This window comes from Hydra vulgaris, chromosome 09 (assembly GCF_038396675.1).
Source record: "Hydra vulgaris chromosome 09, alternate assembly HydraT2T_AEP".
Classification (NCBI taxonomy): domain Eukaryota; kingdom Metazoa; phylum Cnidaria; class Hydrozoa; order Anthoathecata; family Hydridae; genus Hydra; species Hydra vulgaris.
In genome coordinates, this window is record NC_088928.1 from 1,643,899 (window position 1) to 1,715,987 (window position 72,089).

General features: G+C 30.2%; 2 protein-coding genes and 1 long non-coding RNA gene across 4 annotated transcripts in view; all 3 read left to right on the plus strand.

Annotated features, from left to right (window-relative positions):
• The first annotated feature begins 4,720 nt into the window (after positions 1-4,720).
• On the plus strand, positions 4,721-10,639 carry LOC136084974 (uncharacterized). Its single transcript, XR_010640961.1, has 3 exons — positions 4,721-7,313; positions 9,302-10,280; positions 10,350-10,639. It is a non-coding gene; the product is annotated as an uncharacterized LOC136084974 (long non-coding RNA).
• Positions 10,640-17,719: 7,080 nt separating this feature from the next.
• On the plus strand, positions 17,720-46,245 carry LOC101238983 (F-box/WD repeat-containing protein 2). 2 transcript variants are annotated; one of them, XM_065804452.1, is made up of 5 exons: positions 17,720-17,803; positions 26,379-26,520; positions 41,478-41,675; positions 41,979-42,193; positions 45,147-46,245. In XM_065804452.1, the coding sequence occupies exons 1-5, from the start codon at positions 17,795-17,797 to the stop codon at positions 45,702-45,704; spliced, it is 1,122 nt and encodes a 373-aa protein (XP_065660524.1). In that variant the 5' UTR covers positions 17,720-17,794; the 3' UTR covers positions 45,705-46,245. The 2 variants fall into 2 exon arrangements, with proteins under 2 accessions (XP_065660524.1, XP_065660523.1); XM_065804451.1 differs by lacking the exon at positions 17,720-17,803 and adding an exon at positions 29,935-30,526.
• Positions 46,246-68,841: 22,596 nt separating this feature from the next.
• Positions 68,842-72,089, plus strand: part of LOC100213399 (transmembrane emp24 domain-containing protein 10) — a 15,038-nt gene continuing 11,790 nt past the window's right edge. Inside the window, exon 1 of the mRNA XM_065804453.1 lies at positions 68,842-69,103. Coding sequence (XP_065660525.1) covers positions 68,930-69,103 — 174 coding nt within the window. The 5' untranslated portion in view covers positions 68,842-68,929. The remainder of the gene's footprint in view (positions 69,104-72,089) is intronic.

Below are 72,089 nucleotides of genomic sequence, written 5' to 3' on the forward strand. Positions count from 1 at the left end.
GACATTTAGCTTGAAACTTTTGATTCTTCTATGTCTTTTATGGACTTAATTTCAGGATCAGTTTAATCAAAGGTTGCAAGCTTAAACGTGAAGATTTTGCAACATTATGAGTGATAAACACTTTTTACATCTTACCTTTTGGTAAGAACCCAATGCCTCTGGGTCACGATAAGACTTTCAAACAAACCATTAGTTTTTCCAAAGCGTCACGTGAGCTTGTTTTTGCAATCTTAAATGTTTTAGTGATTGCTAAAAGAAACTTTTAAAAACAACCTGAAGAACATACCCAAAATGCACAAACTTGTGTTTTCAAGAGATGCGAGATGTAAAGATGGTGGATTTATATTTTTACGAAGATAAACGAAAAAATTATCAAAACCAAAAATATTAATTTTGAAAAACAGAAATTTTTTTCAACGATCTTCCTCCCGGAAAAAAATGCATTTAGTAAAATCAAAAATAATTTTTCTTCTTTTTCGTTCTTCATTCATTTGTTGTAAATATTTAATATCTAAAACACCAACAACATAATAAGTCGATATTGGTTTTTAAAAGCATGGAAACGTTTATTAAAACCGAAAACGAAATTAAAACATTCGAACTGTTGCATTTTTATAGGTAGAATTATCAAAAAATAAATTATTAATAATAACAAAACATTCGAAATGAACCAATTGTAAAGCTATGAAATATTTTAAAGCGTGTCCACGAAATAAATGTGAAAGAATAATCACATCACTTTTTTTCAGTGGTTGTAATAAAATCTTTTTAATTGTTTTGTATTTTGTTTATATCGTGACGTGGTTTCAAAAAAATATTTTAGTTTTTGTATTTAACATGAAATTAGTTTTTAAAATGACAAAAGAAGAAGGCGTAAGAGAAAAAAATTATGCACAAATATTTACAAAATCGTAATAGTAGCTACAATTCGATAGCAAAATCGTTGTAAATATATCCATACACCGTTAGTCGTGTTATTCGACGTTTTTCTCAAACAAAATCGATCAAACGCAAATCTGGTGGCGGAAGAAAGGAAGGTTTTAAAGATATAAAACTAGTTGCAAAACTGGTTAACAGTTTTAAGAATAACCCAAACCTTTCACTAAGGGAACGCGCAAAAATATGTGGATTTTCTCATAGTTTTGTTGCAAAAGTTAGAAACAAACATGGTTTTCATTCTTTCAAAGCACAAAAAGGGCCCAACCGTTCTGAAACTCAACAAAAAAGTGCAAGAACCCGCGGTAGAAAGTTTTACGATCATCAAAAAATTTCTGGTGCTGTTTACTAAATTGCCAAATACAGAGGAAAAGCAGATAAGAAATTTAGATGCAGAAAACGTGACAAGTTCGCTATAAAAAGCTTTGATTTGGTAAGCTATTTGCAGTTAAAGCAAAAAATCAGCACCTTACATTTCTCAGTCCACACTTTCTGGTCAAGTATATGTTAAAGAATGTTTACAAAAACGCCTTTTACCTCTCAATAACAGACCTGTGTTCTAGCCTGATTTAGTTTTAATTCATTATTGTAAACTAGCTATGGAATGGTATAAAAAAATAATGTGAAATTTGTGCCTAAAACAGAAAATCCACCAAACTGCCCAGAATTGAGAGTTATTGAAAAGTACTGGGCTATTATTAAAAGAAAAAATAAAAAAACAAAAAAGCTTTGCAGAAACATTAAAGATATTAAAATATCATTTAAAAAAGCATCAATTAGTTTTGATTCTTACTCTACGCGCAAGCTTATGGGTACCACTAAAGCAAAGCTCGAAGTTTTATTAGATTCCCTCAGGAATAATTAATTTTTTTTTTTTAATGTTTAATCTTCTTATATTATTGTATTAAAATTATTACTTGGTTCGAAATAAAAATTGGAGAGTACTTTTTTTAGTTGTTTTTCTACTTTCACATTTATTTCGTGTACAAGCTTCATTTCATCAAAATAAAAAAAATGTTATAAAAAGAAAAAAAAAACATTTTTTGTATAAAATTTCTTTTACATGATATAAATTTTATAATAATAATTATTATTTATTAAAATATTGTAAAAAAAAATTGTAAAAAATGTAAATTTAGCGTTCCAAACGATAATTTGAAAATTTAAATCCCTAGTTTAATTCCGGTTAAACTATTAATTTATTTACCCCAATATCTCTTGAAGTAAAAATTTCAACATGTGCTTTTTATGTTTTTTTGATCACTTGACTGATACTTTTTTAATTGAAATTTAAAAAAATTAAATTTTTGTAATTTTTTTCTTTACTTTTAAAAAAAGGGCCGTTTATTGTAAGAATCAGGCAAATTTCTGAAATTTTGCAAGTAACCACCGCCAAATTCCTTGAATTTTTTATATACTGATCAGAATATAAAGAAAACATGTTAGGGAAAAAAAAAAATTTCAAAAGTGTTTTGTTCACTCAGAATCCGGGTTTAAAATTTTAAAATTTTTTGGAAAATTTTTAGAAATTTAGTTTTTTCCACCTTTGAATCCATTTTTTTTGGCGAGAAAAGAAGTTGCACATAACTTTTGTAGTTAATAGCAGACTTAACTCAAAAGCTCTCTTTAAAAAGTATAAAAGAGTTGCTTGACACTGTTCGGTTGGCTAATTATCATCGTTCAAAAATACAGCTTTTAAGATTTGTCAATTTTTAATGGAAGTTGTTTTTAACGGCGAAGTGTTGCACACAGTTTTTTTGGCAGGATTTGTAAGTATCGAAGGTATTGATTCTAAAAATGCAAAGAAAGTTATGTGATACGAAAGGCCTATTCATATAGGCTTGAAATTGAAAAAAATATTCATTTACGCTGCTTTAATTTTAGAGCGCTGTTTTGTAAAACAAAACCAAAACTTGAAAAATATTAAAGTATATCCAATATTCCATTGTTTTTCATATACAACAACAACCCAATCTTTCACTTTCCATACAAGACAAGTTTCCTTTGCAAAGTAGGCGATGTTTCCTCATATTTATTTCTATCTTCATTGTCCCCTGTCTGATTACAGCCATTGTTTTTGCCATAAACTTCTTTGTTTTTGTTAATCTGACTATTTTCATCATATTCTGTTGTCGTTTCCACCAGCATATCTTTTTTTTTCAGGTTACTAAATCTATAACAATACCAGTTGCACAACTTTTTAAACATATATAAAATTTTAATTTCATATTTGCAAAAGAACTATTGAACAGTCTGAAACATGATGGAATTTGTAAAAGTTTTAATTTTTTGTAAAAGTTTTTATTTTCAAGGTGGGCAGCTATGCCCACCTTGAAAATAAAAATCTTATCTGTTGGCTAGTTATATATTTATCAGGCAGAAGTTCCCTTCTAAGCTCTATTTAAATCTGTTCAGGGCTCATTTTATTACCTAATTCTTCTCCACGAATAAAGTATCTATACAACAGTGCTTTCTGTTCATTTGAAAATCTAAAAGAACTTCAAACTGGTAATGCCCAACCTTGCAGTACAAAAATATTCATGCAATGCGGTAGTTTGTCTTTTACAGAAACATTTTTAGAGATTGAAGAAATAGGCATATTCAGTTGTGAAGTAATTTTCATCTTATGAAAAAACGAGCTGCGAACTTTATCCAATGATGTTAATGATTTCGGAACTCTATAAACACCAGGTAGCATGTGTTCTTCTAACTCAGCATCGCTTTCAAACGATAAGGTACAATTTCTTTCAATGCAAAATCTTAATGAACATAATTGTCTTTCACTTCTTTTCTGTTTTTCCTTTTAGTCTAGTAAATAGAGATTTAGTAGTTTTAGTCTAGTAAATAGAGACTTAGTAGTAAAATTGGTCAAGTGGAAACTAAGTAGTGCAGAAGCAATTTTTAGCCTAAAAGCTTCAACTACCCTTCAATTGTTGAAGTTCAAAACCTCACCAGCATACCCTTTGAGCGTTTTTCACAATCTGATGAGAGAGTGAGGTACCTAGTACGATAAATTTCAAAAACATATGCTTTTCTTCGGAAAACCTAAAACAGCAATTTCTATTCAAGTTAAAAATATGTACTTTTTAGTTACTAATTTGATTTCATTTAAGTTTATATTTATTAAATATAAATGCAAGTTAGCAAAAACGTAACTTTATTAGAAAAAATATTATCAGGGGGGTCAAAAAAGAGTTAAAATAGCGGATTTTCTGCCAATTTTGCCTAAATTAGGCTATTTATACGTTGTAAAATGTTATAAATGACTATTATCTTTATCTGCTTTGTCATAATTAAAAGAAAATTGAACCTCAATAATGAAATTTAACATTACTATTTATTTTCAGGGAGTAGAATTAATTAAAAGTGGTGTATTTTTAGTCAATTTTGCCCAAAATAGGGTTTTTACTTACTGTAAAAAGTTATTAATGACTGTTATTAGTCTATTTTATTCTGGTTTTTGATGAATAAAATAAAAGTAAACCTAAACGGTTAAAATTAGAACTGCTATATCTTTTCAGGGGTAAAGATATTTAAAAATGGTGATTTTTGGCCATTTTTGCCTAAATTATGGAATTTTTTGGATTTCTTTTTCTCTTAAAAAGTCAATTCATTGTTTTTTTTGATAGATTTAACATGTTGTGGGTTGTGGTTGTGTAGATTTAACATAGATTTAACATGTTGATTTAACATAGATTTAACATAATAGATTTAACATAGATTTAACATGTTGTGGGTTGTGTGGTAACATGATTTAACTTTCGTGCTGAATTTATTTGCTTTCGTATGAGAATTTAAAATAAACTGTGATTTATTATTTTCAAAATTTACTATATAATTTTGTTTTTAATTTTGCTTATATAATACAAATTATGGAGTGTGTTGTTTGTAAACAACCAATAAAGAAAATTTGATTTAAGTGACAGATAGTAAATAGGGTTTGTACACGAAAGCTGTAGAAAATTTTTTAACAAACAGCGTATTGCTGTTGAAGAACCTTCAAGAAAAAAAATTTGAAAATATATTGACACCTTTGCTTGAAAGATAAACTGTATTTATTGTGCTAAACAATGTACCCACCATTTAGAAAACACAAATTGAATAATTGTTATATGGTATCAACATTAGATATTACACAAAGGCTATTTTTGCATTAGCAAGTTAAAACTGGAGGGAAATGTAAATGACTCATCGCCTCTTCAGATTTTAAGCTCGAATACTAAGTTGCATTGATCAAGTTTTGAATTTGTTGCTGCGGAAGCTAGATATCATCAGAGCTGTAATTTAAATTTCCAAACAAAAAAGAATCAGCAAAATCGACTAAAATAGGAAGGCCGCAAAATGCGAATATGATGGATACATATATCCAAGTATGTGAATGGCTCGAAGCAGCAGCAGAAATTATAACACTAAGCCAGTTTCCTAATAAGTTAAAAAACTTATGGCCGTTACTTAAAGAAGCTGTTAAAAAATAAATTTGGATTTCATATATTATATTAAAGATATGGCAAATTTTATTATGAACAAAAAGTTCAAAGAAATAGAAAAAGATAGAAAAATCTGAAAAAACCCGAATTACAAAGATGGTTCTAGGTGGTTAAATGACGAATTGTTTAAATTATAATTTGGAATATTGTACAGCGAGGTTACAATATTTAAACAGGCATCACTGTCACAACCAGTAGATCAACAGTTAAAACATTTTAGTTCTGAGGATGCGTTTACCCATTTTATAGCGGACAATGTTGATTATATTATTAGCACATTAGACGGGCTTGGGACATTTCATAGGATGGGTATAACTGCATCTAACATATCTAGGAAAGATCACCCAATTAAAGAAATAAAATTACATAGACCCAGTAGACTTCTTTTAAAAGACAAATTAACGAGAAAAGGAAGTAAAATACCGATCTCCGATTACACACATTCAAAACTTAGATTGTATAAAAAACTATCATTAAACCAAGAGTTGAGCTATTGTTTCCATACGTCTTACTTTCAAATCTGTCAGCGGATAGCATCTGGATCGCGATTGAAAAATTCTAAATTGAATTGATCGCGATTAAAAAATTCTGCAAGCAAATCTTAGAAAAAGAAATTTAATACCTCAATGTTCCTTGTACAGCTATTGAAAAGCTTGAATTAATTATTGACGTGTTGAAAACTGTATTGGCTTCTAAGTCGCGAAAGGCAAAGTTATGGCTTCAATATATGGAGTACATTGATATTATGCGTCGATTTATCTGTGCTTTGCGTGAAAGGGATTGGAATCTTCATTTGATCACAATGAATAAAATGCTTAACTATATTTCAGGTACATGGCACATCCCCTAGGCAAAATCTGCAAGGTTTTACCTACAAAGTATGCTTGAACTTTCTCATACTCATCCTTGGATGTTTCAAAAGTTGGCATCTTATGGTTTTTATGTAATTCAAAGATCAGAGCGCTTTTGGGCTGGGCTGCAGTCTGACCTTGTAATTGAAGAGGTATTTGCATGCAAGTGTTTATGTTTTTTCTCTCCGCTTTAAAATTTATAGTTGGTTATGTTCAAATAGGTATTGATAGGTTTAGTAAGTATTGCTTACTGTTCAAGCTTTAGAATATTACCAGCTCCATGGAGCTAGTTATATATTTTAATTTGTAATCTTCATTCTACCAGGAACACACGTGTTTATTAAAAAATTGAGGTGACCTGACTAGAGGTAAAGTATTTACTTCTTCAGCGCGCACTTTATGGCTGCAATCTATGCCTTCTTGTGGGGGCATTCGTAATGCTTTCTCTGGAATTAACCAGCGACAAACACAACAGTAGCGATCAACATGAAGAAATGGGATAAAGTCGCATTTCAGTTTTTTGAATCAAATAACTCATTTGGTTCAAAAGGCCAGAGCTCCAGTCTCTATCTACTAGTTTGATTGCAGATGAAACAATAAACTGTAACAAAATTGAAAGTGTTTGGTTTCATTTACAATTAATGTTGGATGGTTGAGCCTTTGTTGAAGCTTCAATAAAATAAAAGCGGCAAGTGAAACCTTTGTCTAATTGGAAGAATTTTCTTTGTATCAAAAATCAAAAGATCAGCATCAAACCTGCTTTATTATTCACGCAATTACTAGTGAATGCAGAGCGATGTTATGATGTTAAGAGTTACTTCAACTATAAAATGACTCCAGTTCCAATATCATTTTTTTAGACAACAACATGAGAAAGCCGAACAAAGCATCTCTTATCGAAACATTGTTGGAAAACAATTTTCATTCGATTGATGAATCTGATATTATCGAGACGAAACACTACGTAGCCGCTACAATATTGATAATATAATAATGAACCATCTGTTACGTCGTAGCGGATGGCTCACTGTTAAGAAAGGTAAGTTATTTCACTTTTATTTTTAAGGCATAATTTAAAATTACTAATTTTTAAATAGAATCTAAAAAGAACTTTTAAAATATATATATACAGCGGTGGCCAAAAATTAAAGACCACTCTTTTTTTTTTCAAAATTTATTTTTAACCTTAGTATAATTTTATTTTGGAAAAAGGTATCAAAAAAAGAAAAATATTTTTAGAAAGAATTTTTATTGTATTTTATATTTATTATAAAAGAATTTATATTTTTTTTACAAAATAATGTTAAAAAATAAAAAAACTGACTAGTAAAAAATATAAATGGGAAAAAAAATTGGACAAAATTTTAAGACCAGTTTCAAAAATATTTCAAAAAGCAATAAAAAAATAATTTAGAAACGTGTTGTTCCTCCGTTTGTTTTCAAGCACTCTTGTACTCGTTCTGGCATTGAATTCATTAAAGTTTTGATTACTTTCATCAGGCACATTTTTCAAATGACGAGAGATAGAAGATTTCAAATCTTCCAATTTGTAAAGTTGTTCTTTACCAAGCTTGTGATCAAGCCGTGGCTTGATCACAAGCTTGGTAAAGAACAACTCTACATAAATTCTCTATTGGATTCAAGTCTGGACTATTGGCAGGCCATGGAAGCACTTGAATTTTATTAGAATCGGACCAATCGCTAACAGCATGCGCTTTATGAAACGGCGCATTATCTTGCTGGAAAATAAATCCATCTTGCAACTGCCATAAATCAATGCTAGGAATAAGCAAGTTTTCCAAAATTTCGATGTACTTTTCTTTGTTAAGTCTACCATCGAATAAATGAAAAACGCCAACTCCGCAGGCACTCATACAGGCCCAAATGCCTATTGAACCACTGCCTTGTTTTATTCGTTTCAAAATGCATGATTCATCGAACCGTTCGCTTGGAAGTCTACGCAACATTACGCGTCTTTTTCTGTTGTCTACCTCAACGTTGATTTCATCACTAAAAATCACACGCCTCCACTGATCTGTTGACCGATTTTTATGTAGTTTGCACCACTCTTTCCTGGCAAATTTTTGTTTTTTATTTAAGCGTAGTTTTTTTGTAGCAGCACGCCATAAATAGTTTTAATTTTGGAGGACCCTTCGCACAGTTCTAGGGCTTGCTTTCAGATTATTTGACAGTGTCCATTTCGTAGACAAGTCTGTAGATGATGCTTGTCTGTTTTCTTTCTCACTAACGAGCGAACATCACGGTCATTTGAATTTTTATTGCGTCCAGTCCTATGACGATCATTAATTGACCGGGTCTCTTTGTATCATTGAATTATGTTAATAATGCAAGAGTGAGACCTTCCGAGCATTTTTGCTATTTGTCTGATGCTATAGCTTTCTTCTTTTAATACAAGAGCCGCGTATCTGTCTTTTTCTTCGATCTTTGCACGCATTTTTGCAATATTTTTATATCCTTATTGCAATTCAAAAAATAAATGTTTATTTGATATCGAAACTCCAGGTTTCGACATTTTATTTTATAGCCAACGTAATAAGCAATTAAGCCAGTTGAAAAAAATAATGGATTATTATTTTTAATAAGTGCAAATTAAAGATTTGAAAGTGGTCGTTAAATTTTGTCCAATTTATTTAAAGAAGATTTATAAGTACTTATCAGTTTTTTAATAAGTTAAACGCTATTTAATTAGAATTAGATTAAAAAAATTATACCACTTTAATCCGTATGTTTTAATTAGAATCTTCTTAATTTTAATTTAAAGATTAAGAAACCGACTAAAAAATGAGTGGTTTTTAATTTTTGGCCACCGCTGTATATATATATATATATATATATATATATATATATATATATATATATATATATATATATATATATATATATATATATATATATATATATATACATATATATATATATATATATATATATATATATATATATATATATATATATATATATATATATATAATAATTAAATACAATATTGTTTACTTGTATTTTTAGATTGGTTTTAGGCTGGAAAAGTGATACAACTTTTACAAATATTGTTGATCTGAACAGAAAGTATGTTAAAACAAACTTCGCGAAAGCTACAATTGTTTTTGACGGTTATAATAACAGTCCATCAATAAAAGATTATGAACATTATAGGCGGTCAATGAAGTTAGCTAGTTGTCATTATATTGATGTACAGTCAGACATAAAGGTGTCAGTCAACCAAAACACTTTCCTTTCAAATCAAACTAACAAGAGTAAGTTAATTGAATTGATCAGTGATAAATTTGAATTTGATGGCTGCACTGTTATGCATGCAAATGATGATGCTGATACAATTATAGTTAAAGCAGCTTTGGATCAATGCAAAAATAGATATTCCGCAACAGTGGTTGCCAATGATACTGATGTGATCAGTATGTTGATGTATTTTTGGAAGAAGGGTACGTTTCAGGTTATCATAAGTTAAAACAACGGTAAAAGTGGCAGAAGTAAACGCAAGCAGTTAGATATAGAAACTGCAATAACCAGCTTAGGCAGCTCAGTTATACCATACTTGCCTCTCATTCATGCGATTGGTGGATGTGATACAACATTAGCTATACATGAAAAAGATAAAGCTTTGGCATTACGTCTTCCACAAAATTCAAAAGAGACGCAAAAACTGTTTGACTGCTTCATGAACTCATGTAATGTGCAAGAAGAAGTTAGGAATGCAGGTATCAAGTTGTTTATCATACTGTACAACGGAAAAGCTAATGACACACTATTAAAGATGAGATACAACACATATATGCAAATGATTGCATGTGCCTCAAAAATTGTACCATCGAAGCTACAACTTACAAAATGGGAAGTATGATATTACAGTCTAAGAGTATATCTTCAGGTTTGGCAGTGGAAAACGTTGATGAAGTGTAGCTTGAATTCGTTGGAATGGGGTTGGAAGATCATAAGTGGAAAATTGGTACCCATCATAACCGACCAGGTATCTTTTTTTTCTTATGGTACTCATATTCTTTACTTAAAACAAATATACAAAATTATAAATTTTTAGAATATTACACCGGAGAAAATTCTTTACGTTATTAGATGTCACTGCAAATTATCGTCGAGAAGACCGTGTGGATCTAAGCTATGTTCATGTCGATGAAATGGACTTTCATGTGTTTCAGCATGTGATGATTGCAAAGGTGTTGGTTGTGAAAACACAACTCAAGATGAATCCGACGATATTTTTGATGACGACTCACTCAATGACGGAAACATATTTGATATAATTTCAAGTCACTCATATTGATATAATATTGATTTTTTTATATTGATATAAAAAAAATACTGAAAATAGATAGAAGTTTTAAATTTTATCGTTTAGGTTCACTTTTCTTTTAGTCATGACAAATCAAAATAAGATAGACAAATAACAGTCATTAATAACATTTTACAGCTTATAAAAGGCCTAATTTATGCAATATTGACTGAAAATCCACAATTTTTTTATTATTTTGACCCCCTGAAAATATATAACAGTTTAAAATTTAATTGTTTAGGTTCACTTTTCTTGTATTCATGACAAACTAAAATAAGATAGACAAATAACACTCATTAATAACATTTTACAGCTTATACAAGGCCTAATTTATGCAACATTGGCTTAAAATCAACAATTTTAAATTATTTTGACGCTCTAAAAATACGTAATAGTTTTAAATTTGATCGTTGAGATTTACTTTTTTTTTAATCATAAAAAATCAAAATAAGATTTTCTTTTTTTTTCTTTTTTGTAATTCACCTTCCCAAGGCCGAGAAGGCCACTACATATGAGAAGGCTACTTGTGATTATAACCCTCTCTCAACTCTATAACTCCGAAACACGAACCTTGACAAACAAGACCGCTGCGCGGAGAAACGAGTTAAACAAGGGATGTGGTTGGAATCGAAATCGGAACCGCTCGCTTATGAAGCGAGGTTTTGGGTTTCAACAATTGAAGGGCAGTAGAGACGTTAAGGCTAAAAATTGCTTCTGCACTAATTAGTTTCCACTTCGACCCTCTATTTACTAGACTATATAGCGACTTGTTTTTCTTAATTGAATTATTTGTTTTGCTATATGGCAACAACAACTTAATCGAATTTTACTACTTCTATACTCTTGTTCAATTTCCTCACCGATATCGAAATAACGCCACATCTTCATACTTTTCTCACCAAATTCAAATGTCCAGTAACTACAGTTTTATCATCCAGTAACTACAGTTTTATCATTTCTAATTTGAGCAACTGCTACTTTTGCATATTTAGCACCAAAAGTATAATGCATAGCCTTTTGTATATTTTCAGCAGTCAAAAGAATATAACCAGAATCAGCGTATCTCCTTAAGATTGTCTTGTGACTGCACTATCCTTGTTACATTGATCTTTTCTGCAACCGGGTTCATTATAATCATATCTCACCAATTTTATATCTCTCTCTTAGTATACTTTTTAAATTGCTTCAGTTGAAAAGTTCCCCTGATAGCAGCCGGTATTATCAGACTTGGTTGATTAATTCTGAATTGGTCTAAAACAGCAATGGCTAACAAAACAACATCACTTATTTCCTGATCACAACTATATTCATAAACCTATATTAATCCGAAGAAAACACGCTTAAATAAGTTTAAACTTTTTATTCCAATCATTAAAGTGGGAAATATTCAAACCAACACAAAACCTTTCTGAATAAATAAAGAATTGAAAGCGTTGTCGAAATAAAAAAGAAAATTTGGTTCAAATGTAGAGGGAAGAAATTCAGAGACATTCATTTATTTGCAAAATGCAATGAGATAAACAAGACATAAAAAAAAAGGTGAATCAGAGAATCAAAAACTTTGAATATGATCTTGTTTTAAATTCGTAATCTAACCCCAAGAAAGTTTATGCATATATAAATAATAAAACTAAAGTCAAAGAGAATATAAAAACGATCCAACAAAAAAACGGTAGTTACTTAAGCAAATTGGATACTAATAAAGCTACTGGAATGCACAAAGTTCACCCAAAAGTTCTAAAGGAGTGCAAATCCGCTTTAGCCAAACCCCTATCATAAATGTTTAATAAATCCTTTGAAACAAGTAAACTCCCAAAGTTATGCTCATGTGCTAATATCATTCCGCTGTTTAAAAACGGTAACAAAATAGACCCTAGCAACTATAGACCTGTATCTTTAACATAACATGTCGTTTGTAAAGTCATGGAAAGGATAATTAAGGAAAAAATGATGAAATATTTAGTAGATAACAAGCTAATCAATAAAAACAAACATGGATTTGTTAACAATAAAAGTTGTGTGATAAACCTATTGGAGTCTCTAGATTTCATCACAAATTCAATAGACATTGGTTGGGATGTGATTGTTTTGTTTTAAAATTTTTCCCAAAGCGTTTAATTCGGTTGATCATGAAATATTATTGTTAAAACTGGATGCTCTTGGTTTTAAATCAAAATTATTGGATTGGTGTCAAGGATATTTAAAAAAACAGACTTCAAAGAGTGGTGATAGAAGATAATACATCTGAATGGGAAAAAGTTGTGAGTGGAGTGCCGCAAGGATCATTGCTTGGACCACTATTATTTGTAGCCTATATTAATGGTATCTCCAATAAAATAAAATCAAGCTGTAAACTTTTTGCTGATGACAGGAAAATTCTTAGAGCAATAAAAAATGATAATGATATAATTGAACTTCAACAAGTTATGGACATATTAATGGAATGATCTAATGAGTTGTTGATAAGGTTCAACCAGGAATATTGTAAGATTTATTTAAAAGATTTAGGAATGTACGTTTCGGACGATTTAGGATGGAAACACCATGCAAATAAAGCAGTAAACAAAACAAATCAAAAGCTAGGTCAGATCAAACACACTTTTAAATTCTTAGATGAAAAAATAACGAAACTCTTGTTTATAGCTTTAATTCGTCCACATTTAGAATATGCAGCTCCCATCTGGAATCGTTATTGGCAGTATGATAAAGATAAACTAGAGAGTGTTCAACACAGAGCTACTAGAATAGAAAGTTTAAGAGAATAAAGCTATGAAGAGAGATTATCCAATGCTAAAAATTCAAATATTATCATAGATGTTTTAGCTGCAATACTAAAAATTAATTTTTAAAGATGCAAAAAACTAAATAAAACAATAATTTTAAAAAACTGTTCTTAATGTTTTACGTATCTGAAAATATTTTTCATTAAATATTTGTTATTTTAATAATAATATTTTATAAAATATTTGTTTATAATAATGTCCTTTATATTTATAATGACAAAACATAATTGCAAAACAAAAAAATTAACTAAAAAAATAATTATGCTTATAAATAATTAGGGTAAGATCCTAACTATGCAGATTTTTTCTTCCAAGAACTTTAAATTGCAAAAATATATATACATCAAAATTTGAAAACTAATCAATATTTGTGCAATACATGTTCTATATTTAAAAAATATATAATTAATAAATCAAAAGTAAGACTTAATTTGGTTACTTACAATAATTTGGATTAAAAAAAAAATACATAAATAAATAAGTAGGAAAGTGTTAATTATTTATTTCACAGTTTGTAGATTTTTGACCTAACCCCAACGAAAACACCCGGAAAAATCGTTTTGAGGGATGATAGTACATACCAATAGGAGTTCATAGCAATAAATCTAAAATCAGGGATTACCGTCCGTGGGACTTTTTTGCGTTTAAAGTTCTGAATTAGAGTGAAAGTTAGTTTTCTTTATTTTCCGAATTCAATAATTAGTTTTACAAAAAACTTTATAAAACAAAAAATGTTCTACATAAAATTCTAAACAACTCTTATCTTATTCATATTTTCCAAAATTTGATTAGTTTTCCTTGAAAAAACATTTTTCTATAAGTTCGAATATTCTTCTTCAACTTCATTGGGTTTGGCTCGTTCTCACTTGATTCTTTGACATTTTTGTTCTTTCTTGTTACCTTTCCTTTAGTTCTAGAGGAAACTGAAAAAAAAGCTTCGGATTATTCTTTGAAATCATTTTTGATCTAGGTTTTCCCCCGAATTTACGTTTTTTTTTAAGATGCAACTTAGCAATCTGTAACTATAACTTACCATTGACTTGCTGGGACTAGATTTTTTTGCTATTATATTCAATGACACAAGAGAGGAGATGCTTGGAATAATCAGGATTCTCTGGATTTCTTTTGTATCTGTCCCAGAAGGGCTTGAAATTTGAGTAAAGAGCCTCAGTTGCTTGTTTGCTGAAAAGTCCTAGTCCCATATTTTTTCTCTTGATGAACTGAGGAACATGATGAAAGACAGCATGTGCTTTGGGATTAATAGAGAATGGAAGGTTAATGTAGCTCTGTTTAAAGCTTTCAATTTTTGCTTCAAAATCAGGATCCAAAGTGGTTCCAAAACAAAATATAACAACATCTTTGAACAGAGACAAAGTTTGAATAAATCCATCGGCCTGTTTGAAGTGCTTTTGCTCTGCAATTTGCTTCAGGCAATCTAATCCTCTCAGCAGCTTAAGGCAATCATTTCCATTAAAATGGCCCCCATGGAATGGTTGAATAGAAAGGTGCAGTGTGGTTGGCCATTGCTTTGCATCTGGCCAAAGATTGCAGAGGTTTTTTTAGAGATGGTTGACCACACCAAGAAGTAGATGAAGCTCCATAGGTGGGATGGCTTCCAGCACAAGCATGTCATCATGAAAATCAAGCAAGGGCAGATGAACAACATTTTTGAAATCTCTCGACTTGCGAATGTCACCGCCTGATTTCATGAACTCTGCAAATTGCTTCCGAATTTGACAGAAGGTTCTTGGATGGCCACATCTGATGAAGTTTGTGTTCTCTGCCTCACACCAGCAGCAAGGGTGTTTGCTACTATTTGATTGAATTCCACAGAGAATGTTAGCAAGCTTCAAATCACAGGAAATAACCAAAGAGTCTAGCAAAGACTTCTCATGGATTTTGATGAGACTAAAAATCTGCTTGACATTCTGGTAAGTTTCAGGTGTCTTGAGAGAGAGCAACAAGCATTTGCTGCTTGACACTTAATGCTTTGGCTAAAAGTGGAGAAATTAGTTTCATGTTTTTTTGAACTCAACTTTGTGGCTCCATCTCATTTTTTTCCAGTTCAATGTGAGTGAAACTGACCTTCATAAATGATCCACCTCCATCTATTCCCAGCTTCAAGATGACTGAATCTCCCAAGTTTCTTGAAACTTATACGTTAACACTGAGGTCAATGAGACTATGGCAGTGCACAACCTCCCTGGTCTGGTTGTCTTCTGACAGGTTCATGCTGCTAATTATAAAGTGGTCTGCTACTTTTTGTCCTGCCTGAGCAAATTTCAGTTGAAAGTTGGGTTCTACCAACCGTAAGGGACTGATTTGATTCAAAGTGGAGCCAAGCTTTTGCATACCATAATTGGAGAGTCCAGTGTTTTGCTGAACGTGAACCATATCCTGAGTAGAAAGCGGGGTTTTGAACAGCTGTTATGCTACTGATGCCCTTCTTCGCAGTGGAATGGCTTTGCCTCCAGCTTGTTGAGTTAGACGAATTGTTCCATTAGGAGATGAATCTTTTGAAGCAATAACTGCTGCAGCTACTAGCTCTGCGCCCTTTCCATCAGCTTCAGCAATTTTTTTCAAATTTCCATGGCGAGTCCCCGGTGTGCAGTTGTGAGAGAGTCCACAACCAAATAATGAAAGACATTTGGTGCATCTCTTTTCAACGCTCTGGTTTTCAGGCTTGATTGATTTTTCAGAGGAGTCCTCAAGTTTGTTTAGAGGATGTTGCTCATTTCCTCTCAGTTTACCTATTTGGCAGATCAAACAATCACAAATAAGTGATGAGCGAGTTATAGGCTTTTTTTGAGATGTTCTGAAAGTTGAAAAGTGTTGGAACTTTTTTCATGGAGCCATCCAATTTTCCAAGTTGAAATCTGTAGTTGACACAAATTCCTAATGGAACCCTGTCATCATTGAAGTCTAAATTAGGTTCAATGAATTAAAGAATCTTTTCCTTTGCTGCAACTGTCAGTTCTCTATCATATTTTTTTATGCACACAACACATACAGATTTTCTGCATTCATCATGTGTTTTTGATGCATTAGGCATTTTGGTCGTAATGAGTCAAAAGTTAAAGCTTAGTCAAAATTTTCAAATGACATTTCCCAAAACAAAGCGTTGTTTTTCCGTGCGACTAGATGAGATCGTCTAAAAATTGTTTTTCAGTGTGACACGATGGTTGTAAAAGATATTTTTTCAGCGTGACATTATGGTAGACAAAATGCCGATTTTTTGTCTCGAATTTTGAAGGGTAAAAACGCGTTTTTGTGAAAATATGAATAAGATAGGAGTTGTTTAGAATTTTATGTAGAACATTTTTTGTTTTATAAAGTTTTTTGTAAAACTAATTATTGAATTCGGAAAATAAAGAAAGCTAACTTTCACTCTAATTTAGAACTTTAAACGCAAAAAAGTCCCACGGACGGTAATCCCTGATTTTAAGATTTATTGCTATGAACTCCTATTGGTATGTTTTATCATCCCTCAAAATGATTTTTTCGGGTGTTTTCGTTTGGGTTAGGTCAAAAATCTACAAACTGTGATTTATTAATTTATTTTTTCAGTCTAGAACATAGACTCCAATGTAAAGAATAATCAAAGTTAAAAAAATGCAAAACTGAGATAAAATTATTCAAAAGTTACAAACTTATTTAAACAATTACTTTAAAATTTAAAAGGTTAGCATTAATAGCCTAATTTTTAATTTCTAAAGTGTGTTTATAACCCGATCAGAATGACGACTTCTTCCTGGTATTGTTTTTCCGTCAGCAGAAATCAGGAACTATCCAGGGCACTTAAACCAATGTCAGGGAACCAGAAAACCATACACATTTTTGGATGGCAAGTTAGTTTAATGCTAATTTAGCTGCTGTTTTGCCTTAATTTTACTTTGACAAGTTGATCCGAAAAATTCAGACGTTAAGTTTTGAAAAGTTTGAACTTTTATATTTTTTATACCATCCTAAATTGCAGTCGCTAGCTTGCCGCTAGTTCATTATTTGAAACCGGAAAGATTCGTATTTTTCAAGTCTTTATTTATCCTAATTTCATATATGCTCAACCTACTTCGCTTTTAACCTATAACAAAACGGTCATACGTTATTTGTTGACCTCAATAACTGTTCTTTTCTAAATCTTTATCTTTAAAAACTTTAGTAACGAAAAGCCGAACTTAAAAAGATTTTAGATATGCTTCTTTCTGACTTCAAGTTGTATAATTTATGATTTAATGTTGCATAATGTTCAATCATTCTTTATTAATATGCTTCATAGCATTTTTTTTATTAATGATTTTGTCGCTCCGCATTTTGGTCAGCCTGAAAACAAAAGCTAAAATAAAAACTGCGGACTTAGTAGGGGTATTTAAAAACTAAGAATTATGTTTAAAGTTTCGTAATTTCAGAGAAATGACTCAGGTGCTTAACGTTTAAGTTTATAAACTTATCAAATTTATCCACTAATGTAATAATAGTATTACTGATATATATATATATATATATATATATATATATATATATATATATATATATATATATATATATATATATATATATATATATATATATATATATATATATATATATATATATATATATATATATATATATATATATATATATATATATATATATATATATATATATATATATATATATATATATATATATATATATATATATATATATATATATACATTAATTTGATCATTCATTTCTGATAAGTCTTTATTGATGAAACACAGTGTTAAATAAGAAAAGTTTTTGTTAAGTAATTTTTTACTAATCTATATAGATATATATATATATATATATATATATATATATATATACAAGTATATATATATATATTTGCATAAAAATATATATATATACATATATATATATATATATATATATATATATATATATATATATATATATATATATATATATATATATATATATATGTATATATAAATATATATATATATATATATAAATATATGTATATATAAATATATGTATATATATGTATATATATATATATATATATATATATATATATATATATATATATATATATATATATATATATAACTCTTAGAGAAAAACCAGAACCATATAAAAATAATCTATTTTAATTAAAATCTGAGTTAGTAAGTTGCTAACTATGTTCTATGGATACTTGTTCTTACTATGTTCTTATGATTTCAAAACATTACATCTAACATAGATAAGATTCTATAACAATTTTTTTATTTTATCAGATGTATTTGTTTTTTAACTACTATGAATTTTTTTCTGGATAAAATTTTATCCATATTTTTTTATTTTTTATTCTTAATCATCTTCGCTTCTAACAAGGCTGCAGGCAGCTACTAATTAAAGTACTAATTTTTTTCTGGATAAAATTTTATCCATATTTTTTTATTTTTTATTCTTAATCATCTTCGCTTCTAACAAGGCTGCAGGCAGCTACTAATTAAAGTTAAAAGATGAAGATTGTAGAGCAAGACAAAGATTGACAGATGACTTAAAGAATTGCAAATTGTATGAATCAGGAAGGCAAGATGAAGGAAGCGAATTCCAAAGAGCCGATGCTCGTAGAAAAAAACTAGATGAATAAGCGTTTTTGGAGGACTTAGGAACAGTCGCAGAAAAAGGATGACACTTAATTGAATGACGAGTAACACAAGAATGAATTTTAGTTTATGGCACAAGAGGCGCTAGCTCTTTAGAGCAGTGCCCAATGATGTATTTGTAGAAAAGAGTAAAAGAAGCAACATTACGACAAAGTGATAACGGTTGGAGGTTGTCTGCAAGAGCAGGTCCAACTATGTTTACAATGCATTTTTGCACCTTATCTAAAAGAGAAAGGGCATCACCAGATGAACCGCCCCAGATATGGCAACAGTATTCCATACAAAGCCGGATTTGAGATTTATAGAGATAGAGAATAGAATCCAAAGTAAGAAAGTGACGAGCTCGATAGATGCAACCTTAGCAGATGCTAATTTTGCAACTGATTTGATATATGGTTTCCGAGAAGGATTGGAAGTAAAAGTTAATCCTAGAAGATGAAGAGTAGATGACTCATTGAGTACATCACCATTTATAAATATAGGAGGATCTAAGTTATTGCGATAACGATTGGCTCAAAAAAATTGAGTTTTATCTGAATTAAAGTTCACCAGCCACTGTGAGCCCCATGCTGTAGCAGAAGTGAGATCCTTTTCAAGCTCAAATGCCCCCTCCAAGCAATCGGAGAGTGTTAGTTTCTTATCATGACAAGAATAAATGGTAGTATCATCAACAAACAATGCCACCTTAGATGTGAGAATATCTGGAAGATCGTTAATGTAAATTAAAAAGAGTATAGGGCCAAGGATAGAACCTTGAGGAACCCCTGAAGTTACTGAATAAAAAAAAAGTGCTGTCCATCGAGGACAACTTTTATACTACGATTGGAAAGGAAGGATTCAATAATCTTAAAGATGTTGCTGGATACACCATAAGAAGAAAGCTTATGGAGAAGACCAGCTTGCCAAACTTTATCAAAAGCTTTTGAAATGTCAAGAGCGATGGCCTTAACCTCTACAACTTTATATAATGCACGATAAAACCTATCAGTTATGACTGTTAGCAAATCAGCTGTAGAATGAGAAGATTGAAATCCATATTGATGGTCAGAAAGTAAGTTATTAGATTCAAGATGAGAAATTAAGTGTTTTTTAATTAAAGACTCAAAAACCTTGCTTATGATAGCAAGAAGACTAATGGGACAGTAGTTAGACAAATTAGATTGCTATCCAGAATTTTCGAAGATAGGGATAACAGATGCTGCTTTCCAGCAGACTGGAAAACAAGACTCTCATAAGCACTTGTTGAATAGTTTTGAGAGTATAGACGACAGCTCCGGAGAACACTTCTGCAAGACAATAACAGGTATATTGTCCGGGCCACAAGCTGTAGAAGAGTCTAGGCAGGAAATCACTTTAGATACAGAAGCTGGAGTGATACGAATGTCAAGCAATGGATCAACCTGTTTGTTGGCAATATCATGTAGAACGCAACTAGTGGAATCAAGAGATGATATTGATGAAAAGTTTTTAGCAAACAGTTCAGCTTTGTCTTTGGGTAAGGTGACAAAGTCTGAACAATACAAGAGAGGTGGAATTAAAGATTTGCCCTTATTATTGATATTATTAAAGATTCTCCAGAAGTCACAAGAACCTAGTTTTTGAGATGATATACAAGATTTCATGACATGAGAATAGCGGGATTTGGCGTTTTTAACTTTTTTACAATTGTTTCTAGCAGTAATAAACAGACGTCTGTTTTCTGGAGAATTGTTTTACTGAAAAATATTGAAGTAGCGGTTTTGATTGGCAATCGCAGCAGCACAGCGTGAGGAAAACTTGGAGGAGAGTGAGGCTTGATCCGGAATCGTCGAGAGGGAACAAAAGATTCAATGCTAGCCTGAATCCACGAAGTAATGTAAGAAGCACATTTGTCGACAGGAAAACAAAAATTTTCTACCCAAGGGCCATCACGAAGAAAATCGCGAAAAGAATCCCAGTCTGCTTTACTGTAGTTGTAAGAGGTTTGATAATAGGGGGATTCAGGTGATGAAGAAGAATGAGATATTAGTTTTAAAGAGATCAAACTGTAATCAGAAGCACCTAAGGGGGAATGTGGAGAAACTGAGCACTAACTAGGATCAGAAATAAGACATAAGTCGAGTAGAGAAGGTAAATGATTCGGGTTGTCAGGAAAGTGAGTTGGAAAGTTGACTATTTGAGATAGGGATTGAGAAAGGCAAAAGTTGTGGGCTTTAATGCCTGCCGAATCACTGACACTAGAGCCAAGCCATTCAGAGTGGTGAGCATTAAAGTCACCAACAACAACTATATTAGCTGATGGATAAAGAGGGTCAATATGATCAGAAATAACATCAAAAAGAGTGCAGTCTTGAGATGAAGGAGAGCGATATAGAACAAAGAGAAAGGCAATAGAGTGAAGTGGTGCTAAACAAAAGCACATGAAAGAATAGTCTGTGGATTCAAACATAGTTTCACGACAAATTGGTGAATTCTTATGAATGTAAATGCCCAGGCCAAGCATGTGACAATTGGAGTCTTTATGAATTAAAGAAAGATAACCATCAACACTAAGATCACAAGATGAGACAGCTGAACTCAAATTAGTCTCACAAAAAGCAAGTAGGTCTGGTGAACTTTGCATGAGATAAGACTCGACAGAAGAAAAGTTACTTCGAAGACCACGAATATTAGTGAATGATAGGTTTAGAGAACTTGGTGATGATGATGGTTTTTTGTGTTTTATAGTTTTTATGACTTTATTCACTTTTAAATTAGATTGAAGAACTTGACATCTACCATAGAGTTCAGGAAACCTGACTACCAGCCGGCCTCAGAACCATATAACATCTACCACAGAGTTCAGGAAACCTGACTACCAGCCGGCCTCAGAACCATAAAACTGAGTTTTAGAGCTGTACCCTCATTAGGAGATAATAGAATAAGTTGCCTAGTCATAAAAACAGAAACACGAGCAAAACCTATGCATTGAGTCAAGAAGATCCACTATTCAACATCCTAAACTGGAAACAATGTATTAAAAATACATCTGCGCCAGCCTAATAGATGAAGAAGGGGTGCGAGGCTGGTCAACAGATAGAATCTGTTTACCCCTTAAGTTTTTGCCTAGGAGGCCTTCTATAAGACAGTAGCCGGGTGCATTTAACATCTGCCCAAGATTGGTATTTTTATCGAGACACCATCTCTAGCCTTTACTCAACCAAGAGCCCCAAGGCAGGGGGTGTTTTAAGTCGGAGTTGGCATCTTCTAGCCTTTGCCTAAAAAGGCGTATCCTACAAGGCAGCAGGACATGATGCAGATTGTACTGGGTTACATGTTACCAGTAGCAGGATAACCTGATCTGACTTAAATATATCCATATTTTATTGAAATTTTAAAACTTTGAATATCAAACTAATTACTCAACTGTATCTATCTTTAATTAGTTTTACTAAAAATATTAGAAGTACTCTTGGTTTAGAAATATTTAGGGTTGGTGTTTTTATCGACCTCCATAAAGCTTTTGATAAGTAGATATTGACATTTTAATATATAAATTATTTTACATTTGAGGAGTGTCCTAGTTTTAATCATTTCTTGCATAGTAAAATTAATTTTTATCCAGTAATTAAATACTTTAATATTGCTGTATTGCGTTTTTTTTTTTCATGTACAGATTATTATCTCATTTCATGTACAGCTGTTATTTGTGGAGCTTTAAAAACCACCAAGCTTAAATTATTATTAGTAATATTACTAGTATTACTATTATTATTATTATTATTATTATTATTATTATTATTATTATTATTATTATTATTATTATTATTATTATTATTATTATAAATCTATGGTTTGTCCTCACTTTTTTCTATTAATTAATTTTTTAAATATTAAATGTACTCTCAAAAAAGAGTGCTCATTGTGCTTAAAAGAACAGAGCAGTAATAGATAAGTAGAAAATCAGTTATCAAATTTGATAGGTGGTTTTCTACTAATTTATATAAATGTGTATATATATATATATATATATATATATATATATATATATATATATATATATATATATATATATATAAATGTATATATATATAAATGTATATATATAGAGAGAGAGAGAGACCTCGGTGGGAGTAAATGAGTTTGAGAGCGGAGAAAAGCTCTCCTAAAACAAACAAAACAAGCCATGCAAGCTGCTCTTTTAAACAGCTTCTTACAAGAGCTTTTGGTTTTTGCATGAGCTATATGTTTATTCCTTTTTAAAAATTGCTTGTTAAATACAAAGTTTGGTTTTATGCTTGTTACAAGGATATATTTGTAACATTAATATTACAAGAGTATATACATTACATGTGTCATTTGATGCTCCGTGAAAAAATTCTTTAGACGAGTATTGTCTTTAGGTTTTCACACTAGTTATCCATTTATTTGTTAAAGCATTACTCATATGATAAAAAATGCGACAAAGAGCTATAAAAGTTTCTTCTGCTTATAAAAAATGTTTTATATTTTCTTATTTTAATAGAATTCATTTTAAGAATTATTACAGCAATTAAAAGTTCCACAATAAAAGTGAATAATATATTAAAGTAAATAATGTAAAAAATATATAGTTTATTATATAAAATAAAAATTGCTATTCAATAATTTAAAGTTTTGTTGCAATAAAATAATGTAATAATTTTTTCTTGCAACAACCATACCTTTTTATAAGCATTGCAGTTTATTATGCTATTAATTTATATTTTTTTATAAAAATGACTTTGTATTTTTTGTTTTAGTTACAATGATAGTTACACTATTGAAAGAAAGAGTTATACTTTTGCGAGAGCTGTAAATTGTTCCCATAAATGATTTTAAGAGCAAAAGCTAAAACTCTTGCCTACACTCCCGCCCAGGTCTATGTATGTATGGGTGGGAGTGTGGCAATTATCATTAAATTGATATTGCCGCCCTATATATGTATCGGCGACAGTGTCAGACCATTAAATTGAGCCCTGTATATACATACAGGGCTCAATTTAATGGCTAGACATTGCCACCCCCCGGACCATTCTTGAGACCTGCTAGAGGAAGGCAACTAACCATTGTTGATTTTTTCCGTAAAAATGAACAATGATTGGTTGCCCCCATAAATCCAGGGCGGCAATGTCTGACCATTTAATTTAGCCCTGTGTGTGTGTATATGTATATATATATATACATATATATATATATATATATATATATATATATATATATATATATATATATATATATATATATATATATATTTATACATGTTTGTGTTTTGTCTAAACCTCTGTCACAGTGTTTATTCACCTGTAAGTTGCTATTTGTATGTTTCTGTTCTGTCTAAACTTCTGGTATGGTGTACAACCACCTGTAAGTTTCTATATGTATGTTTATGTTCAGCTTAAATCTCTTAAGTAGTGTGAACTCAATTATTAACAAGTGACTCCAACTATAAAACGTATGCTCACCTTAATTTCTAGTATTTCGTTAGATGTAATGTTTTTCCTAATATATTTCCAAAATATCCTGTTCAATATTTTAAACTACTACTTACAACAAGTTATTTCTTTTAACTACTCCAAATCAGTTCAGGTTCAGGATCATTGTGATCATCCTGCTACTAGTATCATGTGACCTAGTACTTCCTCATCTGCTGGTGCTTTGTGGAGCTTTCTTGTTTAGACAAAGATTAGGAGACATAAACTCTGACTTAAAATTCCTATGCGTTGGGGCTCTTGGTTGAGAAAAGGTTAGAAATTTTTTCTTGATCAAAATACTCATCTTAGGCAGATATTTACTGCACCCAACTACTATCTTGTAAAAAGCCTCCTTGGCAAAGACTTAAGGGGTAAGCAAAATAGTTCTGTTAACCAACTTTGTACCCTTTCTCTCTTAGGCTGACAAAAGAAAAACCTGTGTTACATCATTTCCTGTATAGAATGGCGAATACTGTTGTTCTTGACTCTACTTATGGATTTTTGCTTGTGCCTCTTTGATAATGGCTATCCAACTCTTCCTGTTAACTCTTCAGTTGAATCTCACCACTTGCAAAATTCACAAGGCTTGTTTGCTCTTTGTGAGACTTTTAACTGTTCTTTGAGATATCAGTATTTTTTCCTTCAGATATTAGTCTTTAAAACTTGACTGTTCCTTTAGATCTCATTGATGTGTACTATCCATTAATTCATAATAACTCCAACAGTCACATTTTTAACTTGGGTGTATATACTTACACATCAATTCACTGATTTGTTAAGAAATCAGGTTTGAATTCTCTGACCATTCTTTTATATGCTTTGCTTAGCCTCTTCACTACCACCATTCATTTTGTACTCTATCATACTTTCTTTTCAAGGCTGCACTTTTTTAGGTTTTTTATGTCAAATTTTCTTGAAAAAAATTTTTTATAAAAATTTTTTTAAAGATTACTTTTTTAAGTTACTTTAAATTATGAATAAATTTAATCTTCCCATTTCAATGGAGTGATTCTAATGCTTTATTTTTTTGTTTCTATTTTTACAAAGAATTGTTTACAATCTTTTTTTTTTTAACTTGACTTACTAATCTGAGCATAAAAAGATTAAAAATTACTATTTTGAACAGACTACATTATTTTTTTAAACAATATAATAATCTAAAAATGTTTTCAAAAATGATATGTAAAACACTTTTTAACAATATAAATAAAATTAGCTTTTTTTTAAACAATTATTAGAAATAAAAACTTTTTTTGTAAAAGGGTTTTGCGTAACATTAATAAAAGGTTTCAAAATATAAATTTTAAAGTAATTTATTTCAAATGCAATAAAAATCGTAATAAAAAATAATTTTTGAGTTTGAGTTTTTTGAGTTTCATCTTAGTGCTAAAATGTTTTCCATCATTACAAATCTCTTATTTGTACTCATATGGAATACAGTTGTCATATTTGGGCTGGTTCTTCTAATGATGCTCTTTCTCTTCTAGACAAGGTCCAAAAACGCATTGTAAATGTAATTATATTTGCTTTTTCTGCTAAGCTTTGATCTCTCTCCATCTTCATGTTTTTCTAACTTAACATTCTACAACTTTTCAAGTCTTATTTCAACAGTTTTCTTGCTTACTCTATTCTTTGTTTTTTAGTAACTCCCAACTTAATAGTAATTGCTTGCAGCCTTGTTAGGAGTGAACTAGAATTTAAAAATTAATAAAAGTATCAATTTTACGACAAAAACCTATTGGTATAGTTTAATTTCTTCTTTTCTTCTGTTTTTATTTCCCTTACTGCCTAATAAAAAATTTATATTTAATTCTTATGTTTATACTCTATATTTAAATTTTTTCTTAAGATTTAGATCTTGATTTTAAAATAACTATAGGTTATTTTAAAATAAGGCATCAAATGTATTATTTTTTTAAGACAAGAGAGTTAAAGCATGATTGTTTTACCTGCAAGTTGATTGGTTCAAGTGCTGGCTTTGCTTCATCTATGTATATTCTGTACCAAGCTAGATCATTAAAATCATGGTATGCAAAACTTAGTTGTGGATTAGCTGCATGCGGTAAATGAAACGAAATATCAGTTTTTTATTTTTTATTTAAGTGTTTTGTCAACAATTTATTTTGCTTAACTTTTTATGCAAACTTTTTTAACTCATGAGCCTACTTATTATTGGAAGTTTTTTCGTGACCCAAGATGATATAAAATAAAGATAATAAATATTTTGTGATTATTTATTAATTAGGTAACAAAAATACACAATTATACATTTTTGTGCATTTATATATTTTACATTATAATCTTATGAACCCAATATTTTGTTGGGGTCGCGACCCATAGTTTAAGAGGCTTTGTTGAATGCTATTATCTTCAATATTTAATGGAGCTACCTATGTTCTAGTTGTACTGGAGCTTTTTGAATTTTTCTCTAATTGTCATTTTTTTCTCGTTGTTTTTTTAATAATAGTTTGGTGATTAATAGGATACAATTTTGCATAGAAGATTTCAGAAGCTTTATATTTGAATGTTGGGTTTGTAAATAAAAATTTTAACTGCCAGAAAATTTTTAAAAAGAGTTTCTAGCTTTCAGAAGGAGCAACAACAAAGTGAAAATAAATACAGCTAAAAAAAGGGAGAATACCTTATGTATACCTTTTTTTTTTTTGTTTTTTTTTTGTTTTTTGTTATTCACCTCCTCAAGGCCGGAAGGCCACTACAGATGAGGAGGCTACTTAATAGTGGTTATAACCCTCTCTCAACTCTATAGCTCTGAAACACGAACCTTGACGAACAAGGCCGCTGCGCAGAGAAAGAAGTTGAGCGTGGTACTACCAGGGACATGGTGGGGATCGAACTCGAATCCTAGCAGAGTTGATCATAAACGTTTATAAATTTGCTGCAAAAATTTTGTACTTAATGTGGGTTCAATTTGTAAGGAAAAGACTTTTTTTAAAAACACTGTTTTATTGGCATAAAGAGCAGTAGAAATAAATGGTTAAGCGTCAAACCTGCCTATACAACAAAATTGAAAAAAATTGGGTTATGTTAAAAAATGAATTATGTAGTGCTTCTTTGCAAACACCAATATACTGTACTTTAAATTTTTAAGTGCATTGAACTGCCATTGTTATAAATTTTTTTTGCTTTATAGGCTTTTGTTAAGAACTTTCAAACTTTGCGTCTAATTATCTCATTTCAACATATTCGTTGTATAGGCTGGCGCTAAGCCATCTAAATGATCAAATGATGTTGGAGGCAGCTCACATAAAAATTTCCCAGATCACAAAAGGCAGCTTATGAGCTAATTAACTTTTTATCTAAATATGATAATGCATAGCTAACAAAAATATGATAATGCATAGCTAACAAAAATATGATAATGCATAGCTAACAAAAATATGATAATGCATAGCTAACAAAAATATGATAATGCATAGCTAACAAAAATATGATAATGCATAGCTAACAAAAATATGATAATGCATAGCTAACAAAAATATGATAATGCATAGCTAACAAAAATGAAAATATTAAGCTAATTTTTATCTTTTTCTTAGTTGCATCAAATATGTTTAATTTTAGTTGTAATTTATTTAATTGTAGATTTTTAAATTAATTTTCAATTCGTTTTTTTTTATTTAAATTTTCATTTTTATGTTAACCTCGAAACTAATATAATTATAACACTACAGGTTTGTTTGGTTTGGGTGTTGCGCGATGGCAGAAGTAAAGAATAAGTAAAAAGCTCTATAATAATTTTGAGCAAATAACATTGTAATCTATGTACTCAACATTTGTTTTTCAAGAACATTTAATAACCTGTGGTACTTTTTATTTTCATGATTGTGGGTATACATATGTGTGTGTAATATTTTTACGCTCATATTTAAACACACACACATGCACTTAAATATATAATGCATATATATGTGTGTGTTTTAATATGTGCGTGCAAATAATGTCTACCATATATATATATATATATATATATATATATATATATATATATATATATATATATATATATATATATATATATATATATATATATATATATATATGTGTGTGTATATATAATTATTATTATATATTATGTATATAATTATATAACCTCATATACAGTTATTGCAAAAAATATCTGACCAACCAATATTTATAGCAAAATACCATTTTTGTGCTGTACACTTTAGATAAAAATGATCAAAATGTATATGAAGCATACAAGATATTTTTCTGTTAGTTGATAACTATGCAATCACCCACTATTGTGGGTGATTGCATTTAATGTAAAAAACGTTAAATTTAATTGAGAAAACTAATGAAATTTTTTTGTATTTTAAAAGACCACAAAAATGCAACTTTATCAAATGGAATATTATTTATTTTTTTTAATAACAATAAAAATATTCGGAGTGTTTTTATTTTTATTTTCTTATTGTTTACATACATTGACTAACAAATAGGTAGAACTTCCCAGGAGTGCTGCTACATCGACTGCCATATAGTAGAACATTCAAGAAGTACTGCTACATCGACTGATAAATAGTTAGAACATGCAAGCAATGTTCCTACAACAACTGAAAAATAAGTATTAAATTACATGAAAAAACTCAACATTGTTATAGAACATAAAGTTTCATGCTTATATATATATTTAACTTTGCAAAATTAAACGTGCATAGTACAAATATATTTTGTAACTTTTTAAAAAAAATTTCGTTAAAAGAGATTTTCTTCAAATTGAGGATTTTGTTTTGTTATTTTTATTATATTAATTCTTTTTTTTTTTGTTTTTAATGAATAATTATTTTGAACATCTAGTTTTGCACTTTTGACTTTTTATCTCTGATATTTTTTTTTTAACGTTTTAAATTTAAATAAACAATTTATTTACTTATAGTCTCATAACTATTAAAATTACAATGGCAATTTATGAAAATTAAATTTAAAAATAATTACAAAATTATAATAAAATAACCATTTTAATTTTGATAATCATTTAAATTTATGGTTTGCAATTTTTTTAATTGCTGTTGCAATTTTTGTTTAATTACTAATGAGAATAAATATCTCATATATTAAATTTCTTTCATTTAGAGTTGGATATTTTTTTGTTGTTTTGTTTTGTAAAACACTCATGATACTTAATGATGCAACTTATTTTAATTTTTTTTTTTTTTTTTTTTTTTGTCCTCTCTTTTTTGTCAACTCAGAAACATCATGACAACAATTGTGACAAACATGACAACAATCATGGCTCCTGCACTGAGAAACAAGTTATTTCCAAGGGTGTGGTGGGTTTAAATTCTGTGCCTCTTGTTCATGAAGAAGGTGCTCTACCACCCATTGCCACATATAAATGTTTGTTTTATATGAATGTTTTATAGAACACTTAAAAGTAAAAAATTTTTAAATTATTTTTGGTAAAAACTAAAGCAATTTTTAAATTTTTTTTATGAAATAATTTTTGAATTAGTAAAAAAATTGATTCAAGATGGATGTTTGTAGTATTTCAATATATGAGCAACTTCCTCCAGATGAGCAACTTGTATTTATTGAAAGCTTACTTCGAGTTAGTAAGCCAGAAGTCAAATACAGATTTCTAAGTCGAGTCCAAGAAATTACAAAGTATGATATAATAAGTGACCTTCCACAAGAAATTGTTGACAAAATTCTTTTATTGTTAGACTTAAATACACTATTAAAGTGCAGACAAGTATGTTTTCTATGGGCAAACAAAGTTCACAAATGTGATGAAGCTTGGTTGAATTTTGTTAAAATGTACTCAATTGATCCACATGCATTTTTTGTGCCACCAAAGCAATACAATACAAATTCTAAACCTGATTCTGCAAACATGCAAGTGATTGGTGAGCGTCTTTTTATTTTGTCAATGAGACCAAATCAAAGCTTTTTGAATTCCTTAAACAGTATGGCTTACACGTATATAATGGGACGCAAGCTCTTAGTTAATTTAAAGAATCATGCTTGCTTTCAACTGATAATTGATCATGACTCTCGTGGCAGTAATGTATCTATGACAATGGATTCTCAAATAGTTGTTTATGGTAATTATTTTTTTAATAGTTTTTTGTGTTTAGGTAATTATTAATATCTTATTTAAATCATTAAATTTTAGGATTTATTTGTTTACATATGAAATTACTAATTATTTGTTAACTTTATTTATTTAATAGAAATTACTAATTACTTGTTAACTTTATTTATTTATTAGAAATTACTAATTATTTGTTAACTTTATCTATTTATTAGAAATTACTAATTATTTGTTAACTTTATCTATTTATTAGAAATTACTAATTATTTATTAACTTTATCTATTTATTAGAAATTACTAAGTATTTGTTAACTTTATGGCAGGGTTGTTCTATGTGCAAATATCTAGGTTATGCAAGCTAAAGTGTTAGATTTCTCAGATTTTTTTAAATATGAACATACTTAAATATCATGCCATTACCAGTTTTGAGGATGAATAATAATAATGAAAATGTATTAATGTAAAAAATGACATAGACCAGCCCAACTGTGTTTACAATGCGTTTTTGCACCTTGTCTAAAAGAGAAAGGGCATCATTAGAAGATCCGCCCCAGATATGGCAACAGTATTCCATACAAGGCCGGGTTTGAGATTTATAGAAAGTGACAAGCTCAATAAAGAGATGCAACCTTAGCAGATGTTAACTTTGCAACTGATTTGATATATGGTTTCCGAGAAAGATCGGAAGTAAGAGTTAATCCTAGAAGATGAAGAGTGGATGACTCATCAAGTACATCACCGTTTATAAATATAGGAGGATCTAAGTTATTGCGATAATGATTGGCTGAAAAAAATGAGTTTTATCTGTATTGAAGTTCACCAGTCACTGTGAGCCCCATGCTGTAGCAGAAGTGAGATCCTTTTCAAGCTCAAATGCCCCCTCCAAGCAATCGGAGAGTGTTGGCTTCTTATCACGACAAGAATAAATGGTAGTATCAGCAAACAATGCCACCTTAGATGGGAGAATATCTGGAAGATTGTTAATGTAAATTAAAAAGAGTATAGGGCCTTGGATAGAACCTTAAGGAACCCCTGAAGTTACAGAATAAGAAGAAGAGTGCAGTCCATCAAGACAACTTTTATACTACGATTAGAAAGGAAGGACTCAATAATCTTAAAGATGTTGCCAGATACACCATAAGAAGAAAGTTTATGGAGAAGACCAGCATGCCAAACTTTATCAAAGGCTTTTGAAATGTCGAGAGCGATGGCCTTAACCTCTACACCTTTATCTAATGCATGATAAAACCTATCAGTTATTACTGTAAGCAAATCGGCTGTAGAATGAGAAGATCGAAATACATATTGATGGTCAGAAAGTAAGTTATTAGATTCAAGATGATAAATTAATTGTTTGTTAATTAAAGATTCAAAAGTTAGACAAGTCAGATTGCTCTCCAGAGTTTTTGAAGATAGGGATAGCAGATGCCGCTTTCCAGCAGGCTGGAAAACAAGACTCTGATTAGCACTTGTTAAATTGTTTTGAGAGTATAGATAACAGCTCCGGAGAACACTTCTGCAAGTCGATAACAGGTATGTTGTCCGGGCCACAAGCTGTAGAAGAGTCTAGGCAGGAGATCACTTTAGATACAGATGCTGGAGTGATATGAATGTCAAGCAATGGATCAATCTGTTTGTTAGTTTTACAATGGTCTCTAGCAGTAATAAATAGATGTCTGTTTTCTGGAGATTGTTTTGCTGATAGATATGAAAGTAACAAAATCGGTTGGCAATTGCAGCAGCACAATGTGAGGAAAACCATTGAGGAGAGTGCAGCTTGACCTGGAATTGTCAAGAGGGTACAAAAGATTCCATACCAGCCTGAATCCACAAAGTTATGTAAGAAGTATGTTTGTCAACAGAAAGACGAAAGATTTCTACCCAAGGGCCATGACAAAGAAAATCACGGAAAGAGTCCCAGTAAGCTTTAAGGTAGTTGTAAGAGGTATGATGATAGAGGGATTCAGGTGATGAAGAAGAATGAGATATTAGCTTTAGAGAGGTCAAACAGTGATCAGAAGCACCTTAGGGTGAATGTGGAGAAACTGAGCACTGACTAGGATCAGAAATAAGAAAAAAAGTCGAGTAGAGAAGGTAAATGATTCGGATTGTCTGGAAAGCGAGTTGGAAAGTTGACTATTTGAGTTAGGGATTGAGAAAGGCCAAAGTTGTGAGTTTTAATGCCTCTAGAATCACTGACACTAGAGCCAAATCATTCAATGTGATAAGCATTAAAGTCATTGACAACAATAATATAGGCTGATGGATAAAGAGAGAGGGCTTGGTCAATATGATCAGAAATAACATCAAAAAGAGTGCAGTCTTGAAATAAAGAAGAGTGATATAGAACAAAGAGAAAAGCAATAGAGTGAAGTGGTGCTAAACAAAAGCACATAAAAGAATAGTTTGTGGATTCAAACCTAGTTTCACGACAAATGGGTGAATTCTTACGAATGTAAATGCCCAGGCCAAGCATGTAACTATTGGAGTCTTTACGAATTAAAAGAAGATAACCATCAACACTAAGATCACAAGATGAGACAGCTGAACTTAAATTAGTCCCACAAAGAGCAATTAGGTCTGGTGAACTTTGCATGAGATAAGACTCAAAAGAAAAGTTACTTCGAAGACCGCAAATATTAGAGAATGATAGATTTAGAGAACTTGATGATGATGCTGGTTTTTCGTGTTTTATAGTTTTTGGTACCTTATTTATTTTTTAATTTGTAGGAGAACTTGACTCAAAGCATAGATAATACTTAAAACACTGTCTAGCCCAAGCAATTGCCTCATTACTATTAATAAACCCTAAGCAGTAACAAAGGGCTCTAAATGTGGCCTCGGCAATGCACACCAAAAGTGCAAACAGGGACACCATCTTTGCGCAAGATGGCACAGTTTATACTTTGATATTTTTCAGCTGTTGATGGAATCAGCTTCTATAAGAGCTACCACAGAGTTCAGGAAACCTGTCTACCAGCCGGCCTCAACCATAAAACTGAGTTTTAGAGCTGTACCCTCATTTGGAGATAATAGAATAAGTTGCTTAGTCATAAAAACAGAGGCACAAGCAAAACTCATGCATTGAGTCAAGAAGATCCAGCATTCAACATCCTAAACTGGAAACAATGTATTAAAAATTCTAAAAGATGGGTGCGAGGCTGTATATATGCCTAAAAGATGGGTGCGTATATATGCCTAAAAGATGTATATATACATGCGAGGCTGTATATATGCCTAAAAGCGAGGCTATATGCCTGTATATATGCCTAAAAGTATATATGCCTATGTATATATGCCTGTATATATGTATATATGCCTGTATATATGCCTAAAAGCGAGGCTGTATATATGCCTAAAAGATGGGTGCGAGGCTGGTCAACAAATTGAATCTGTTTACCCCTCTAGTCTTTGCTTTGGAGGCTTTCTACAAGACAGTAGCCGGATGCATTTAACGTCTGCCCAAGATGAGTATTTTTATCAAGACACTATCTCTAGCTTTTACTCAACCAAGAGCCCCAAGGCAGGGGGTGCTTTAAGTCGGAGTTAGCATCTCCTAGCCTTTGCCTAAAAAGGCATATCTTACAAAGCAGCAGGACATGAAGCAGATTGTTCTGAGTTACATGTTACCAGTAGCAGGATAACCTGACTTGACAGACAATTTTACTCAATTTTATATGTCAGGATTGATCATTCTTACCTTTGTATTCTTCCCTTTTTCTTACCAAAATGTAGTAGATGTGTTGGCAGTAAGATTCTAAAGAATCCATTTAGAAGTTTGCAGTGCTCCCCCAGACCCTTATCCTGGCTAAGGAAAGGCTTCATTGTCTCTTTCTACCTTTAAATCCCTACCTCAAACTGCTCATCACCCACCTGTCACCTTCCTCCCCTTCCCTCCCCTGCCACCAGTTTTTCATGACTTTCCTACAATAGTGTGTAAACATTTACTGTAAATTCACAGTTCAAAGTTAAATTTTAAAAATGTTGTTTTATATGTTAATTTAAATATTTTTAAATATTCTTTTATATGTTATTTTTTATACATAAGTTTTTTTTAAACATTATCAAGACTTGTAATAACATCACACTGTGCTGCTGCGATTGCCAATCGAAACCGTTACTTCCATATTTATCAGCAAAACAATTCTCCAGTAAACAGATGTCTGTTTATTACTGCTAGAAACCATTGTCAAAAGGTTTTGTTTGATGCCAAAGCCCGCTATTCTCAGGTCATGAAATCTCGCATCTCATCTCAAAAATTAGGCTTTCGTGACTTCTGGAGATCTTTAATAGTATCAATAAGAAGGGTAAATCTTTAATTTCACCTCTCTTGTATGGTTCAGACTTTGTCACCTCACCCAAAGACAAAGCTGAATTGTTTGCTAAAAACTTTTCATCAATATCATCTCTTGATTCCACTAGTTGCGTTCTACCTGATATTGCCAACAAACAGGTTGATCCATTGCTTGACATTCGTATCACTCCAGCTTCTGTATCTAAAGTGATTTCCTGCCTAGACTCTTCTACAGCTTGTGGCCTGGACAACATACCTGTTATTGTCTTGCAGAAGTGTTCTCTGGAGCTGTCATCTATACTCTCAAAACTATTTAACAAGTGCTTATCAGAGTCTCGTTTTCCAGCCTGCTGGAAAGCGGCATCCGTTATCCCTATCTTCAAAAATTCTGGAGAGCGATCTGATTCGTCTAATTACCGTCCCATTAGTCTTCTTCCTATCATAAGCAAGGTTTTTGAATCTTTAATTAACAAACACTTAATCTCTCATCTTGAATCTAATAATTTACTTTCTGACCATCAATATGGATTTCGATCTTCTTATTCTACAGCTGATTTGCTAACAGTAATAACTGATAGGTTTTATTGTGCATTAGAAAAAGGTGGAGAGGTTAAGGCCATCACTCTTGACATTTCAAAAGCTTTTGATAAAGTTTGGCATGCTGGTCTTCTCCATAAGCTTTCTTCTTATGGTGTATCCGGCAACATCTTTAAGATTATTGAATCCTTCCTTTCCAATCGTAGCATAAAAGTTGTCCTCGATGGACAGCACTCTTTTTCTTATTCTGTAACTTCAAGGGTTCCTCAAAGTTCTATCCTTGGCCCTATACTCTTTTTAATTTACATCAACGATCTTCCAGATATTCTCACATTTAAGGTGGCATTGTTTGCTGATGATACTACCATTTATTCTTGGCGTGATAAGAAACCAACACTCTCCAATTGCTTGGAGAGGGCATTTGAGCTTGAAAAAGATCTCACTTCTGGCACAGCTTGAGGTTCACAGTGGCTAGTGAACTTCAATACAGATAAAACTCAATTTTTTTCAGCCAATCGTTATCGCAATAATTTAGATCTTCCTATATTTAGGAATGGTGATGTACTCGATGAGTCATCTACTCTTCATCTTCTAGGATTAACTCTTATTTCCAATCTTTCTTGGAAACCATATATCAAATCAGTTGCAAAATTAGCATCTGCTAAGGTTGCATCTCTTTATCAAGCTTGTCACTTTCTTACTTCGGATTCTACTCTCTATCTCTATAAATCTCAAATCCGGCTTTGTATGGAATACTGTTGCCATATCTGGGGCGGTTCTTCTGGTGATGCCCTTTCTCTTTTAGACAAGGTGCAAAAATGCCAATCTCCAACCATTATCACATCGTTGTAATGTTCCTTCTCTTTTCTACAAATACTACAATGGGCACTGCTCTAAAGAGCTAGCGCCTCTTGTGCTATCTACTAAAATTTATTCTTGTGTTACTCGTTATTCAATTAAGTGTCATCCTTTTTACTGTGGCTGTTCCTAAGTGCTCCAAAAATGCTTATTCGTCTAGTGTTTTTCCTCGAACATCGGCTCTTTGGAATTCGCTTCCTTCATCTTGTTTTCCTGACTCATATAATTTGCAATCCTTTAAGTTGTCCATCAATCGTTATCTTGCTCTACAATCTTCATATTTTCTCTTTCAGTAACTTCCAACTTTAATTAGTGGCTGCTTGCAGCCTTGTTGGAAGCAAAGATGTTTAAAAAAAAAATAATAATAAAATTTTTAGTTATTTAAAATACTTAATAATATAGTATTAATATAAATATTTATAGTTAAGAAAATTTGCAAAAGTTTATAAATATTAATTATTAATGTGTGATGTTTATATTCCTGTGTATATATTTATATATATACATATGTATATATATATATATATATATATATATATATATATATATATATATATATATATATATATATATATATATATATATATATATTTATATATATTGTGTATATTATTATATTTAAAAAGTTTTTTGATAGTTATCTATAGTTATATATAAAAACATCTTATTATATATAATTATATATTTATTCTTTTTATTTTATATATAATTATATATTTGATCTTTGACCTATAAAAAATATATATTTATTACTGTCTTATAGTGTAGTCTTTTAAAAAATGAAAAGAAATCATTCTTAAATGTGCAAAAGTTTATCACTCATAAATTTATCACAAATTTTACTTGTTAAACTAATGAATGTATAACTTACATAATAGTTTTATAATAAGTAATGGCTTGATTAAATTGATTCTTGTTTATTTGAAGTCAATTTCAATAGTTGAAATGGTCTTTAAAATGTAAAAGTTTCTGATTTTTCTGGAACAGTTTTTATCCATATCGATTTCTTTTTTTAGCTTTTAACTTAAAGTAGATGTTTCCTTTATATAAAGTATTGTTCATATTAACAACACAAAATTTAATCACAAGGATTGATACTTTCAGGCTTTTTTTTTTTTTTTAGTTATTTTTATAAATCTATACCATGAAAAATTTTTACCATTTTTTTGTTGTAATACATTTGTGTTGAATATCACTACAAATCTAAGCATAATTCTTTGGATATCACTGCTAACCTAAGAGTAGTTCTTTAGATATCACCACTAACCTAAGAATAATTTTTTTGAATATCACCACTAACCTAAGGGTGATTCTTTGGATATCTCAAAAAAATGCACTTTTTAAGCTTTTGATTTCCAATAGAAAGTTTATACATTTACATGGCTTCTGGTGTAAGTGCATGGTCTCAATAGGATTGTTTCAAACGTTTTTTTTTGTTTTTTTTTTAAACATCTTCGCTTCCAACAAGGCTGCAAGCAGCCACTAATTAAAGTTGGAAGTTACTGTAAGAGAAAAGACGAAGATTGTAGAGCAAGATAACGATTGACAGACAATTTAAAAGATTGCAAATTATATGAGTCAGGAAAACAAGATGAAGGAAGCGAATTCCAAAGAACTGATGTTTGAGGAAAAAAACTAGACGAATAAGCGTTTTTGGAGCACTTAGGAACAGTCACAGAAAAAGGATGACACTTAATTGAATGACGAATAACACGAGAATGAATTTTAGTAGATGGCACAAGAGACGCTAGCTCTTTAGAGCAGTGCCCATTATAGTATTTGTAGAAAAGAGAAAGAGAAGCAACATTACGACGATGTGATAATGGTTGAAGGTTGGCTGCAAGAGCAGGTCCAACTATGTTTACAATGCGTTTTTGCACCTTGTCTAAAAGAGAAAGGGCATCATTAGAAGATCCGCCCCAGATATGGCAACAGTATTCCATACAAGGCAGGATTTGAGATTTATAGAGATAGAGAATAGAATCCAGAGTAACAAAGTGGCGAGCTCGATAAAGAGATGCAACCTTAGCAGATGCTAATTTTGCAACCAATTTGATATATGGTTTCCAAGAAAGATTGGAAGTAAGAGTTAATCCTGGAAGATAAGGAGTAGGTGACTCATCGAGTACATCACCGTTCATAAATATAGGAAGATCTAAATTATTGCGATAACGATTGGTTGAAAAAAATTGAGTTTTATCTGAATTAAAGTTCACCAGCCACTGTGAGCTCCATGCTGTAGCAGAAGTGAGATCCTTTTCAAGCTCAAATGCCCCCTCCAGGCAATAAGAGGGTGTTGGTTTCTTATCACGACAAGAATAAATGGTAGTATCATCAGCAATCAATGCCACCTTAGATGTGAGAATATCTGGAAGATCGTTAATGTAAATTAAAAAGAGTATAGGGCCAAGGATAGAACCTTGAGGAACCCCTGAAGTTACAGAATAAGAAGAAGAGTGCAGTCCATCAAGACAACTTTTATGCTACGATTGGAAAGGAAGGATTCAATGATCTTGAAGATGTTGCCGGATACACCATAAGAAGAAAGCTTATGGAGAAGACCAGCATGCCAAACTTTATCAAACGCTTTTGAAATGTCAAGAGCGATGGCCTTAACCTCTCCACCTTCATCTAATGCACAATAAAACCTATTAGTTATTACTGTTAGCAAATCAGCTGTAGAACGAGAAGATCGAATTCCATATTGATGGTCAGAAAGTAAATTATTAGATTCAAGATGAGAAATTAAGTGTTTGTTAATTAAAGATTCAAAAACCTTGCTTATGATAGGAAGAAGACTTATGGGACGGTAGTTAGACGAATCAGATCGCTCCCCAGAAGTTTTGAAGATAGGGATAACAGATGCGGCTTTCCAGCAGGCTGGAAAACAAGACTCTGATAAGCACTTGTTGAATAGTTTTGAGAGTATAGACGACAGCTCCGGAGAACACTTCTGCAAGACAATAACAGGTATGTTGTCCGGGCCACAAGCTGTAGAAGAGTCTAGGCAGGAGATCACTTTAGATACAGATGCTGGAGTGATACGAATGTCAAGCAATGGATCAACCTGTGTGTTGGCATTATCAGGTAGAACGCAATTAGTGGAATCAAGAGATGATATTGATGAAAAGTTTTTAGCAAACAGTTCGGCTTTGTCTTTTGGTGAGGTGACTAAGTCTGAACCATACAAGAGAGGTTTTTGTGCTCCATACCATTTTACAGTATTGCTAATTTCATGATTTGGTGACTTTTTGTGGTATGTGTCAAAAATTTCTATTTAGCATTAAAGCAAAGTCATTTTTTAGTTGGCATTGGTTGTAAAAGCTTTTACAATTTTTGTACTGTCCTCTACAACTAGTAAATAAATGTATTTTGGATAGATTAGGACATTTTGTGTGTAAATTTAAATATTTTGAGCACTAAGGTTTCATTACACATATTATTGTCTGAAAGTAATATAAAATATGTTTTATTATGCCTTTCATTTTTTAAAAGTCACTAATGGATATTAAAATTATTGTAGGGTGTTCCAGTGATTGCACTGTATTTCATCTTGGTCTAAGAATTTTTTCTGCTCACCTATACAATTAGGTCCAGAGGTAAAACTTAACAAAAAATCTTTAGGTTCTATTTTCATTCATTTAAAAAAAGTTTTAGATTCCTACTGAAATAAAAGAACACACAGGACTCCAATTAGATTTATGTTAGTTGTAAGATTTTCTGAACTCTGTGGTACCTCCTAGAGAGACTGACAGAGTGTTAACAGTTCCATGTTGTGCATAGATGGTGTCCTTGGTATGTGTTGTTCAATACGCATAAGAAGTCATTTATTATGACTTTTGGTTAATTAGTGCTTTGCTTTGCTTTGGGTGTCATAGATACCCAAAGCAAAGTTTAAGTGTAGCTTATTGCTTTATGTGCCATTCACTAACAATTGAGTCAAGTTTATTTATATCTTAAAATCTAAAAATGCTAAATATTAAAAAAAACTATGAATACCATCTAAATGTTAAAATCCAAATTTCAATCTATATATGGTCATCATGGTCTACCATCTTCATGGTCTTCTAAGTAACTTTTGAACAGTAAAACCTACCTACTGCAAAATTCACCAGACTTATTTGCCCTTTGTTAGGTTTTGAATTCGGCTTTCAAAATATTTCTGTTTCTTCATTGGTTCTTTTGATTCACAAAGACTCCAATAGCCACATGGTTGGATTTGACATATACTTATGCATCAATTTGTCTATTTGCCAAAAAATAACTTTCCTTTTTGTTCTTTTTTTTTTTTTTTTTTTCCAAAACTGCGCACTTTTAAATGTAATTCCAGATAAAATAGAACAAGCCCTTCCTTTTCTCTGCCAATGTTGTCATTATTGTTGACTTTATTGAAATGGTTTGGCTATATAAAATTTTTAAAGAATGTAATATAGTTGAACTTCAAAATAAATTTTTCTTTAAGCAAAGTAGTATTTTTTAAATATTATTAATTATTTACTAAATTGAGTTAAAAATTATTTCCTGCAAAAGTAATTTACTCTTGTTAGTATAGTCAACCTTAAACTTAATAGTCAGGAATTCACTTGCTTCAGCAGCAATTTGCTTTAAAATTATTTTAAGCCTTATATTTATTATAAGGTTATATGTCCAAATTTTTGAAGTTTTCCAAGGTCTTCAAATTTGACCTAAATCTTTGTTCAATAATCTTATCACTTTTATGTGATGTATCATACAAATCTATTTCAAAGTTTCATAATTTTTTACAAAAAAAAAGGTTTTATTAAAGGACTTGTGAGAATGTTAGTTAGCACTTGGCAATTTTTAACTACTTTCTTACAAGGTATTATTGAAACTATCTTGCTTCAAAAGAACTATTCCCTGGTTTTCTTAAAATTTACACTATTGATTGACATAACAAATATTTTTTTTACAAAAACATATTAATATGATGTTGCAGAGAAAAAACCTAAATTTATTTATTTTAAACAAAAAAAAGCATAAAGAACCCATAGAGTCTTTTCCTTAGAGAAACCATCACAGAGTTTCGAAAGTTTTAACAATTTTTTTAAATCTAAAAAAAAAATTAAATCTTTGTCATCACAAGAATATCTCAAAGCTCTACATTATTATAGTCATTTATTTATTTATTAATTTATGATATTTGTCATTATTTATTTACATTATTAGTCATTTATTTATTAATTTACATTATTAGGCAATTATTTATTTATTTCATTTAATTTTTTTTATAGTAATTTAATTATTATATTAGCTCGAGAAGATCGCCATATTGTTGTAAAATACAGTAACTTTCCCCATAAAAAAATATGCATATTTGAAGCTCATCAGTGTGTTGATTTAAAAATATATGGCGATTTTTTGATAACTGCTGGTTATGACCGTACAATTAAGATTTGGTATTGGAAAAACGGTCATATGGTTGCATCTTTGGAAGGTTCCATAAAACCAGGTAAACTTTTTAGATAGGTAAGTAATTTATTTATTATTAATTATATCTAGTTTTTAGGTAGTTGTTTATGGTAGAATTTTATACTTAACAATATAACCTAAAGGTTATCTATCAAAATCAAATTTTATAAGTCAATATAATCTCTTTATAAAGTCTGGTATAAACTAATGTTTTGTATATCGGTTTTTTCAAAATTGGTATGAGTTTATTTTAATTTATTATTATAATATATTAATATATATGAATTTATTTTAATTTATTCTTACGATATATTAATATATATGAATTTATTGCTAAAATTAGTGTACAGCATTGATATCGCAGATAACATGTTATTTTCTTCTGATGGCAGACATATTATTACATGGAACATACAAACTTTTACCATGTTGGTCAAAACACCTTGTTTTGAAAATGGTCACATACAAGAAGTAAAAGTTGTAAACCCTTCATTGAGCAATCTCTGTAAATGTTATGATAATTACATTCTGATTACGCGCTCCAATAGACAACTGAAGGTTTTTTTATTATTAATTGTTTAATTAAAATTCAAAATAGTTTTAGAAACAGTGCACAGTAGCCCAATAAAGTTTCAAGACATTTTATAAAATTATTGGTAAATTTAATTTAGCTGATTATTACCTAATTTTTCTAGGTTGTGATAGAATAATTTTTTTCTTGGTTATTAAGTAACCAATATGCACAACAAGTAATGTAAAGTTACATATAATATTTTATACATAATTAGTTAATTACACTTAGCCTGTTGCTGGCTTGTTGTTGGTATGTAGTAGAAAAAATATATATGCAGCTATATTGCAAATATATAATTGCAGTTTTTTTTTTTTGATAGCAATTGTACATTTAATCATAGCAATAGTTTCTTATAAAATTCAAGTAACCTAGTGTAGTTATTTGTTCTAGTAATATGTTTAGCAATCTTCAGGTCATTGGACCATCATAATAAATAATTATTATGCTGCAAGTAACATGTAATCAAGTACAACCTACCGCAATGGCTAGAAATGATGGCTTGATAAAATAGTCATTCTGGACAGATGTTATATACATCTGGCTGCTGTCTTGAAGAAGCAAAGTGTTGAATGTAAGCAGAAAACTACTGTTGACCAAATTTACGTGTTTGTTTTTTTATCTTTTAGGCTGGCATAGATAAAAAACCTGTGTTACATTGTTTCTAGGATGATGATTTTTGCTTGTGCCTCCTTGGTAGTGGCTCTGCAACTCCTCTGTTATCTTGTAATGAAGGTACAGCCATTAAAATTAGTTAAACGTCTCTGAAGCCAATTGGTAGTAAGGTTTCTTTAACTTAGTGGTAACTCTCAGAGAGACTGATTCTATCAACAGCTGTAAAATCTCATGTTGTGCATGGAAGGTGTCTCTTTTAATGCTTTTAGAGTGTGTTGTTGAGGACACATAAGAGGGCCTTCGCTATAACTTGAGGTTGATTAACATAAATGATATAACTGCTTCTTGCTTAGAGTGTCATACACTATTTATGATTGAGTCAAGTTCTCTATTAAAAATATAAATCAACATACCTAAAAATATTAAACAAAATAACCACTATTAACCTCAAATTGTTTCAGTATATTTTTTACAAATATTTGTGATGAAAACAGATGAAACTTTTCATCTGTTGAATCTTTTTAAAGCTTTTACAAAAATTCACCAGATCAACTCGCTTTTTGTGAGACTTTGATAATTCGAAGTCTGAATTCGTTTTATTTTTAAATTTGTTTTTTAAATGTTTCATTTTCAGATTTTAGATTCTTTGATTCTCAAAGGCTCCAACAGTCACATGCATTACCTTATACTTACATATTAATTTATTTCATATTGGTTTGAATCCTGACTATTCTTGTTTGCTCTTTTGTACTTCTTTACTCAAACATCTTTCTACGCAAACACCATTCTACTCAAACACCATTCTACTCAAACCTTTCTTCCAAACTGCATTCTTTTTTTATGTTATTTCAGATAGTGATGTAAATTTTCCATTAAAATTTAATTCAAAATTTAGCGGTAAAACTTACTGGTAAATTTTAATTCAAAGAGAGCAAATTTTCCTTATAAAAAAATTTTTTTTTTAAGAATAATGAAAATAAGTAAAAAAAATTTCAAAATTTACCAGGCGGTAAATTTTCAATTTTTTTCACCAGAAAATTTTTCGGTAAATTTTACCTTCGCAACACTAATTCTGATCAAATTGACCGAGCCCTTTCTCAATATGTCTTGGCTAATATTTTTGTTATTGTTGTTGATGTTCATCGCGCTGAAAAACATAAAATAACTCTAGTATCACTGCTCCTGCTGGCTCTGAAGCCTAAAACTCTTTCTCAATCTCTTACTCAGATAGTTACTTTAGTGACTTGGACATATAACCTTATAATATATATTAGACTTGAAATAATTCTAGACCAAATTACTTACAAATCACTAGCGCTCTTTAACTTCTTTCAATGTCTCTCTAGTCTCTAACTCTGCAAATCTTGTCGCATTCTAATTGTTTTTATTGTGTAACTTTATTTTTACTTTCACTTTTCTTGCAATATTTTCTAAATAAAAGGTTTCGCACAAAAAATGGCACAGTTGTTTTTTTTATGTATTTTTCTTTGGACTAAGTCTTTACAACTTTTTTTTTCAATTTTATAAAAAATATTTACGTGGAATAATTTTTGAAATATGTCATTTTTAAGTAACTTTTCAGTGAGAAAAGTTTTTTTTTTTAAAAAAAAAAAAGTAATTTATAGTAATTGTCTGCTTCTTGGCCTGCTGTGCATGCTGGTTTTAAGTGTTTTTTTCAATTTTTGGTATAATTATTTGTTCTAGACTGTATATTTACCTTCTTTTTTAATTCTTTAAATATAGTTTGTGCATGGTTTACTATATTATAAGGTCTTTAGATGTAATGATTTTTCATATAAGTTTACTCACTTAATATTAAATCAAATTTTTATAGGTTATATTTAACACATGAGAAATATATAACTTATGGGAAACCCATTGGAAACTTAATTTATTTCAAAATTGTATTCAGAGTTATAATTATTAGATAGGAGTTTGAAAACCTTTATTGTCCTTTGCATGTTTATAATTTATTTTCACAATCTTAAATATTCTTAATTTTAAAGTAATTTAAATAAGATTTTAAAACAAAACAGTTTCAGTTTCAGTTTTGACCTTAAATTGTTAATAAAACGTTTATTTTATATTTATTATTTATTTATTATCAATTTTTTGTTTCTTTTCGATTTCCAAAATTTCTATAATACTTTTTGACTAGTGCTTAACTGGCAATTTTTTTATCCAAAATCTTACGGGATTCTATTTTATATAAGATCTTATAAGATTAAATAAATTAGTATCAGGTAATGTAGGATCATATAAAACTTTTTACCTAATTTGTTAGATGGTTTTTCTAGAGTAATTTTTTTTTAAACTGAATTTTAGGTATGGCAATGCATGAAGTCTGGGGCTCTTTCTTTTCTTAATGATTTAGTTATTCCCAATTGTGAAGTGAATAGTTTTCAGCCGTTTATTTGTGTTCACAAAGATGTTGTTGCATGTTCTTCAGAACACGGTGTTTGTTTATGGAGCTTGATTGACTTTAAGCTGATAAGATGCATTCCGCCGAAACTTTGTCATCCATGTGCTTTTAATCAACTTATTTCATCTAAACAACCGACAAATTGTCGTGTCATTTTGCTTTACTACTCGCACCATCTCACAATGCAATACTTAGTTCATAAAAACAAGTTTCAGATGGCTGGAGTTCAAGAAAAAACTAGGTTAAAAGTAAACTGGAAATTTCCGTCTGATGAAAAATGGCCTTGGTCTCATCGTAAACCTGGAATGGCTTGCTCAGTATTAAATGCAGAAAATGGACTCACGACTAATGTAAAAGTCTCCATGTTTGTTGCTACTCAGGCAAAAAAAATTTACTGCACTTTCTTTGATGCGTCAGATTTTGACTATACTGTTATAGATGCTTCAAACATAAAGCTCTAATTTAGTATTTGGTTTGTTGTTATTGCTTGTTCTACCTTGCGCTTGCACACTACACTTGCTTCGCGTTGCACTTTAAAATTTTAAAATCTATATAGATGACGCTAAAGATATCCTTGTCCCCATACACCCACTCCACCCCTTTTAAAAAATTTTTCCTAAGTATTTTTTTTTTTACCGAATTCCATTTAAAAAAGCAATTTTTTAGTTCATTCTATACATTATATACTTTTTTTTTTTTAAATGCAAAAAGCAATTTAATTTTTCAACAAATTCATGGATATAAATAAATTAAAATAAAACTGCAGTTTTATGGCGTAATTATCGCTAAGTTATTTATCGCTATGTTAATTATCGCTAAGTTGATGTAAATATAAATTTGTTTCTTTGCTTGGTATTTATTTTATTTCGTAAACGTTTTATGAAAATAAATTTATATTCTCTCTACACAATTTTTTGTAAATATAAAAAGAAAATATTTTTTAACGGGTGTACTAAAGTGTATGTTTTTTTAATGGTTGTACAGAATTGTATTTTTGATTTTTGTTGATTTTGTTTTTAATTTAACTCCGTAATCTTATCGCAAGCGTAATCACATAATCATAAGCAAGTCAACTTTGTTTTGAACACAAAATCTTGCTTTTTTAAGTAAAAGGTTTCGAATTTCTTTAATCTTGTTGTGTCCTATTTGTTCAAAATAATTTCTCTAATATTATGCCAACTCAATAAAAAAATACTAATTAAATTAATAAAAATTCTGATTTAATGATAAATTAACCCTAAAAGAAAAAAGTATTATATAATAGAATTAACACACACACACACAGATATATAGATAGATATATATATATATATATATATATATATATATATATATATATATATATATATATATATATATATATATATATATATAAATATATATATATATATATATATACATATATATATGTATATATATATATATGTATATATATGTATGTATATATATATATATATGTGTATATATATATATATATATATATATATATTTATATATATATATGAACATAGGCATACCGAGTTTTTGACTAATGGACATGTAACAAGTATTCCAAATACATTGTCAGTGAAAATTTGCGAAAAAATCTGGGTTTTTTTTCTGCATCATTACAATCATCTATATTTTGTTTTTGGGTAATTGTATTAGAAGAACTCATCTTTTATCATAGAAAATATTTTAATTCGATATGATTTATAAACCATAATTATAAAAAATTATGCAAGAAATAAATTTAAAACATGAATAAAATATTTAAAACATGAATAAAATAGTACATGTTATTCTAGAGTATTTAGAGATAAGAAAAACCAATGTGTGAAATAAATTTGTCATAGCATGTTATCTCAGTTATACTTTGAAAATCACAGATTTAAAAAAAAAATTTCTTAAGAAACTTATTTTTTGCCGCACAATAACTAATAATTACCACAGTTTGCCATGTGTTGTCTTATATTTATTTGAGCTATATGATGCTTCAATCGAGTTTTAATTGATTGCTTGTCCCCTTAAATCCCCGTTCAGATTTTATGTATGTTTTAACTTGGTTGCTATGGTACTAAATTTTGCATAGCAACAACTCATTTTTACATTAACGTTGTTTTAACAGTATTTTACTTGCGCTAAATACACAATATTGGGGGTATGTATTAAAATAAGATTCAGAATTCTTATGAGGTTAACTTTTTTTGGTTACTATGGATACCTTACTTTGCATAACATAGCAACAACATATTTTCGGTAGTTGTTAGTAATTTAATTACTAACACTGACAGTAATTTAATTACTTTTAATTTTAATTACTAACACTTGTAGTAACTTAATTACTAACAAGTATTAGTAGTCCAGGCGGCATATATATTATAACATTTTACTTTTAAATACAAAATACTTGTTACAATAATTATTTAGATATGGTTTTGTTAAACTTAGACATTCATAATTTTCTCCAAAAAAACAATCTTAGTATTTCAAAACAAAATATTACTGAAGATATATTAAAATTTAATCAGCCAAAATTTGCTGATTTTAAAGACGTTGATTTTAGACATGCTGTTCAACGATTTGTTTACTTGTATAAAAAAAAGTGGAAATCAGCAAACTATACTGTGAAAAATTTTGAAAAGAAGTTTGTGAACTGGCTTAATAAATATTTAATTGTCAGAAAAAAAGACAATGAACCAACTGCAAGTAGACGTGGTCGAAAACCAGTTGCATTTGATAATAGTTCTAATAAAACTAAAAAACGGCGTGTATCTTGTTTAATTGAATCTCATTCATCCAATGAATTATTTTTTGCTGCTAATAAAAAATTTAGAGATGAATCTGTTGTTATTGCTGCCAAAAATGTTTTAAATATATCAAATACAGATAAAGCAACTAAATATTCAGCAGACGAAGCACTGGCTTTAATAATTGATGCAAGTCTGACAAAAGCTTCCTATCAATTAATTAGAAGCGGAGCCTTGGAGAAAAAATATAACATCTACCCCGCTTACAATGATGTCAGAGATGCAAAATTGAAATGTTATCCTGCAAACATAACAGTGGAGGACTATTCAGCTTCAGTTCCTTTAAAAGATTTAATCATACTTTGCAAAGAATCTGTGCAGTTCAGGAACCTGTGCTAAGGCACTTGATATTGAACGACAAAGCAATAAAAACAATGACACTAACGTGTAAGGCTGGTTTTGATGGTGCTACTGGCCAAAGCATTTATAAACAAGTTTTATCAGAACCCGACATTAACAGAGATTTAAAGCGTGAAGAATCATTATTTATTACTTGTCTTGTCCCATTGGATTTGACTGGATTTAACAACAGCAACGAAAAGGTGCCTATTTGGAGAAATCAAAAGTCGTCCTCCACAGCCTATTGTAGACCCATAAGATTTGCATACAAAATGGAATCCAAGGAATCTGTGATTGAAGAAGATCAGTACATTAAAAGTGAGATAGAAAGCTTGGGTATGATTTTATTAGAGGTTTGCGGATCTTCTATTGAAGTGAATTGTATTATTGAACTTACAATGATTGATGGGAAGGTTCAAACAATATTATCTGAAAAAAATAACTCATACCAATGCTGTTCAGTGTGTGGTGTCTCTCCAAAAAATATGAATAGTCTTGATACCCTTAATATAGATTATACTAACAGAGAGTTCAAATATGGTCTTTCCGGTCTTCATGCATGGATTCGATTTTTTGAGATGTTATTGCACATTGCATATAAAAAAGAAACAAGAAAGTGGCAAGCAAGATCTAAAGAACACAAAGAAAAGGCATCTGTAGCTAAACAAAAGATTCAGACTGATTTTATGAACAAAATGGGACTTGTTGTTGATTTCCCTAAAAGTGGTGGTTCTGGAACAAGTAATGATGGCAATACCTCAAGGTGTGCTTTTGCAGCATATGAACAAACAGCTGAAATTCTGGGTATTGACCAAAACCTTATATTCAGATTTTACATTATCTTGGTAACGCTCTCTTCAGGATATAAAATAGACTGCTTAAAGTTCAAGGATTGTTGTTTTGACACTTTTAGACTATATGTGTCCCTTTATCCATGGTATTACATGGCTCAATCAGTTCACAAAGTATTGATACATGGACATGACATAATTAAAAGCCTTACATTACCCATCGGACTTATGTCAGAGGAAGCTCAAGAGGCTAGAAATAAAGACTTTAAATCTTATCGCGAAAATTTCAGCCGAAAAACATCCAGAAAAGCAACAAATACTGATCTTATCAATAGACTCCTAGTTTCCAGTGATCCTGTTATTTCATCATTGCGTAAATCAACATCACACCAAACAAATCATAAAGCATTTCCTTCAGATGTTTTACAATTACTTAAACAATCTTCAAACGATATTATTGTTTTATAATTTTTTGATGTAATTTAAAATTGATAACGTTTTCTTGCACTATTTTTTGCTTTTATTATTCCTAAAACATTATTTACCTAAATACTCAATTTTTATTCAATATAGGTGGGTCAAAAATCCGATAAGATATTCAAATATCAATTTACCACTTTGTAACTAAAGAAAGTATCCGGTAACTAAGCAATATAAGTATCCATAACAACTAAATTTAAAAAATTATCACTTTTGTAAGAAGTGTGATCTCATATTGGTACTCATGCCAAATTTAGTGAATATAGCACTTATAAAATATCTGCAGATAACAAAAGTAGGTTGTTGCTAAGCAAAATAAAGGTATCCATAGCAACGAAGTAAAAAAATATTACCTTCATAAAAAGCGCAGACATCATATTAGTACTCATACTAATTTTAGTGAATATAGCTCTAATAATAAATTAGTTATGAATTTTGTCCAGTAAAAGTGCATTCTGGCCCACTGTGCTACGGTGGAATGAGTTATGACGTTGTATTACAAGAAGACGTAATGGAAAACTAATCTCCGCTATCAAATAATGAAAGGAGAAATTTATTTTTGTGTCTGCATTTAGAAACTAATTCGTCTCTTTTGTTTAGCAGATTGTTCCCTTTGTAAAATAATATTTCGAATTTCTCATTTAAACAAAGCTTACAATTTTTTGACGCAGGATTGTATGATTTACAGCGTTTAATAATATTCCATTTGATTGAAGTTGTAAAATTGTTTTCTTTTAACTCCCATACTTCCTTAGACAACTCAGTGTCATTTTTTGAAACCAGTATAACATAATTTATAAATTGACATATAAACCAAGCATAAATAATGTTCCAAAAAATAACCGCAAACGAAACATAATCTGGTACAATCCTCCACTTAGTAAAAATGTTACAACCAAAATTGGTCAACGCTTTTTAACCCTAATTGACAAGCATTTTCCTAAAAACCACCAACTACACAAAATATTTAACAGAAACACAATTAAAATAAGCTACTCCTGTATGCCAAATATCAAATCTATTATCAACTTACACAACAAAAATATTTTATATGGTGATCTAAAATTATCAGAAAAAGCCTGCAATTGCATTAAAAAATCTCTTTGCCCACTGAACAACAATTGCTTGTCTAACAATATCGTTTACCAAGCCACCGTAAGCTCAAATAAACCTCAATACAACGATAAAGTATACATTGGGATAAGCGAAACCTCATTTAAGCTACGTTATGCGAACCATCAAAAATCTTTTCACAGAAAAAAATACAAAAACGACACTGAGTTGTCTAAGGAAGTATGGGAGTTAAAAGAAAACAATTTTACAACTTCAATCAAATGGAATATTATTAAACGCTGTAAATCATACAATCCTGCGTCAAAAAATTGTAAGCTTTGTTTAAATGAGAAATTCGAAATATTATTTTACAAAGGGAACAATCTGCTAAACAAAAGAGACGAATCAGTTTCTAAATGTAGACACAAAAATAAATTTCTCCTTTCATTATTTGATAGCGGAGATTAGTTTTCCATTACGTCTTCTTGTAATACAACGTCAGAACTCATTCTACCGTAGTTTGTAATTTTTAAACGGTTTTATATATTTTTTGATTTTGTACTTCATGACTGATGATGACCAATAGGCATGAAACTTTAAGTTCCTGAAAATTTAAGTTCCATGAAAATTTCTGAAAATTTAAGTTCCATAAAAAGTTGTTTTTTCTAAAATTTATTTATTTATATATATATATATATATATATATATATATATATATATATATATATATATATATATATATATATATATATATATATATATATATATATATGTATATATATATATATATATATATATATATATATATATATATATATATATATATATATATATATATATATGTATATATATATATATATATATATATATATATATATATATATATATATATATATATATATATATATATATATAGAAGATAGATAGATAGATAGCTAGATAGATAGATAGATAGATAGATAGATAGATAGATAGATAGATAGAAAGATAGATAGATAGATAGAAAGATAGATAGATAGATAGATAGATAGATAGATAGATAGATAGATAGATAGATAGATAGATAGATAGATAGGTAGTTAGATATATATATATATAGAGAGAGAGAGAGAGAAAGAGAGAGAGAGAGAGAGAGAGAGAGAGAGAGAGAGAGAGAGAGAGAGAGAGAGAGAGTAGCCGTTGCGCAGTGGTAGTGCATTTGCCTCAGAAGCAAAGGATAAGTGGTTCAAACTTATGGTGAGCTAAACCAGATATTCGGTCCGGTTTGTTAAAATTGGATTCGGATTTCAACAAATCGGACTGGATAACCGGTTTTAGGTTAAAACTTTTAACTATGGGTGAGTAAAAAGCTCATCCATAGTTATCCACCATAATCACCCATAGTTAGCAAAACCATAGTCACTCATAGTTAGCAAAACCGGACTGGATATCCGGTCTGTTTTTACTAAATTTCAAGTTTATCAGGGTATCCGGTTTTGCTCACGTCTAGTTCAAAACCCCACCTCTGGGCAAGTTTTGCGACATTGGTTAGGAAGGAAACGTGAACTTCAGAGTTAGGATTAAGATATTTTGATTTTAACTAAATACGATGGGGCAAGATAGCAGACTCGTTATCTTGTCCCGTCCAACTTACCCCGCTAACACAGTTGTTCTAATTTAATCAATAACTCTAGTACCTCACATTAGCAGCACATACATTTACTATAATACTATTGAATAATAATTTTTGTACCAATTAATTAGGCGCACCTAAATAAAATTAAAATATATAAATGAAGACCTCAGTGGAAAAACCAGCGTTGTCACATTTTTCTTATTTTGAGAAAATCAATTTTTAAAGTTCAAATCGTTCCTTAAAATTTTGTTTATACACTGCAGTTTAGTTTTATATATTTATATATAGATTAACTTTATTTGTATCAGAATATTTATTTTAAAATAAATATTTTTTCAATGTTTTTTGGAAACTAAAGTTCATTATCAATAAATCGATATCACTGGCTTTTTCCTTGGAATTTTTAAATGACGTAAGTATTATTTTTAACTCTTCTTTTTTGTTTAAAAACAAAACAATATTTTAAAAATGGACTCTTAATGATGTAAGGGGCTTCAAAAGACAGTTGACCCTACTGTTTCTTTAGCTAGTTTCTTTTTGTTGTCCCACTGAAACGTCCATGGGAAGTTATTACCTTTTGTTAACATCTATTGAGGAGTTACAGATTTTTTTTTTAATAAAGTCAAATCTTAACACAAAATGTAATTAATGAGAAACATAACAATAATTACAATATATTTATCAGTATCTAAATCTTCTGATGCCGAAACTTGTGTTCCTGTATTTGAAGTAACAAGATTATCAAAAAAACTATGATTATCAGGTTTACGCAGGCGCTTCAGAACTTGTAAGTTGTTATACTTGGCAGTACTTATAGGTAGAGCTGAGGAATACATATTAAACAGATTGAGTGCAGTTTCTGTTTGGTTATTTTGTCTAAGTTTTACCAAAGCAGTATTTTCAATATTCCCAATCCAGTTGTTGCGAAAGAGAAGCAGTGCAGGGTGTATATCTTGAATGACAAGTTCTCGAGTTGGTCGAGTTTTTATTGGACATGCGCACTTATTAACATTGTTTTAAGTAATCAGAAAATCTGAAAAACTTTACATTGAAAAAATTTACAACATTGAAAGGTGAATATTTTTTTTCTGTAATTCTTAAGAACCTGACGCCAATCCTCAGGAATTTCAACATTAGCCTTTATATTAACATTTGCCATGTCACGATCGCATTCCATATAGAAACGAAATGATAGAGGAAATGACATTTTTATACATTTAAAACGTTTTTGAAAGTGAACCATCCAATGCAAAAAACGAAACACAGTGTAATTTTTGATTTGTTCTGCACATCCATTGCAAAAAATATGTAATTTAAAAACTGTATTAGAAATATTATTAATCACAAAATTAAAAAAGCATAGACCAAACATCATCAGCTTTCTTTTTTTTACTGTTGTTTCATCGTATGTGTAAGGAAAAACTTCATCACTGGATAGGATGTGTATATATTAACTGAAAAAAATTTAAGCTGTCTTCAATAGTACACATCGTTATTTATCGTTATATATAACACACATCGTTATATTATCGTTATATATAATAGACATCGTGATTTATTAGGAAACGGTAAATTCTTTTGAAATTTTTTTAGTTTTTCCAATAGCCTAATAAAACGACTTTCCTCTGAAAGAAGATATATATCTTTGGATAGCTTCACTGTCACTTTCTGTATATTATATATATACAAATATATATATATATGTATATATATATATATATATATATATATATATATATATATATATATATATATATATATATATATATATATTTATACCCTTACACAATAAGAATATGAAAAATTGTGTAAGTAAGTTTTACCTGCTTTCTGTCGTGGTCTTCTTCAGGTAATGTTTTGAATTTTTATTAGTGTGGATATGTACGCGTTCTGACTATTTTTAGATGAATATTCATTAAAGTTCTTAATTAGTTCGCTCCTTTTCTCACTACTTATATTTTTAAAACATGCAAGTCAAATACAATTACAGTCTGCCTCAATAATGTGGCTCTATAAATTGTACTTTTTTTATTTTTTTTTATTTTTGGAATTACTAATAATCTTTCTTTCTTTTTTTTTTTTGATTTTTCTGCAACCACCAGACTATCATTACAAGCTATTTTGTTTTTTGTTTACTTTTTTCCGCTGCTTTTTGTTCAACCATTACTTGCGGTATTAAAGAATTACGTGGTTTTGTTAACTATAAAAACTTCGGACAACGCAGGTTTTTCCAAATGTAACCCTCGACATCGCCAATTGTTCCATTTGGTTATGTTTAATTTTATCCTCTTTTTTAAGGACTGGACCGATTTTTTCACTTGGTAATTACAATAAAATATGAAATAAAATATGCTTGCTTGAAAAATAATAATGACTCAAAGATTTCAAGAGTGTGACATCGCTGGTTTTTTCACTGAGGTCTTTATATATATAACGGGTGAACAGTAAAATTTGAGATTTTTTTTGAAACGAACATATTTTAAAAAAACGCAAAGAAAGTTTTTTGGATTAGAAAACCTAATAGCTTCTCTATTTAAAAAAAAGAAACATAGAAACAACTTAGATTAATAGAATCAGAAAAGCAATTTTTAAAAGATAAAATGACAAAACTTAAAATGACACTTGGTTCAAAGGATTTAGATTCTTCCAAATGATGAAAAAGATAGAAGAAAGATGAATACGATATTTAACATTTATTCAGCGACCAGAGGGTTAAACTAAAAAAACTGAGTTTTTAACATCAGAACAATGTGAGGTCTCTTCCTGTCGGGATTTCGACTATTTAGCAGACGAATTTAAATTAGGTACTAGTGCTTTACAGTATTACCTAATATATTTGCAAAAGAGGTTGCAATTACAGGTGTTACTAAAATTATTTTATCTAGAAATATGATGCACTTGCTCTCAAACATATTAGTTACTTTTGGGGGCAATTTGACAGGTTTCTCGCATTCTGATTTCGCCATCACACGTGCAAAAAAGGAAAGAAATAAGGTATCGAGAAGATATAATAAATTCTGCAAGGCAAAGTAAATTTCCAATAATCACACACTTTGATGGAAAAATTTTCCAGGATATTACTAACGGTACAAAATAAAAAAGCGATCGTTTTGCTGTTCTTGTAAATTTTACTGGTGATTTAAAGCTTCTTGGCGTTCCACCATTGGAAGACAGTGTACTGGAAATTTTATCATGATACTTGAGTAAACGTTTTGGATGAATACAAGCTAAGAACTTATATAAACGGCCTGTTGTTTGACATAACTGAAAAATACAGGAAAAGTTCTGGCAGAAACATTAGGTTCTGTCAAATACAGGGTTCAATTATATTACAGCTTGAATGTCAAAAACATGTTTATGAGCTTCGCTGTAAACATTTTTGGGAAAAAGTTCACACTTGTAAAACCTATGCTCCTGAAAATCTGACGTTTAAAGTTTTCCAAGTTAATTGAAACGCAACAAAGGAAACTATAGATAAATCAAAGTTCAAAAAGTTTGACAAAGTTGCAGTTAAAGAAAGATATCTAGAAAAAAAGATTGAAAAAACTGTTCAATTTTGCTAAAATGCACTTGCCAATTTAGAATTTCCAAAAGGTATTTATAAAGAAGTAGTAGAACTTACACTCATCTACTTATATATTAGGTTAGGTTAGCACTTTGAAACTTTTCCATAATTCTATTTTACCCAGAATTATTTTTCCCTTTAAAATCATCGGTTTTAGATCGAGGGTATTGCAACAGTATTGTCGGCAATCTCATCGTTAATACCGTATAGTATAGACTTATCAGAATTAACCACATTAGGGATAAAAATTGTAGGACTTAAGTACCAAATATATTTTTCTCTTCTGCTAAAGACTACTGCTGCTGCTGGTTTAATTCTCTCCGGATGGGCCATTCGTCAAACAAAGTGCTGAAAAGAAAAAAAATTCGTCAAACAAAGTGCTTTTTGCCATAGCTTAAAACCTTTTATTTTTAAAATAGATTGAATATTTATTTTGATTGGATATTTTATTAAGCAAGGTTCACGGTTAGATTGTCTCCTAAAGTGAACAGTAACACAGTTTGTAATATCAACATCATGTCACTTCTACTTTAGATCCTTGAAGAGAGTATTTTCAGGATTCTTGGTTTGTTCATTAGTTAAAACCTTTCAAAAATGTTTAAGAACTATTTCTAACACAAAATGTCTGCAAATAAGCATCAACATGGGTTTCCCAATGTGGTTTCTTAGCCTAAATTAACTACAAGCTTAAAGTTTCATTTCATTATTTGTTTTTAAAGTTATCTATATATTAGCAGTATCAAAGGATAAAAGCAAACAATTTTTACACGATCAGCAAAATTAATTAAGCCTTGTTTCCAAACTAATTTCTGAAGCACCAAATAGATGATTGTTTTCCCCTGTTTTCAAAACAATGCAAATCTTGTCAATTGCAATCTTCATGAGCTGGTATTAAAATCTAGAAATAAAACCTGAAAATTAGAAAATAAATTTTATAAATGTATTTTCTAATTTTCAAAAATGTTTTTGGCAACACATATACTAACTTTGATAAGCTTTCCACCAAATTGTAGTAAGACTGTAGCTTCTAAATGGTTTATCTAATATTTTCTTTAAATTACAGTAACAACTTGTACTTTTTTTAAGTTCTTAAATTAGGTGGATATTCATTCTCTAAGTTAAAATCTGAGCATTATTCATTTATTCTTTTGTTCGTTCTGAAAATAAAAAACCGCTTTTCTTTCTCCTTGTTTTTGTATCCCTTAACTAAGACAACTTTAAAAAATGGTTCATTTCTTTGAAATTTTACAACAATAATTTATTCCATTAATAAAAGTATTTACATAAAACGTATTTAATAACTTCTGATTGTCCTAGCAAACTCAGCACGAGATTGAGCATACTCGCTTTGAATACTATACTGGCTCTTCTTAAGGTTTAAATATCTATCAATATACTTTAATATGTTTCTTTACAGAGTAACAGGTCCAATAATTAGAAAACCTGATTTTAGCAATGGAAAAACCATAGAGGTACACTGCACACTGGAAAAATATTTTTTTTCTAGAAAATTAAGTTTTCTAGAAAAACTTTTTAACGTTGAAATATTAACTTCACTTCAATACAAACTGTTTGCAAAATTAACTTCACTTCGTTTGCGAATTTATTTGACAAATTAAAGTAAATTCTGCCAGTCTAAGGAGAAAAAAGCAGGAGCGCTAAAATATAGTAATTTAACACCACGCAATGATTAATTTCCTTTTTATTAAAATGTTGGACTCAATGGCAATCACAACAATTTGCGCCATAATCGACACTTTTTAGATATTGCTTGATTAAATTTCAAAATGTATATGGCGCAAGGTGAAGCAATAAAGTTAGGAACTCAATTTTTTCAATACATCTTTATGAATGTTTAACAATGAAATATCTCATATACATGTTTGTTTCTCATATACATTGATATTTTATTTGCAGTAAGAATTTCAAAATTTGTAAAAAATTGCGTTTGTTGACGCAAGGTGTAAAAATGATTATTGAAAAAATAAAAACTTTTTTTTAATAACTCATAATTACCCACAGTGATTGACTGAAATTCTCTTTGGGTATCGATCATAGTGATCGACTAAAATTCTCTTTGGGTATCGGTTTCAGCCGAAATTTCTATTTGAACCGATACCAAAATTTCGGTTTCGGTACTTTTTATAAATTTGGTAGGATGCAAAATTTCGGTTGGAAAACATAACGAAAACTAAAAATATTTGCATGGTTTCAAACTTATCTTCAATTTAGAAAAATAGCAACTTCAAGACATTTGTTTTTAAAAAGTTTATTATTTCTAAATAAAATTTTAAACCCATTTTACAAAATACTTAACTTTTTAATTTGTAAATAGCGCAAATCCACCAGCTTTTTAAAAATATCAAAACCGTAAATAATCAAACCATAGCAGCGCATAATATTTTGAATCTTGCATTAATAAAGTTTTGTTTAAAGAAAACAAATTTGTGAATAATTTGTAGATAATATGTAAGCTTTTAGTTATTTTTACAGATTTTCTTAAGAGTAACTTTATTTTTCTTAATTATTCATGACTATTAATAAATTATTATATAAGATGAAAAGAAGTCAAAAAATGATCAACAAATGTAAAAAAAAACAAATCTAAATAAGCTACACATGTAAAATTGCATTTTTAGATGTTTTTCTAATAAAATTAATTTTGCTTTGCCAAATATTCGGTTTCAGTTTCGGTAGTTTGCTGAAATGTCGGTTTCGGTTTCATTATTGAACTCTTTTCGGTTGTCTAATTCCTGTTTCAGTCGATCATCAATTACCATTCTTTTTAGCTTGCATGCATGTCAATAAAACAAAATTGATAAAAAATATCTTATTTAATATTTTACAGATCCTTTTTTACATTTATAATTATGACAATTACAAAATCTTCTAAAGGATATCATAATTTAAAGGAATCTTTGTTATACAATATGCCATTAAAATATTTTTTCCTATATACTCTATCGATAAAATCGTTTGTAATATTATCAAAATTGATCTAGCGAATTATATCTGATTTGATAAATATTAATGCGTATTTTTGAAAATGAGCACTCCGCTGAACAACTTGTAATCATAAGTGTTTAAAAAGAGCAATTTATCGACACTCAGAAAATCAGATCCAAGTATGTCGAGAACCAACGTTCGGAATAAGAGAATTGAGTTTTAGATGCAAATTTTAATTTGACGTATCTGTATCTTTGCCTCAATTTTTTTTCAAACTCAACCAAATAAGGAACTTCTGAAGATAGCCTTATTTAAATAGAAGTGGTTTTAATAGCTTTTTGAATAAAAATAAAACATTGTAAAAAATTTTAATATTTTAACAATACTAAATATTTTTATGTAATTTAAAATCAAATAATTTTTTATCGTTCAAGGGTTCGAGTTAAAAATATTGAAAAAATGAGCTAATTTTTTTTTGGCGGGAAACATAGTAGCAATGTGTGGTTTAAAATTTGATCTTTTAATTATATATATATATATATTATCCGGCTATTGTAAATACGTACGATAGGGGCTCGGTGATAAGACAAAATAATGTCTTCTACTTGCCCCGCCAGTTTTTTTTTTATTTATAAACCTTGTAAATTGTAAAAGTTAAAAAACGCCGGAAAAAAAAAAAAATGATATGTTTTGTTAATAACGAATCATTATATTCTAAAAATGCGTTTTTAAGAAAAAATTTCGGGTACCCAAATATCTAAGTGGACTATGAGTAGGGATCCCTAAAAATTGTTTATTTGCAAAAACTTTGAATCCAGCATATTTATTTTTGAAAAATTCCAATTTTTGTTAAAGGTGCTCATGTTAGCCTAATCTACCCTAACATGGGAGAGTAAATGATTTTTCAGCTTAATTTAAAAAAGATGCAAAGAAGTAGGAAGATTAAAATTAGGCAAAACAATTTTATTCCGAAAATGGGGTGCACGATAATCAATGCAAATTGGGTTAAAACTTGTTCGAAAAAAGGCCTCATATAGAGGGTTAGTATTTCTTTGAGACTATTTATTGGTAGACTTTAAGGTCAATAGATCATTAATAACGGCATGAGAAAGATTATTTTTACATATACATACGAAGAATAAAATATTAGAAATATTAGGTTTGTATATATTAAGTATTCTCATTTTAGAAAAAAGTTATTTAGAGTGAGAAAAACAATAAGCAAAGTTACAAAGTTAATAATAAAGTTGGGATAAAACATTTATTTATATTGATTCTAGCTAATAAAAAAATTCCAATATTTTTGGAAACTTTAATACCAATATAATCAACATGTTGCTTCCATGTGATATTCTTATCAAGGATTTCAAAATAACAAATCTTACAAAAGTAACAAAGTTACAAAGTTAATAATAAAGTTGGGATAAAACATTTATTTATATTGATTCTAGCCAATAAAAGAATTCCAATATTTTTGGAAACTTTAGTACCAATATAATCAATATGTTGCTTCCATGTGGTATTCTTATCAAGGAATAGACCTAAAATTTTGAAGAAATCTTTTTTTATTTCAATTTGGTCTATAAAAATATCAGGTAGAGCTGGGTATAAAAAACGATTTTTAGCTATCGAATGAAAAAGAATCCATTTTGTCTTGTTAATATTTAAGGTAAGTTTATGGCATTTGAACCAGCAAGAAATATTTTTCATTCATAGTAGTAAAGAGTTTATTAATATTGTTATCAAATAAAAATAGTTTATTATTATCCGCAAACATAATACTTAAAAGATTAGAAGCTTTATGCAAATTATTAATGTAGATTAAAAAAAAAGTGGCCCCAAAATAGATCCTTGCGGAACACCACATTAAATATTTAAAACATTTTTTTGATAAGAATCGTTATAAGAAACAAATTGTTTTCGGTTTAAAATAACTTCCAAACCGTTTTAAAATTACGCCATTCACTTTGTAGTATTTATTAATCAAAATGACATGATTTAATGCATCAAATATTTTCAATGAACTTTTAATAAACTTTTCAAAGAGTTAGAGATTTCACGGATGAATTGAATGACTGTATGCTCCGCAAAACTATTTCTTTTTAAATCAAACTGATTTTTATATAAAAAATTCTTTTCCTTAAAATAATTATATAATAATATTGTAAATAGTAATTTCTAAAACTTTTGAAAATGTTAAAAAAATAGAGATGGGCTGTTAGTTACATATACTAGTTCTGTCTTCTTTGTTGATTGGGATTATCTTGGCTAATTTTAACAGATCAGGACAAACTCCTTGTTGTATTGACTTGTTGTATTATATAAAAAGGCAACACGCTTTAGATATGCCTTTGTTGTATTATATAAAAAGGCAACACGCTTTAGATACGCCCAAATAATTACATAAATTGAGTGGACAATGCTGAGAGAATCTGACAGTAGTGATGATATTGCAAATGTATTCTTAATAATCAGCTCGCTGCAATGTGCTATGCAATAAAAATATTGTGTTCGTTGTCCAAAAATATTTTTCAGTTTTGCTGCCAAGCATTTCATAACTGATGCTCCATCAAAACCAATTCCGGCAACTTTCGTATATTCCAAGTTGTACCTCAATAGGATATCTTCAATATATGTCACAAAGGCATCTGAAGAAAGACCGTTGACGCATTCATATACTCCGATAAAATTTTCATTCACTTCATAGTTGTCACTGCAAGTTCTTATATTAAACGACATTTGTTCCTTCTTAGTAATACCTGAGGATTCATCTGCAAGTACCTAATAGAAATGTTTATCCTTGATCAGTTCAACAATCTGCCCTCGTGCTTCTAAGGTGAGAACTTGTTCTTGCTCTTGCAAGATTTCAAGAGATAAAATATAATGGTTTTCAATCATCAACATTTCTAATGCCCTGTCACTTTTACTCCAAAAAAAAGTGATAATGATGAAGAATCCAATATTTACTAGTTTAATTTATCTAAATTAAACTGGTAAATATTGGATTCTTCATCATTATCACCTCTTATAGCTACACCCTGCTTGCTTCTCCATGCACATTTGGTCAACTTGAGCATAATTTGTTTAAAACTTTATATTTTCTTTCTCATTCTTTAGAGCATTTGCAGCCTTATGAACACTGGAGTCCTCGTGATCTTTTAGTGCTGCTGCAGATTTGTTCCATATTCTAAATCCTTTCCTGACTCCATGCTTGAAGACTCCATTAGAACTTGAATAATATTTTCACAAAAGACAGCTTTTAGTGATTGGTTATAAAATAACCAATTTAACTCATTAAACTAAGCCTTAATACAAGTTTATCCATTTCAGACACAAGACTTTCCATTAGAATTTCACCATCTCTTGCATCGGACTCCTGTTTTTCTGTATTGTTTATTTGTTGACTGCCTATGTCAACTTTATTCTGATTCTGTAGTTCACCGTTCTCTGGCTCCACCGGTTCAGTTATTGTTTTTTTTTTCAACAAAGTAGTAGTTTTGATCTGATAAGGTGATGCTGCTGCTTTTGAGAACTCCTTAGTTTTTTTCTTTTGAAGTCTTTTGGCCTCTGGCATGACAGTTCAGTGGTTAAAACCATTACATTTAAGTTAAGATTACGATTAAGAAATAAAGTACTAAGAGAATTTTTACGCAAATAATCGTCGAAAATAATCACCACTCGAAAATAGTTATCGAAAATAAAAATACCATAGTCATAAGAAATATTTTTTATGACTATGAATATACTAACTGAAAAAACTATTTTCATATTTGTTTTTTAACTGTATATTGTCTTTACAATATGTTCTCTGGCTCCACCTTCTTTTCTCGAAAATAAAAATACAAACTCAAAAAACTATTGTTTTTTAACAAAACATCTACTAAAAAACATTTGAAATATATATAAAGAGTTAACATAATAATAAAAAGTTGTAACGTATGTCGATAGCAAGAAGAATAAAATTTAATAGAGCATAATTTGTTTAATTTTGAATTAATTTTTAGAAACATAGTTCTAAACATGGTTGTGATTTACCAAAAATTCTTTAAATTTGGTTTATCTTTATGAGTTGTTTCTGAGTTGCGCCACCGCTGCTTATTGATTCTGATTTTTTTCTCTTCTATAAAATATTTTTCAAAGTTTCGTTTAAATTAATTTTAAACTGTTTTCTCTTTAAAAAATTTGAAAAAAAAACTAATCTATTACCACCTACATCCTAGTTACCAGTTCCAGTTGGTAGATATTGATAATAAAATATTGATAATAAAATGTTCGATAATGAAATGCTTTTAAAGCACAAAAATTTACCATACTTATTTCCTAGAAAGGGCACATTCATGTTACCCTTGCCACCCCAGCCAAAAGAGCAGGAGTAGCAGTTGCTACCCTAGGCTACTCCTTTCCGGCGTGCCTGCATACAACTTTTAACACAAATAAGATAAAGTGGTGTAACATTCACGCATGTTTAAAAAAAAAAATTTTTTTTCATAAATTGTTAAAAATTTAAGTTTTTTGATATAGTGCCACTGTCAATGTTAACCTCTACCTGGGGTAACTTTGACAATAGAACGTTTTATGCTTTAAATATTAAAAATACCTTATAAGGTTAGCACAATTACTGAAATTTTGACAAATAAAATAGAGAAAACATTTGAAATATATACTAACACCAATCGACAGTTTCTTTTTAAAAATTATCACTTTAAAAAAATATATATAAAGTAGCGCTGAAAACATAACAATAAGTTGTTATTTAAAAGACGTCAAATAGATTCAGTTCTGATATTGTCTACTTGAATATATAAAAAAGAAAGTTATTTTATTTTAGGTTTTTCCTTTTTTTGGTTGATTCAATTTTTCCCATCTTGCATGAGATTCATCAGATGTCAGACATTCCGCCAATGTTCTCTTCATTCTTTTTCTTTTTTCGTCGCTTTTCACAGGGTGCGTGTGTTAAAAATGTTTCAAAAGTACCGCTTCGAGTTGTTTTCTTGGAGTTAGAACTTACTGTATTTCATCTGAGTTTGTGAATCGCATTGGTACAGAGCTTATATTATTCATGTCTTTAATTGCCGGTGTAATCTTATTTTGATTTCCGTTATTACTTGAGCTAATAACACTGTACAACAACGAAAAAAAACCGGAAATGCCATTGACACTACCTTATGTATTTTGATTTGGAGATTACGAAAATGATGTCCATTTTGTTGTGTGACCCACTAATTTTGGTTAAATTCACATTTTCAAATTTTCGATTTTCACTATGAAAGTTGTCAATATGATTTTTAATATCTTTATTAGCAGTTGTTTATGATTTATTTATTAGCATTTCTTTATCATATACCTATTTCCATTTTTTTAACCTTGTATTAGACTAAATGTAAGTCTGTTTTATTTTAGATATACTACAGTTAGCCAAGTAATATATAGATATAATACAGCGTATATTGAAACAAGAAATGCCCAGAACTTGTAAAAATCAAGCCGACAACTTTTGCTACATTTGTGGCGAACTGACTTCAAAGAGATGCAGACGAAGATTGACACCACATGTGAAAAAACTATATGAACTATACTTTGGTTGCAAAGTCGGCGACCAGGATAAGAACTGGGCGCCTCATGCATGCTGTGTGAGGTGCGCTAGTTCACTATCGTCGTGGGCGAACAGGAATGGTGGAGGACCAACATTTGGGGTGCCAATGGTGTGGCGTGAACCCCAAAATCATTGCTCAGATTGCTATTTCTGTTCTGTTAACATATCAGGTCGCAATACTAAGGATAAGAAAGCTATTGTGTACCCAAATCTTCCTTCAGCAATTCGTCCTGTTCCTCATTCGGCTGAACTCCCTGTTCCTGAACCTCCATCGGAAATCCCAAACACGGACAGTTCTGATTCAGACGAGGATACTGATGACGATGATAGTTACGAGTTGCCAGAAGATACAGAGCGTAAACCCCACTTCATAACCGGATCTGACCTGAAAGATCTCGTTCGAGATTTGTATTTAACAAAGCAACAGAGTGAATTGCTGGCTTCACGTCTCCAGGAGTGGCATCTGTTGGCTGGTGATGCAAGAGTGTCGTCATTTAGAAAGCGATCACGGGAACTGCAGCAATACTTCTCTATGGATGAAGAACTTTGCTTCTGTAATGACATCAGTGGATTGTTTGATGATCTAGGAATAAAATACGATTCATCTATGTGGAATTTGTTTATTGACGCATCACTTTATAGTATTAAGGCAGTATTACTGCATACTGGAAATGTGCTGCCTTCCATTCCCATAGCACATTCGGTAATCCTGAGGGAAAGCTATGTGAATATATTACATATTCTGGACAGAATTAAATACAGAGATCACAGATGGTCCATATGTGCAGATTTGAAAGTTGTTGCTATACTAAATGGATTGCAGGCTGGTTTTACTAAGTACATGTGTTTCCTCTGCAAATGGGATAGCAGGATGAAATCAGAACATTATATGAGGAAATGTTGGCCACAACGAGAAATATTTAAGGTTGGTTCCCATAACGTCATTCATGAACCTCTTGTGGATAAAGAGAAGATCATCTTGCCCAATCTTCACATCAAGCGTGGAATCATGAAACAGTTTGTAAAGGCGTTAGATCACGACAAACCAGCATTTCAGTATTTGCAGACCAAAGTTCCTAAAATCAGTGACGCCAAAATTAAAGAGGGCATTTTCGTGGGGCCCCAAATACTAGAACTGATGCTGGATGAAACGTTTTCGGGAACGATGGATCAATATGAACTTGCAGCATGGGACGCATTTAAACGGGTGTGCCAGGAATTTTGCTGATTTGGTAGACAGATTAATTGCATTCTATCAACAACTGGGTTGTAACATGTCGCTGAAGCTCCAATTACTTCATTCCCATCTTTCCTTCTTCTCTGTCAATGGAGATGTATATGATGAAAATGGCGAGCGCTTTCATCAGAGTATTGCCACAATGGAAAGCAGATACAAGGGAAAGTGGAGCCCCGCCATGCTTGCAGATTACTGCTGGAATTTGCAGCGCAATGAACCCGATGCAGCATTCAAACGCCAGGCTAAATACAATTAAATACAAGTAAACAATTTGTGTTAGAAGTGATAATAAACATGTTCATACACTTATTTATATGTATAGAAAAATGCATCTTACGTTACATCTTTAAATCGTTATTACAAAAAATTGTGACGTGCTACAGCATAACTGATTACATATTTGGAATCAGCACGTCTGAATTAATAAAGATACCCTAATTTGGTTCTTGTTTTTTTTAAAAAGTTAAAAATTGTTGTACAGTGTAATTACACTCGATTTCAGACTGGTTTTCTCACTGGTTATTCTACTTCGTTTAAGTGGAAAAATTCCACAAGTTTTGAAAGCCATAATAGCATTGAATTCAAATGAATGCCCCATTGTCTGTAACTAATTCAGCAATAGTGGATAAGTTGCTCTATCAAAATTTTGTATCGTGTTGAATCGTAAAAGATTTTCAAACAGTTTCCTCCAAGATGCTTTGAATGTCTTGAAAACACCTACATCTAAAGGCTGTAAAATACTTCTTGTATGGGCAGGTTAACAAAGTAGCTCAATGTTGTTTGCAATAGCTAAGTCTACTACAGTTTTTGATATGTGAGATTTATGTCCGTCAAATATTAGAAGCTTCGATCCTTCTAATTGGTTTGTTTCGGCAATACATATCTTTTTAAGCTATTCAATGAATTAGGGGGTTCTATCCAACATGAAAGAGAACAGTTTTAACGTGCATTATCGAGGCCACCATTGCACCAGGTGCTGTAAAGGTGAAGACCTTTATAAGCAATATATGGTGATAAAGATTGACCGGTTGCAGAACAGCATACCTGCACTGTGAAAATTGTTTTAGTTGAAGTACCGACCGTTTTATGTGGATTCTTTAATCCGCGTTTGCAGAGAATTTTCTGTTTGTCTATGTCGGTTTGAAATCCTTTTTCATCTACATTGAATATATTTTGTGGCTTATTCTGAGATTTTCTTAATAACAGTTGCTAGTTTTTCAAAAAAGTCTTTAACTACGTTAACATTGCATGCATACGCACGGTTAGCAGAAAGAGATTGTCCAATTCGACGGGTAAGTTCTTTTTTTCATCTCTCCTCAAAAGCATGTATCCAATCAATTCCAGAATTGTCATTCTTAAAAATATTGGCTCTAACACTACTTTTTATGTTATCTTGCACAATAGTTGCATCATTGCAACGATCTTTCCCAAAGCCTCAGTCTCCAAATTTCTGAATTGTATGAACAATCAACGTTACTTCTTTTCTTGTCAAAATTGTTGGGCGTCCAACTTGTTTACAATGCAATTTCTTGAGATGATTAATTAATGTTGTTCTATTGATATTGCAAATGAATGCCGCTTTACTTATGCTGACATTGTTTTCACTTACATCATTAATGGCTTTCTTCATGGCTTCTCGATCATACAATCCGTATGTTGTACTTGGTTTTTTTATAAAGTTGCGAGGCGTGATATCATGTGATCATATAAACTCTATAAAAAAATCAATCATTTATTTATTTACACTTAAAGCGTAATAACAATAATCACACATTATGAGTAAACTTTGACAGACCTATGGGGTAACTTTGACAATCCTGTCGATGTTGCCTCAAAACCGAAATGCGCGTTTTAAACAAAAAATACTAAAAATTCATTTTAAATGCTTAGCATTTAGAAATAACATCATAATAATACATTTAAAATTATATTATAGTATGGTTTAACATATCTTATAACTTTTTTAACATTAGAAAAATTAAGAATAAGTTTAATTTGTGTTCACGGTACTGTGTCGTTATTTATTGTGTCGGTATTGTGTCGTTATTTGTTGTGTAGGGACTGTGTCGTTATTTATGTTTAAATTTATGTGAATAATAATACCTTTATTTTTTCATTCAACAGGTTACTGTCGCGTTGGTTAAAATAATTTAAACAGTAGTCAATTGGTGACTGATAAAAACATTTAATATAACACGTGTCAATTTTACCCACCTGTCAATATAACCCCGCGTTACCTTATAAAAAAACAACTCTTAAAAAAACTTTCAACAAGAAAAATGTACAGTATCTTTAAGCTTATCAACAGCAAACAACTTTCAACAAACAACTTTTAACAAACAATACCACAAAACAACTTTCGAAAAAAAAAAGCCAGCAAAACCTTTTTCATTTTTTTCTTTAATCAAAAATTGCTTTTCTGGATACTTTTCTTTTACTTTTTTTTATCTTTATATACTTCTAAATAAACATCGATGAGAATGTTTCTCAAAAATAATCCCTGAAACCCTTAATTTCGAATATAATCACTGAATCTTATTTTAATTATTATAAGAATAATGGTTTTAGTATCCTCAGGTCCGAAATTTGTTGCCTGGTGAGATCAAGTAAGGGACATCGGTATGAAAAATAGTGAACTTTCTTATCTTTCCAAAGTGATTGGTAATAAAACCGTTAGATCTTCTTGGAGCATCTTAATGAACTAGAAAAACATGTGTGTGTGATCGTGTGTTTGTAAAAAAAAACTAAATTTATTTAGCGAAACTTTAACCGAGTATTTAGTTTTAAATTTTGTTAAAAACACTAAAAAAAAAAAGCAGAAAATACCAAAATGCCTAATAAAACTTAATAAATAAACCTAATAAAAATAACTTTAACATTTATAATTTATTTAGTTTATAAACTTTAACTTTAAAATTTGTATTAGTATCTATATATCATATATATATTTATATATATATATATATATATATATATATATATATATATATATATATATATATATATATATATATATATATATATATATATATATATATATATGACATAAAATTTTGTTATTTTTGAATATGTTTCGATTTTTTTCTTTTTTTTTTTTTATGACAAATTTTATACAAATAACGAGTTATATGAAATAAATGTTGCGCGCAAATGTGGCAGTATTAAAACGCAAACCATTTAATAATAGTTTTCAAAGTGAAGACGCGTCTTTAGCGGATACAATTCGTCCAACCGCCACGTTAACGCCGCAGATCAAGCTGACTGTAAAGAATACAAATATGGCGAATAGGATAGCACTAATAATTTTTTTAAATTTATTTTTTAAAGCCGAAAGTTTATCATTTACTCTATCTGCTAGAAATAAAAAATGTTTAAGAGAAGAGGTTCATAAGGACGTTCTTGTTACTGGTGAATACCGTTTATCTGAAGCTCCTATTAAAACCCATTTAACGGTAAATATAGTTCTTGATTCTTAAACTTTTACGATTTATAAAAACCTGAAACATGTGTTTTTTTATAATTTTAGATATTTCTCTTGATATTTATGCTATAAAAATTGTAAAATAACTAGTTTGTCAATATAAGGATGTTAGTTGTTTTTCTCACTTAACTTCTTGCTCTTTCTTAGTAATATATTATAAAAATTTGTTTTTAATACTGTTATTTATATTAGTTTGTATTATTATTAATATATTTCTTCGTCAAGTTTATATAACATAATAATAAGGGATAATTAGAGAACAGTAGAGTATGATATTTTAAAAATGTTTCTCATCTTCGAAAGTATCATACTCTATCACTACTTCTTCAATATATATGTTGTTACTATGAATTTTATGTAAGTTTCTAAATAAATTTCTGTATTCCATTCATTATTTTGAAAGATCATGGCAACCTATGTAACTATTAATGAAGTCATGAAATCACTCATCTATTTTGGTTAGTCTATATAAAAGTCGTCATTGGTTTAACATTTAAAACATGTAGTTTTGTCTTCAGCCCATTCAACTTTTCTACGATATTCTGCCAGGCAATATTAAATTCAGTCTCTACGCCTGGTATATTTTTCATTCATAACAGATTTAATTGCTACGTTTAGACATTCAAAAACACTTCTGATATTAAAAAACTTTTTTCTTGTAACATTGATTAACTGTTTTGCAATTGTCTATATCTTAACATTGCAAATGTTTTTAGCTCGAAAAGGTTATTTTACAGCTTTTGTAGAAACAGAAACTCATGCATATTTTTTTATACAATCAGATAGTTTAAAAAATTCGGATATTTCCTATTTGTTTCCAGATTACTATTTGCAGAAGTAAATTATTTTAACTATTCCAGGTCAGGTTTAGGATCTATATGATCACTATGCTATTGGTAACATGTAATCCGTTACAACCTGTCTCATATCCTGCTGCCTTATAGAATTTGCTTTTCTGTGCAAAGGCTAGGAGAAGTTAATTCAGATCTAAACAGGCTCTAGAGTTTAGCATAGCCTCTGCTCAACCAAGAGTGACTGACTCTTGGTTAAATTATTTTAAAAAATTATTTTAATTATGGTTATAGTCTTTAAAATAACTTTTTATCTGTTGAATTTTACTACTTGCAAAATTCACCACTTGCTTGCTCTTTGTGAATAGTAAGTGACCAGGGTTGATATTTGACCGGGGCCGGGTTTGATAAAATATAGCCGGGGCCAGGTTTGTGACCAGGGCTGCATAAACATTAAAAAAAAAAAATTGTATTCAAAATTCATGTTATATTTTGTATACAGGGTGCGTAAAAAGTTCCCGCACTCAGTATTTATGACGTAAAAACACGTCGAACTATCATAATGTGCCAAAAGTTTAAATATTTATTCTTGATAACATACTAAACAACAAAAACAATTTGGATGACGAACAGCTCCAACCTTGGCCTTCATAATTCCCCAAATGGAATAGTCGAGGGGATTAAGATCTGGGCTGTTTGGAGGCCACTCTTCTCGTGTGATGAAACCCGGAAAATTGGCACCAATCCTGGACGACCGTTGCTTTGTGGGCTGGGGCGGAATCCTGTTGAAACGTCCAAAACCACTATCCGAAGTGTGAATTGGTCCAAGTTAATACCTCTGTTGTCAAAAAATCATCCAGGTAGTTTTGAGCTCTGATTTTCACTCCTTCCAAAATCCCTTCATCCTTGGCCATTTGTCTCATCGATCGTTTTGGGTTGTATCGAATCTTGTCGCAGATTTTTTTGACAATTTTACCTGAAGTTGCAGTTTTTGGTCTTCTAGAACATCGACGATCATCAATGGAACCAGTTTCTTTAAGTCGCTTTAAGCAATCGTAAACCGTACGCCGCAGAACATTCAGAAGACGAGCAAACTCCGATGCTTTCTTTTTCTCTTTAGCTAGCCTCTCGATTGCCGGTCGCAAATCTCTTGATTTCGTCATGGAACCTAAAAACTTCAATATTAAAATATATTCAAAGAATAAAGAAGAGCATAAATAATGCAGAAAAATAAACGGTATGCTTTAAAATAAGGGAAATAACGTCGTTGCCAGGAGTGCTGGAACTTTTTACGCACCCTGTATATATGCATATATAAACATCATTATGATCAAAATGATTATCATAATCATCATTATTATCATCATCATCATTATCATCATCATCATCATCATCATTATTATCATCATCATCATTATTATCATCATCATCATTATTATCATCATCATAATCAACAGCATAAAAGAGGAAGGCTAAAGCCTGATGATGATGATGATGATGATGATGATGATGATGATGATGATGATGATGATGATGATGATGATGATGATGATGATGATGATGATGATGATGATGATGATGATGATGACAACGACCATAATCATCACTAACATCATGATGACGATGATGATGATCATCTTTATTATCATCATCATCAGACTTTAGCCTTCCTCTTTTATGCTGTTTGTCTAATATAAACAATCTAGAGCATTTATTTTTCCTAACTAAAGCTCATTTATACAATATGTAAGGCACTCTCTTCAAATTCTCTTACTTCTACCGCTACCATTTTCTACTGAAGCTGCTACCTCTCTACATGCTGATACCTAAATTTCTTTAATCTTTTCCAACAAACTTTGTTTGATAAAACATTTTTTCTTATTTGTCTAAGATTATGTCTCCTTTTTTGTCTTGCTAGAGTCACATCACACACTCATTTGATCATCTTCTCTTTTGGCCAATACTACACCATATAAATACTAAAGTATGCAAAAATTCACCTATTTGTTGTGAAATCACCTATTTATTGTGAAATCAGAATCCTCTAACCATTCTTTTTTATACTTTTTAGCTCTTCCCTCAATCATTTTTCTTCCCATGGCATGCAGCCTTTTTAATTTTTTTTATTGAATTGTTTTTTAATAAGTTGACCCAACCCCTTCATTC

Coding starts and splice junctions, on each gene's coding strand:
- LOC101238983 (XM_065804451.1), top strand. CDS start 29,953: ATGGATGTTTGTAGTATTTCAATATATGAGCAACTTCCTCCAGATGAG. Junction 30,527..41,477: donor TTCTCAAATAGTTGTTTATG/GTAATTATTTTT, acceptor TTATTATATTAG/CTCGAGAAGATCGCCATATT. Junction 41,676..41,978: donor GGAAGGTTCCATAAAACCAG/GTAAACTTTTTA, acceptor TGCTAAAATTAG/TGTACAGCATTGATATCGCA.